This window comes from Dromiciops gliroides, chromosome 5, assembly GCF_019393635.1.
Source record: "Dromiciops gliroides isolate mDroGli1 chromosome 5, mDroGli1.pri, whole genome shotgun sequence".
Classification (NCBI taxonomy): Eukaryota; Metazoa; Chordata; class Mammalia; order Microbiotheria; family Microbiotheriidae; genus Dromiciops; species Dromiciops gliroides.
In genome coordinates, this window is record NC_057865.1 from 302283949 (window position 1) to 302353095 (window position 69147).

The following is a 69147-nucleotide window of genomic DNA, read 5'->3' on the forward strand; positions in this document are numbered from 1 at the left end:
CAGGCACCCATTGCACCCTGGGACTGTCCTCACTCACTGGGAGGTAGATTTGCCTTCTGGAAGGCCTCAGCTGGCTCTGCTCCCACTTCTGTCCCTGAGGTTGAGCAGAGCCAGGGCCGGGCCCCTGGACCAGGCCTGCCAAGGAAGGCCCTTCCCTCAGGTCTGGAGAAGGGAGATGAGCATCTGTGCACTCGCAGGTAATGGGGTGGGGGGCACAGCCCAACTCACTTGGCTCTGCTTGACTGTGGCGGCCAGGAATGGCTTTCTGGGGGAGAGGAAATCAAGACGGCACCAAAAACCAACGGTCAGTTAGAAATCCAACCTTTCACAGTAAGGGAAGGGATTTGTGGGGAGTCCACAGCTCCCTTGGAATCCTCTTCAGCCCCCCTGGAAGTCAGTGCTGCCAGATTCCTTCAGCTCAGCCACGCTTCAGTGAGAGCCTGCCCCGAGGTCCCAGCCTGCATGTAATCAGAGAGCTCCTTGGCATCCCTGGCCCCTATCCCTCCGCACAGTTTTGTGGGGAGTACCTTCCCAACTCCCTGCCATTAGTTACCCTTAGTTTCCTGATGGCATGCTTGTGCGGGTTCTGGATAATGGACAATGAAGCAGGGCTGTGCGCTTGTTCCCATGCTTTTTAGCGTGATGTTTTCAGACATGTTGTCAGATGCCTTCAATGAGGATGAACAGAGCATCAAGGTCAGCTACTGCACTGATCAATGAGAACTCATTTAACTTGAAAAGGCTACAAGTCAGGACTAGAGTGGAGGGAGAATTGGTGCATATTTTTTTTGTTCACAGATGATCGTGCACTCCAGCGCAGCCTCTGAAGCTGGCGTCTAACAAGTTTGGATCGATTCTCAGCTGTTTGTGCTACTTTTGGCCTGATAACACCAAGAAAACAGGCGCTCCATCAGCCAGCGCCCCACCATCCATTCCTGGACCCATCAGTTTTAGGAAATGGAGAAGTTTTGAATACTGTGGATAAGTCCCCTTCCCTTGGCAGTCTACTTTCCAGGGATGTCCACATTGTTGATGAGGTTGATGCATGCTAACTCAGCATTTGGAAGGATCTGAAGGAAAGTGTGAGAGAAAAGAGGTATTTGACTACCAAACTGAAGGGCTACAGAGCCATTGTGTTGGCTTCATGGTTATACGCCTGTGAAACCTGGACAGTTTACCAGCTCCATGCCAGGACACCGAATAGCTTCCATTTGAATTGTCTTAGGAAGATTCTGAAGAGCATCTGGTACCAATCAATGAACTGAGGTCCTTTCTCGAGCTAAACTGCCAAGCATTCAAACTTTATTGCAGAGAGAGCAACTCTGATGGGCTGGTATTCGAACAATATACTTGCCTAACAGATGGGGGCTCACATGGCACTCAGAAGGAGCAATACAAGGACACTCTCAAGGTCTCTCTGAAGAACTTTGGAATCCATTGTGAGCCATGGGAGACCCTGGCCAAAGACAGGCTAGCATGGTGTGCTTGCACCAAAAAAAAGGCACTGTGCTCTATGAGCAAACCAGAGTTGCAGTCACTCCAAAGAAATGTGAGACATGCAGATTTAGAGACATTCCCATCATACATGTCCACATGGACTCTTTGTGCCTGACCCATGGTGGAGCCTTCCCAGCTTGTATCTGGCTGATCAGCCACAGTCACACACACTGGACCTTGACCCCAACCTAGTGAGGTCATGTCGGTCTTCTTCAAGCACAAAGAACTACAACCAACCATTCCCCTGGTGGTGAGTCTCTGGACCCTCAGCCAGGCTGATCCTCAGACAGCTGGGCAACTCCATTCGATTCAATTTAATAAAGATTTATTAAATGCTTATGAAATGCCAGACCTTAGACACAAGCCCAGGCCTGCAAGAGCTCATTTTGTTGAGGGGGGTGGTCAGAAGTCCACAGAATACTTCTTTTTTTTTTTTTTTTTGGTGAGGCAATTGGGGTTAAGTGACTTGCCCAGGGTCACACAGCTAGTAAGTGTCAAGGGTCTGAGGCCAGATTTGAACTCGGGTCCTCCTGAATCCAGGGCCAGTGCTCTATCCACTGTGCCAATTATCTGCCCCCACAGAATACTTCAATAGAAAATGTGTACAAAGTGTTTTAAGGTTCTGGGGAGAGCACAGGTCTCATATGAAGGGCAGTTTGCAATTAGAGAACTGAGGTTTCTTTCCAAGGTAGAGCCAGAGAGAAACCCAGGGGAGACCGGCTGACTCTTCCCTCTGGTCAACCCTCCTCCTCCCCACCACATTGCCCCCTGCCCTCCCCTCCAGCTTCCCCGGTTAGGGCTTTCTCCCTTCGATATAAGCCCCCCCAGAGCATGCTCCCAGTTGTGTTCCCAGTTTAGTGGCCAGTACCTAGCAATCCTTAATAAAGAGGAAGATGTGGCCGGATCAGGAAAGGAAGCTTTGAGCCAGGTTCCTATGACTCAGAATCACATGGATTCTGAGTCGGGCAGTGGGTGCCCATGGCCAGGCCCTTTCTCATACTGAGGATAGCGTGGGTTTGCTGATTAATGTTTGAATGAGAAGAGAGCTCTAGGGAAAGGGGAGGGTGTTTTCAGAGCCTCACCAGCCAATGCCCAGACCTGTCCAGGGCTCACTCCAGAGCTGAGATGGTGCCTCCCCCTCCATGGTGTGCGGGTGTGGGTGTGGGTGGCTAGAGAGGGTGACAGGAGGGAGGGTGGGGCTGGTACAAGCCTGAGGCCTCTGTCCCTACCTTTTGACCTTGTTGTGTGTAAAGTAGGCTGGAAAGCCCTGGACGGAGCGTTGCCATTGGTGGTAAAGGTTACGAGTAACCTTTCCAATGGAGGAGGAAACTGAGACCAAGACAGGCTAAAACCAAGCTCCTGTCTTCTGACTTGAGGGAGTCTGGGGTTCTTTCTGCTTTTTCATGCTGCCCTTGTCTACCCTGCTGAGGCCAGTGGTTCCCAACTTCCCTTTGTCAAGCTCAAACATTTAGCTGACCTTCCCTAGGTCAAAGATGTACCACATACTGAGAGTCTGTGCTGCTGAAGAAAACCCATGGGGACAAAAACCTTTGGTTGATTCTGCAGTGCTTTTGATGAATTTGTACTTTATTAACCACAACATCTACATATCATACATAGTGAAATATCCACCCCACCTCCTGTCTCTCCATTCTTCCACTCCCCTGTTCAACCCCCATCCCTTTGCCATTCATAACTATTATCCTAAACCTGACCCATCTACCTGGGAGAAAGAGAATGACCAAGTTGGGGCATTGGGAGAGGCTTCCCGGAGGAGCAGGAGCCTGAATTCTTTTTTTTTTTTTTTAATGTATAAGGTATTTTATTTTTTCCGTTACATGTAAAGATAGTTCTCAACTTTTGTTTATACATGCTTTACAATTTCAGATTTTTCTCCCTCCCTCCCCTCCCTCCCCCCTCCCCTAGACAGCAGGTAATCTGATATAGGTTATATCTATATATCTCTACATATACATATAGATATAGATATATACACACACACACATATATATATACACATAATAACATTAATCCTATTTCTGCATTAATCCTGTTACAAGAGAAAGAATCAGAGCAGTGATGCAAAACCTCAAAATAGAAAAAAAAAAAAACAACAGCACCCAAAACAAAAGAAATAATATGGTTCAATCAGCATTTATACTCCACAGTTCTTTCTTTCTTTTTTTTTCTTGGATTTGGAGATCCTCTTCTATCATGAGTTCCCTGGAACTCTTCTGTACCATTGCATTGGTGAGAAGAATATAGTCCATCACAGTAGGTCAACACTCAATGTTGATGATACTGTGTACAATGTTCTTCTGGTTCTGCTCATCTCACTCATCATCAGCCCACACAAGACCCTCCAGGTTTCTCTGAACTCTTCCTGCTCATCATTTCTTACAGCACAACAGTATTCCATTGTATTCATATACCACAACTTGTCCAGCCATTCCCCAATTGATGGGCACCCCCTCAACTTCCAATTCCTTGCTACCACGTAAAGAGCAGCTATAAATATTTTTGTACATGTGGGTCCCTTTCCCCCTTCCATGATTTCTTTGGGCAAAGGACCTAAAAGTGGGATTGCTGGGTCAAAGGGTATGCACAGCTTTATCGCCCTTTGGGCATAATTCCAAATTGCTCTCCAGAATGGTTGGATCAGCTCACAAGGAGCCTGAATTCTAAAGGGGATTCCCAGAGGGGAGGGAAGGAGGGAAGGAGGGAGTCCTAATTCCAGGAACACTTGTTGATCAGCATGACTGGTGGGTGGGGGTGCCTGCTCTTGACTCCTTGGGGAAGGCTTGCTGGCCCCTGGGCTGCCCTGTCACTCCCTCACAGGGAAGGCCCTTTGTGGCTCTTAGAGGCTGGAGTCTGGCAGACGGGGCCATGCCTCTGCCTTGGGTCCAGTTTCTTCTGTTTCTTTCTTTTTTCCCCCAAATTTTATTCAATACGAAACATCTCTACACTTTTTTTTTTTTTTAGTGAGGCAATGGGTGTTAAGTGACTTGCCCAGGGTCACACAGCTAGTAAGTGTTAAGTGTCTGAGGCCGGATTTGAACTCAGGTCCTCCTGACTGCAGGGCCGGTGCTCTCTCCACTGCGCCACCCAGCCGCCCCATCGCTACACTTTTTGTTGAGGAGATTGACAACGTCCAGGACCAAACCCACCTCTAAACTGGAATTCTGTTGCTGACCCAGCACCAGCCTCAGCCTCCTTGTCAGCACTGGGGGAGCAGCAGGCGGCCCGGATGTGTCTGTAAGCCGGGCAGGACACTCAGCCTCCAGGCCTTCAGGCCTTGGCTGTTCCGGTCTCAGGATGACTTCTTTGGGGCGTGGCAGGTGCAATCTCAGGGGGCAGGTGAAGGCCAACCCGGAGATACCCAATGCCCTCATTGGTGAGATACCAGTAGAAATGCCTCCATGCAAACAGCTTCTTAACATTGCCACTTTAGAGACGGTGTGGCCTTCAGGCCATGGAGATTGGGCACATTCTTGTCTGTCAGCTCAGGCTGTGCATTGGTACATGGACATCTTTCTTAGCTACCATTACTCCCTCCTTCAAAAGGAGTTCATGGACAGCGATTCGGTTCTTCTTGGGCATCGACATCTGGGATTTGAAGGAAGTCAAGGAAGCCTCGAGGCCACAGTCAGTGTTGTTGTTTGTCAAGTTCAGGTCCAGCTTCACTGTGAGCTGGTTTCACCGGCCACAAGGAGGGGAAATGGTCTTTTAATGTGCATTTGAGAGGCCCTCCCTGCCTCCCAGGGCGAGAGCGGAATTTGGGCTCCAAAGATCCACCTGCTGGCTTAGGTTGTCTCCGTGCAGAACACTGCTAGGAAAAGGATGGGCTTTTGCAAGAAAATACCATCCCTTGTGCTCATTTCCTTTGAGCCAGAGAGATCACTACTGGCGGCCACTCCCAAGCAGGCTCTTGCCACCTCCCCCAAAAAACCCACAGGGTGGCAAAATAATAACATTCACAGAGACCAATGAGAGAACAGGGAGAGCCCAATGATGAGGGGGCGGCCAAACTGGGAGAGTTTGGGGGCGACTGGCCACAGGCAAGAGTTCAGAGAACCCTGGGTGACATCCATGACGGGGAGCAGAAGGAAGCGGGGAGCCAACAGGTGCAGAGGCAGGACCACTGGGTCCTCTGCGGTGGGAAAGGCTGACTAGAGAAAGCCATCCTGTGCCAGTCAGTCTGTGCCAAGACCCCCGAAGAGTCAGAACAAAGGCATAGCCTAGCCTCTGTCTTTGGGATCCTCCATGAACAAAGCTGTTTGCTCTGGGCTCTTCCTGTGTAGAGGGGGTGATCTGGGAGTCTGTGGGCAAGCGTCTGCTGCATCCTCAGGAAATGGGCCCATGATCACTCATTTAAAGATGAAGGGCAGGTTTTGGGGGTGCAAGGCAAGCAGTCTGGGCTCATTCCAAATGTTCCCCTGGCCTCCCTCCACCTTCCAGGAACAATGGGGCAGTAGACCTTCATTCTAGAGGAGGAAACTGAGGCCCATTAAGGGGCAAACAGCTTCGAGGGACCTCAGAAGCCAAGGAGTATGCCCAAGAGGTGGCTGAGGCTTGTCCCAAGGACCCGCGGGTCCTAGAAGTAAGAGGTAACTTTGTATCGGACTAACCATTCTAGTCACTTTGCATCACCTGTGTGACCCTGGCCAAATCATTGTACCCTGTTGCCTCAAACATCCAGAGCCATTTCCTGTCTTTTGCTTCCCCAAAACTTGCCACTGGGCCCAGACGACTCTGGAGGAGAGTGAGGCTGCTGACCTGGCACAGTCCCCGCCCCCCACTTAAATCCGAGTCACTGCAAGTCATGACGTCACCCCACGTCAGGGTCCGCCTCGAGAACTAAGGACGAACAACAATCGAGGCGCTGCCTTCGCAGCCTTTGGCTTTCTCGGTCTCGGAGCTGCCGGCCGCGCTTCTCGACTGGGGAAACTGAGGCCCTTGGCCACGGTGCGGGGGGCGGGGCGGCCGGCCGACGCTGGGGGGGTCCCGCCTCCGCCTGTCCCCACCTTCCTCCCCAGACGCAGGCGCAGAGCGGGCTGGGGAGGGGCGGGATTGGGGCGGGGCGGGGCGGAGCCCGAGGGGCGGGGCGGCGGAAGCTCCCCCTCCCCTCCCTCCTGCCTCTTCCCCCACCCCCCAGCGGGGCGCTGCCGGTCCAGCCGCTGCTGCTGCCGGGCTCAGGCCGGGCCCGACGCCGGACGCCGCCGGCCGCGACCGCCCCAGGAGGTGCCCCGGAGCGCGGCGGCCCGTCCGCCCTCCCGGCCCCCTCGGCGCTCCCGGGGGTCCCCCTCCTTCCCGGGCCCCCTCCCCCGGGGCCCTTCCTCCGCCGGGCCCCGCGCCTGCGATGAGCGTATGGCCTCGCGGATGCCCGGCCCGGCCCGGCCCGCGGAGCCCGGCCACGAGGAGGAGGAGGGGCCGGCGGCGGGGCCGGGGACCGGCGGCGCTCGCGGCGGCGATGGCGACCGCTCCCTGCAGCAGATGCTGCGGGCCATCGCGGAGGAGCGGAGGCGCCTGGGCCTCCGCCAGGAGATCAGCGGCCTCGGTGAGGGCGGGGGGCCCGGGGGCGGGGGCCCAGGGGGGGCGGGGGGCCCGGGGGCGGGGGTCCCAGGGGGGGCGGGGGGCCGGGGGCTGGGGGCACGGGGGCCCCGGCGGTGCCCGCCTGCAGGTGAGCCAGCCCTACAGGGGGCGGAGGTGGGGGACAGGGCGCCGCCCGCTTCTAAAGCCCCCTTCCGACCCCTCCCGCCAGGGTCCGTGCACCTGGGCCGGCTATGTGGGTGCGGGGTGTGCGGCGGGCTCAAGGAGAACGCCCCCAGGTTTCGGTGCTTGGAGACCCCCGATGGCATCTCCCGGGGCTCTCTGCAAGTTCGCTGCCTTTGTCTCCCGGGCCGGGGCGGGAGGGGTGGTCTCTCCGCCGCGACTCTGCTCCTCACTCCCCTCCAAGGCCCTAACAGCCCCCCGCCCGCCTCCGGGAGCCCGGGGTCCCGGCCCAGGGGACCACACCTGTCTGGTGTGCCTGCGGGGGTGGCCCGCCCTCCACCCTTTGTTCCAAGTGCCCTTGGGATTAGAGGTGGGGGTAAAGTGTGGGGAGGAGAGAGGGTAGAAGAGGGAAGCCTCCCCACCCCCAGCTAGGCCTCTCACCTCCTCCAACACTTCTTGAGTCAGACACCCCCTCCCACCCAGGTGAATGACTTCATCTTATTCCCTGCAGGAGGAGGAGGCTCAGCCTCTGTCCCAGGTTTAGACTGTTTCAATGGGGGGGGGGGGGAGAGAAAGATGCTCCCTGCCTTCCCTGGCAGCATTTGGTAGGGGGGACGGAAAAGGTTTATGGGAGACAGAAGCTGGCATCTCAGCTCCAGCCCTGCTACAGAAGAGCTTGAGAGCTGGGAGCCAGAGGCCCTGGGTTCAAGCCCTTTTTCCCCTCCTGACTGGCCCAGTGACCTCAGGCTTCCGAGGTAAAGTGAGGGCCAGGTGCCGGATGGCTTCTGGAGTCCCTCCCCCAGGCCCCTGGGATTTGATAGGGGGCGGCCCTGGGCAAATCAATCTCTTGTCTTCTTTGAGCCCATTGGAGGCCTGGAGGTGGGGCCCCATGACCTCTTAGATTGGGGGTGCCAAGACTCCTTCGGGCACTGAGACTGGGGGGCTTCTGCATTGCCTGCCACTTAGGAGGGGCTGTGGGTGATAGGCCCTGGGTAGCCTGGAGAGAGCTCCTATGGGGGCTGACCATTGACAACAGGATGGACTTGTGAATAGTCACCGAGGCCTTCCCTGCAAGCAGGGGGAGCTCTAGGCTCCCAGGCCTCCCCCTCGACCCCCCACCATTGTTGTTTCTTGAGGTGACATCTTACCTGGGGTCTGGGTGGGGGCCCTGTCCACAGGGGCAGGAGATAGCCATATGATGGTCATTTGGGCTCAGGATTTCTGCAGAATCCTACCTCCCTTGGAGCCTCAGTTTCTTCCGTAAAATGACCATCTTTCTTTCGGGCAGGGCCTCAGCCAGGCAGGGTGGGTGTCTGGAGAACATCCCAGAAGCTTACAGTGAGTGTGACAGGAATGAGGGCTCCTGCGATTATTGGGGCTTGGGGGGAGGGGGTTCTGTTCAGCCCCATCCTAGAACAGAGAGCCCAGAGCCGGCCTCAGCCCCAGCCGCCAAGGGCACAGAATGGAACTCTAGGAGAAGTGGCTATGTGGCTGCCCCTGTCCCAGGTGCCCCTCTTTCTTGGCCCCAGGAGCCGAGTCCTCAGGGACCTGCCAGGGCTGTCTGGGTCCTTGCCCGGAATCTCCAGTGCTCGGCGCTTAGCAGCCAGGTGGGAAGTGCTTGTGGACCAGTCAGTCTGCCAGGAGGCACTTGGGGAGAGGTCTGAGCCTTTTTGGCTTGGGACGAGACCTTGGAGGATTTCAGCAGATGGAGGCTGGAGATGGCAGGCCCAGGGGGTGTTGTGGGCAAAGGTGAGGCAGGGGGGAATGGGACCAGATGCAAGTCTTGCTGATTTGCTAAGACCCCTTGGGAAGTGAGGCTTTGAAGTTAGGTCGGCATCGGCCTGTGGCGGGCCTTGACTGCCATGGTCAGGAATCGGGCATTGAGCAGATGAAGCGACCAGCTGGACCGGGGCCAAGCCATGCTCTGTCCTCCCTGGCTGAGTCGCCTCGACTTCCAGTCCTGAAGGCATCCCCAGCAGCGCCTCCCCGAACCCAACTCTCTCTCTGCTGGCCGGCACCCTTCCCTGCGTCCGAGTGCCCCAGTCTGTGGAGATGTGCCCCTGGAGGTGGCCAGCTCTGCTCTTCACCCCCTTGCTTTCTCAATACAGGTGCCCATCCTGCAGTTCCTTTCTCTCCCCACTCAGCTGCTCAGATGTTCATTTATTAAGTGCCTACTGTGTGCCGGGTGCTAGGGCTGCAAAGGAAGGGCAAAGACGGTGCTGTGTTTAAAGAGCTCCCAGTCTGATGGGGCAGAGCAGCATGGAGATAGCAGCAAACGAGCTGTGTACTAGGGTGAAGGGGGGGGCTTCCTGTGCACAGGGCCATGTCAGTGGGGCTAAGGAACCCAGAGAGGGAAGAAGGCAGAGAGGAAGAGGGAACAGAGTGGGGGGGCGCGCCAGACAGAATGCCCACACCAGCCCAGAGATGGGGGCGGGGGGTCTGGGGAACCAAACCGCCAGGGAGCCAGGGGCACCCGACCAAAGGGGATGTGGGAGGGGGCAAGTCATGGAAGGCTTTGAATGCCAAGCAAAAGACAGGAAGCTCCTGAACATTGGCTGGGGGGCCTGAGGTGCCATGCCTGGGCTGTAGCAGGATGGATTATGGTGGGGAGAGACTGAGGCAGGCAAACCCCACCCCCAGCAGCCATTAGCCGCAGGGCAGTGTGGCCAGTGCACCCAAGGTTCCCCTTGGAACAAGAGACCCAAGGGCTGTGGAACCCCAGGCAGGTGCCTCCGGGAGTTGCTCAGGCTGGGTTGGCATCCCGAGTTTCCTGCACCTGTGAGAGACGGTTGGCTAGACAAAGCCTTGGTTAAGCACTTGTCCTATGCCAGGCCTGTGCCGAGCTGGGCAGAGAGAGAAAAGGCCTATGCTCAGAGAACTCTCCCATGGGAGTGCAAGTGGGGCAGAGTCAGGCCTAAAGCATACAGCTGGCACTTAATCAGTGTGTGGCTGGCCTAGGGGCCTTCTGGCCCTTGCCCCTCACTTTATGGAGGAGGGAACCAAAGGCCAAGGGCCTTAGGTCATCCTGACGGTCAGAAGGGGAAGAAGGGCTTGAACCCAGAGCCTCTGGCTCCCAGGGTTCCCCATGTTTCTGTCACCCAAAGCTCAGGATTCAGCAGTGCTGGTGCTAAGCCCTCTTAGACAGATGGAGAAACTGAGTCCCACGCTAACTTGCCTGTAGTCCTGTAGGGGTCAGGGCTGGCACTGGGCCTGGCCCTCTGCCCCCTGCCCACTGAAGCTCCCATGAGCTCCTATCAGGTCTTTGAGCTGGGATTCAAACTCAGGTCTTTGGACTCTTCCTCTCCCGCCCACCCTGGTGGCCTGCCTTGCATGACGGAAGGCCGCTGTGGAGGTGGGCGATCCCCCCACCCTGTGGGTGCTGATGCACAATCCCTCCTTGTGGGCCCCTTTGGCTCTGAGCAAAGGCCTCTCCTCCCAAGCCCAAGCTGCGGGACGTCTTTCCACCCTCCCTGGCCCTCAGCCTTCCTTTACCACCTCCTCCCTGCTGTGCTGAGGGCCATCCCCTGCATCCCCTGGTGCTCTTCCTCAGACTTGCTAAGGGGGAGTGAGAAGGGATGAATGAGAAAGCACTGATTAAGTGCCGACTGTGTGCCAAGAAGGGCACTAAGCCGGGGGCCACAGGCAGTAAAGCCAGACGGGGGCTTCCATTCCGATGAGGAGACGCTCCAGGAGCATCCCAGGGTGCTCCTCATCTAAGCACAGAGATTCTGTGGCCGGCACCTGCACAGGAAGTCAGTCAGCAGTAGATGGTGGCTGTGGCGGGGATGGGGCTAGGACAGCAGTGTCTCCTCTGCAGATGACAGTTATGGGTCCTGGGCTGGAAGTAGGGCTGGCAGTCTCAGAGGAGGGGGTGTGGAAGTCCATGGTCTTGGGCTGTCTGCCTATCCAGGAGCCTGAGGCCACCTCCTGTCAGGGGCCCTGGCATCTTCAGTTAGACAGGTGGAAGACCTGAGTTCAAGTCTTGGTTTTATTATTAATTTGGTGTGTGACCTTAGGCAAGTCCTTTCCCCACTGTAAACCAAAGAGCTGGGTTCAGTGGCTCCTGAAGGGCCTCCCAGGTCTGACGTTGTGTTCTGTGCATTCTTTCACCACCCCCTCTCCGTTCTAGGTGCCCCCCCCCCCCACCGTGGCAGTGTCTAATGGATGGACTCCTTGGAGGGTTGGGTGCAGAGGACCCTGGGCTCTGGGGCAGCCCGGAGGGCTGGGAGCTGTACCCCAGATGACCAGGAAGGCTGAGGCTCAGGCCCTTTGGGCTTGGCCCTGCACTCAGGGCGGGCACAGACCCAGGCGCTGTCACTGCAAACCTCAAACGGCTTTGTTTTCTCTGCTGCAGAAAGGTTTTCCCTGTAGAATGGTAAATGGGGCCGACTAGCTGGGGGGACCTTGGGACAGAATTCAGAGCTGGGCCTGTCTTAGAGATAGTCTAGGCTGGGCCAGTAACTGGGTGTGGGCTGGCCCTGGGGCACTCAGGCTGGTAGAGCCTGGGACCCTGGACTTCTCAGGTGCATAAAAGAAAATGACCCAGGAAGCCAGATTCTCCTGAAATATGGTGAGGATACTATTAAAAGGAATAATAATCACTTACCACCCCCAGCTGGGAAGCCAGCCCTAGTCCCTTTCCCTCATTTGGTTGTTGTCGTTGGCCCTTTGTTCTCAGAGGACCCTGACATTGGGGGATGTCGTGACTCGCAGCGAATTGGATCTAAGTGAGGCAGGGCTGTGTAAAGTCACCAGCCTCACTCTCTCCTCCAGAGCCATCTGGGTCCAGGGACAAGATATACACCAGGACCACTGGAAATGGCCTCAGACGTTTGAGGCAATGGGGGTTAAGTGACTTGCCCAGGGTCACACAGCTAATAAGTGTCAAGTGTCCGAGGCCGGATTTGAACTCAGGTCCTCCTGAATCCAGGGCTGGTGCTTTATCCACTGTGCTATCTAGCTGCCCCCCTCCCTCATTTAGTAAGAGGGCCCTGAGGCCCAGCCAGGTGTCCCACAGGTGGCAGCACTAACTGCTGCCCAGGTAGACTCTTTGCAGAGTAGGGCCCTTCCCACTAGGCTACACAGCCTCTCAGGCTTGGCTCTTGGGGGATGGGGAGACCTCATCTATTTCCTCCCCTGCTCCCTCTCCCTGAGGGTGGCCGACAGCTTTTCTGCTGGGAGGCTGAATCCCCAGGAGTTGGAATGATTGGCTGGCATCCTGTGGCCTGGGGGGAAGTGTCTTTACTTGTCTGGCTCCATCTGTGAAATGGGAGCCAGGGCCTTATCACCTCTGGGATCTGAGAGGAAGTGTGCAGGGAAGTGTGTTGCTGTTGGAGCTGCAGCTGCAGCTGAAGCGTGCGGGGGAGCTTCCTCTCCCTGGGAGTTCCCCAAACTGTCAAATCATAAGGACGTGACTCGTGACTGTCCTCCCTTCACTCACACATTCTGATGCTACTTTGTAGAGGAGCAGAGAGACCCTGGCTCTAGAAGGCTCTGCGGGGGGTGGGGGGGCAGGCTCTGGACTCATCTCACAGCTTTGGGGATGGTTTGCGGCTGGAGGGCCAGCTGGGCATGGTCGGGAGAGCCTCAGTGCTCCAGAGTTGGCCCCAGGGATAAACTTTCCAGCCTAGCTCATGAAGAGCCCTGGATGTGCAGTCTGGCTTGGGTTTGACTCCCTCACTTACCTGTGGGCTTTTGTGCCTCAGTTTCCTCCTCTGTAAAATGAGGTTGGGCAGGGATGCCTCCTGAGATTCCTTCCCCGTCTAGCTCTAATGGAGTGTGACCCTTCTTGGTGTGGGCACTCCCTCTGGGGGAGGCCTTAGGAGAGAATTCAGAGCTGAGTCTAGGGCGTCCTTGCCTCATCTACTTTTTAAAGCATAGGAAGCCCCCTGACCTCCTCAGGCTGCAGAGGTGCAGGAAGTGGGATGGCTAGGCATGACTCGGAGCTTTCAGTTCCTTGGTCTGGCAGAGGGAGGAACTGGAGGTTCCTGGCTTTGGAATACAGTCACTCACTGCTCCCAGTGATTCCCTGATTCCCTCCTGCACCACAGATGGTGTCTCTGTAGCACTTGCTTTATAGGTTTTTTAAAAATCTATTTCATGTCATGTTCAAGTTTGCATTCTCTCCCCCTCACGTCCCCACCACGGAGGAAGCAAGACTCTGGTACAGATGCATCCAGTCAGCAAAACAATTCTGGTCACAACTGGCCCAAAAGGACCTGCCCTCTGGGGGCCGGCAGCAGGTCTCATCCTGACGCCTCTGGAGTTGTAGCCGGTCCTTGCTTTGATCAGAATTCTCAAGGGCTGTTTCTCTTCCTAATGTTGTTACTGTATAAATGGTTCTCCTGGTTCTGCTCACTCTGCATCAGTTTATATGAGTCTTCCCAGGATTCTCTGAAGCCACGCCCCTGCATCCATTCTTACAGCACCATAGTCTTCCCTCACCTTCATACACCATAACTCGGTCAGCCCTTCCCCAAAGGATGCCTATCCTGTCCACTTCTTTGCTACCAAAGATGGACTGCTATCGATATCTTTGCAGATGGGGCCCTTGCCTCCTTTCTTTGGGGGTATAGACCAGCAGCAGTATCGTTGGGCCAAAGGGCACTCACAGTTTAATAGCCCTTGAGGCACAGTTCCAAATGTCTTTCCAGAATGGCTGGGCCAGCTCACAGCTCTGCTGTGTGTTAATGCACCTGTTTTCCATTTTTGTCAGCTTTGCCAATCTGACGGGTCTGAGGTGGGACCTCAGAGTTGTTTTAATTTGCGTTTCTCTCGTTGTTAATGATTTAGAACATCTGTTTTCACATGGCTATTGATAGCTTAGATTTATTCCTTTAAAAAGTGTGGATTCATATCCTTTGGCCACTCATTAATTGGAGAATGGCTCTTATGAGTTTGTTGAGTCCCTATATATTTGAGAGGTGCCAGTACCTTTATCAGAGAAACTTGCTGCAGAGATTTTTCTCCTCCTAGTTTCCTGTTTTTCTTCTAATTTTAGCCATGTTGGTTCTGTTTGTACAAAAAGGTTTTGATTTTATATAATCAGAACGACCCATTTCACCACCTGGGAACTTCTCTCTTGTTGATCACCAGCTCTTCATTTATCTGTGGGCCAGTGGTTGTTTCTCCCTGGCTCTGTGACTTTGTTTATGAGGGCACCGTTTCTGGCTTTAACTTGGTATACATGCAGTGTGAGAAAATAGTCTCTGCCTGGTTTCAGCCAGACTGCCGTCCAGTTTCTGTCCGATAGTGAGTTCTTGCCCCAGTAGCCTCAATCTTTGGATTGATCCAAATGCATGTTGGTTTGCCATTCTACTGAGCCCAGTGCTGCTCTGCCAAAAATCACTTAGCTCAGAGAACAAGGCTGTTGAAACATGAATTGTCCAGGATGGGAGGAGACCAAGAAACCTTGGATGCCTGACCCTTTGGAAAATCACTATCAAGGGGGAAGGAGCCAGAGAGTGAGTGATAGGAGAATATGAGGGGAAAAGACCAAAATAACCAAAAATCTCAGGAGGAAGAAAACTCAGTTAAAGACCTTGAACATAAACAGGTAAAGCAACAGGGAAGACAAAGGATCACAGCTTCTAGGACAACCAAGTGAGCCCAAACATCTCTGAATAAATATTGTAAGACAAAGGAAAAGGAACAATGCTCAATGAGTCAGAGGACCCTGTGATTTCCAAGGTAGCAGGGAACCCCAGGAGCATGTTCCTGAATGAATGGAGAGAGAAATAAGAATTTGTGGCCAGCACAGGAGAAATAAATGGCAGAAAAGAAAAACTCAAATCCATGGTGGCAAACCTCACTCAAGAAACAAAAGAGAAAACAACTGTTTGGGAATGAAGAAGTAAAGGACAATCTGGAAGAAGAGAACAAAGTAATATTAAGAGAAAACATGATCTCCACACAAGCAAAACACGCCTATTTCATAGACAGGAGGCTTAGAGATGACTTACAGATCACAGGCTTCCCAGAAGAAAGCCTGGATTGAGAAGCAGAAGTGCTCAGTGTGAATCCTAGCACCACGGCCAGCGGCGCTGGAATCTGGGGTCTGGACTCCTCACCAGTATATTGAAGGGGTTGAGGCCCCTCCCCACTCTCTTAGGAAAAGAAGTGTCTTGGCTGCCCTCGAAAGCAGCCCAGGGAGGTGGGCAGGGCAAAGAGAAGTGTCCCCATCTTGCTGAGTCCTGCCTCGGGCCTCGCTGACTGCCCAGGGCTTTTGCCTGCTCTCATGACAAGTGCCAGCCCCCTCAGGGAGGGGCACTGGGCCAAAGGGAGTAGCTGTGCCTGATTGGTCCCGGAGAGTGTGTGCCCTGCTGGGGATTCGAAAGCCTTCAGCTTTCGATCTCAGCTGTCTCCTGGGCGTGATCAGGAGACCTGACTGGCTGCTGGGGTGGGTGGGGGGAGAGAAGTAGGAATTGTGACAGGCTCCTAGGTAGTTTCTTCCCTCTCCCAACCATTCCCCGCTGAGTGCTCAGAATCCTCCCATACTCCTCTGGGCTGGGGTTAGGGCTCCAGGACTAGAGGCCACTCTGGACCTCCCTGATGGGGGGGGGGGGCCAGGCCAGCTGGCACTTGCAGAGTTGGCATTCTTAGGAAGTTTCTCCTTACATTAAGCCTCAATCAGCCTGCCCCTTTCTGGCCATGCCTCTGCACCATGCCTGCCCTGCAGGTATTTGCAGCTCTGCTATGTGTTACACTCTCCCCCCTTTCCTTCCCTTGGTGCAGCAGCACACCGGGGGCTCACTCAGACCATCTCTGCCCCTCCTCAAATGAGGCTCCAGGAACAGCCGGACACCATGGGTGGGTCTCAGGGGGACTGAGAACAGACTTGCCCGCCCCCTCTTTAAAACGCTAAATGCCCTCAGGTTTGTGTAGCCTCAGATCTTAAGGGGGTTATGAGTCTAAGTCAGTCTTACTGGCTGCTGTCCCACTCTAAACCCTTTAGGGGCCTCTCCCATCTCCAGAGTCCGTGCTAAGCTCCTGATCCTGGCATTCAGGGCCCTCCAGAGCCTGTCACCAGCCTTTCCAGATGGACTTTCCATTGCAGGCTGACCTGTTTTATTGCGCCTTGCATATACCGCATTATTTATAGATTGAAGGTTTGTGGTAACCCCTCATTGGGCAAGTTAATGGGTGCTGTTTTTCCAGCATTGTGTGCTCACAGTGTCTCTGTGTGACATTTTGGTAATTCTTGCAGTATTTCAAAGCTCGTCATTCTTATATCTGTTATGGGGATCTGTGATCAGGGGTCTTGGTGCTGCTACTGTCATTGAACTGATTGGCAAATGCTGTCGGTGTTTTAACTGTTCCTGGCCTGCTTCACCTTTTCCCTCCCTCTTCCCTGAGTCACAGCCAGACTGAAATTAGGGTGATTAACCCCTCTGCCATGGACCTTAGTGCCAATGGATGGGGCGACTTGAGCAGCCGCCAACTTGACCGGCCAGCAGCCACAGACAGTGAGGCAGCAAGGATGACCCCTGACTGAAGGCTATGGGGAGGCTTGGCATTTTTTAGCAAGAAAGTATTTTTGATTAAGGCCTTGCCTACTATTTAACAGACTGAAACGTAGTATAAACATAGCTTTTATATGCAGTGGAAAACTAAAAATGTGAGTGACTCGCTTTATTGTGATATTCACTTTATTGTAGTGTTCTGGAACTGACCCGGCACCCTCTCGGCGGCCCGGTGTGCTTGTAGTCTCCTGCAGTTATGTCAACCTGCCTTCTATTCTTATCTCTGAGACAGTTCCTCACTGCCTCCTCCAGGAAGGATCCCGGGCCTCTTGCCCTCCCCCAGGGCCCCCGGCTGCCTTGGAGCTCTTATTTGTTCCAGTTACCGCTCCCTGTCTTCCTGCCTCCCCTGATTGGGTCATGAGCAGCTCGCTGTCATTGTCCCTGTTTTTGTCCCAGGTGGCCAGGCCAGCACAGGGTGGGATTCTCTGAGCCTTAGTCTGTAAAACGCAGGTGATGATTCCTGTAGGGTTTGCTATGTCTCGGGGTTGTTGGGAGGCGCAGAGGAACCAGAAACTTGGGAGGAGGATTCATATTAGGCCAGGTTCTACTGACTTTGCTTGCTCGTGTGTGTGGCATGTGAGTGTGGTGTGTGTGAGAGGGTTTGAGTGTAGTGTGTGTGTGTGTGTGTGTGTGTGTGTGTATGATGTATGAGTGTGAGGTGTGTGAGTGTGTGTGAGTGTGGTATGTGTGTGTGTGAGAGAGAGAGTATGAGTGTAGTGTGAGGTATGTGTGTGTGTGAGAGAGTATGAGTGTAGTATGGGTATGTGATGTATGAGTATGTGAGGTGTGTGGGTGTGGTGTGTGTATGAGAGGGTATGAGTATAGTGTGGGAGTATGATGTATGAGTGTGTGAGGTATGTGAGTGGGGTGTGTGGTGAGTGTGTGAGAGAGTATGAGTGTAGTGTGGGGGTATGATGTATGAGTGTGAGGTGTGGTGTGTGTGTATATGAGTATGAGTGTAGTATGGGTGTGTGAGGTGTGTGAGTGTGGTGTGTGGTGAGTGTGTGGTGTGCGAGTGTGTGTGTGTGAGAGAGAGTATGAGTGTAGTGTGGGGGTATGATGCATGAGTGTGTGGTGTGTGAGTGTGTGTGAGGTGTGAGTGTGGTGTGTGTGTGTGTGAGAAAGTATGAGTGTAGTGTGAGGTGTGTGTGTGTGTGTGTGAGAGTGTAGTATGGGTGTGTGATGTATGAGTGTGTGAGGTGTGTGTGTGGTGTGTGTATGAGTATGAGTGTAGTATGGGTGTGTGAGTGTCGTGTGTGTGAGAGAGGGTATGAGTATAGTGTGTGAGTATGATGTATGAGTGTGTGAGGTATGTGAGTGGGGTGTGTGGTGAGTGTGTGGTGTGTGAGTGTGTGTGTATGTGTGTGAGAGAGTGTATGAGTGTGTGAGGTGTGTGTGTATGAGTATGAGTGTAGTATGGGTGTGTGATGTATGAGTGTGTGAGGTGTGTGAGTGTGGTGTGTGGTGAGTGTGTGGTGTGCGAGTGTGTGTGTATGTGTGTGAGAGTATGAGTGTAGTGTGGGGGTATGATGTATGAGTGTGTGAGGTGTGTGGTGTGTGTGTATATGAGTATGAGTGTAGTATGGGTGTGTGAGGTGTGTGAATGTGGTGTGCGAGTGTGTGTGTGTGAGAGAGAGTATGAGTGTAGTGTGGGGGTATGATGCATGAGTGTGAGGTGTGTGAGTGTAGTGTGTGATGAATGTGTGGTGTGTGAGTGTGTGAGGTGTGAGTGTGGTGTGTGTGTGTGTGAGAAAGTATGAGTGTAGTGTGAGGTGTGTGTGTGTGTGTGAGAGTGTAGTATGGGTGTGTGATGTATGAGTGTGTGAGGTGTGTGTGTGTGTGTGAGAGTGTAGTATGGGTGTGTGATGTATGAGTGTGTGAGGTGTGTGTGTGGTGTGTGTATGAGTATGAGTGTAGTATGGGTGTGTGAGTGTGGTGTGTGTGTGAGAGAGGGTATGAGTATAGTGTGGGAGTATGATGTATGAGTATGTGAGGTATGTGAGTGGGGTGTGTGGTGAGTGTGTGGTGTGTGAGCGTGTGTGTATGTGTGTGAGAGAGTGTATGAGTGTGTGAGGTGTGTGTGGGGTGTGTGTGTATGAGTATGAGTGTAGTATGGGTGTGTGATGTATGAGTGTGTGAGGTATGTGAGTGTGGTGTGTGTTGAGTGTGTGGTGTGCGAGTGTGTGTGTGTGTGAGAGAGAGTATGAGTGTAGTGTGGGGGTATGATGTATGAGTGTGATGTATGAGTGTGTGAGGTGTGTGAGTGTGGTGTGTGGTGTGTGGTGTGTGTGGTGTGCGAATGTGTGTGTGTGTGTGTGAGAGAGAGAGTATGAGTGTAGTGTGGGGGTATGATGTATGTGTGTGAGGTGTGTGAGTGTGTGTGGGCTCACCTGATCCTAGCCCCCTTCATTTACAGAGGAAGAAACTGAGGCCCTGAGAGAGAAGGCCCCTTGCCCGGGCTTACCCAGCCCTGAAGTGCCGTAATCCAGGCAGGATTCCAGCCTGGCAGTTGTGGGGGCTGCTGGGCTGCTGGGAGGTGATGGGGACTGGAGGTGCGGCCTTGCAGGCAGGCAGAGCTGCCCGGGCCAGTCCCTTGGCCCCTCAGGAGCCCCGAGGTGATGAATCACAGCCGCAGTGGTAGCAGAGTCCACCCCTGAGCCCCACACCTGTGAAGCCTTAATAATTACGACAATGAAGTGCTCCTGAGTCAGGGCGCTGCCCACTGGGCTACCATGCTGTCACCATTCCAGCCTTTGCCCAGGAAGCTCTTTCATCTGACCTTCAAAGAACAGCAGGATGAGGCCTGACCTGGGAGGAACCTCAGACCCGCTCCCCCTTTCCCTCCCTCGAGCTGAGGGCTGTCCAGGGAGCTGGGCACAGAGTGCTCTCGTGTCCTGGGATAGGGCCTCTTTGTTCTCCAGGGGCCAGGCCTGGGATCAAAGGGGCCATTCAGGGAAGACAGAGGACCATTGAGCTCCAGGGTCTGGGCCTCCTCCCCAGGTCCAGCGTGAGCCAGATACCCGTCCTTGGCATGTGCTCTTACCTCCGTCCCCAGGGGCAAGGGGTGGGGTTCTGGCTGACTTGGGGCTCCCCATTAAAAGCAGAGAGCCGAAGCCCAGCTGGGAGTGGGGCAGGCACTGTAGTGGGGGAAGGGGGCACCTCGACCCAGGGAGTGGCCTCGGCAGACTTGCAGGCGCTGGGGCTTCAGAGGCCACTCTGCCCACCCTGCATTTCACAGAGAAGGAAGGGGGGGCTCAGTGACTTGCCCAGGGTGACTGCGGTAGGGAGCAGCAGGTCCTGAGGTCATGCCTGTGGCCTCCGTGTGCCTAGAGCACAGGCATGAGGGAGAGCTGTGACTGCAGAATGCCCGGCCCATCGGGAGCCTCTGAAGCCTGTTGAATGAGGGCGTGTCCACCAGTGTGGGAGCATCAGCAATGGCTTCATGGAGAGGGGTGTTGGGGCTGCATTTGTTTATCTAAAGGAAGAAGACCAAGGGGAAGTGACCACAACCAGCGCAAAGGCATGGAGATGGGGGATGTGAGCAGACCGATTTAGCCAGATTGTAGTGACCGCTCTGCAGAATCAGAGAAACGTCCCCTGGTCCTGGGAAGAGAGCTGGAGCGGATCGGGGGCCTCCAGAGCTCCCCAGAGCAGGCCTGTTTGATTCTAGTGAGCCACAGAGTGGCACGACTGTCCCTTAGTGGCAGCTGAGTGGAGGATGCACTGGCGCTCTTGGAGACTTTCTGAGAAGGGGAGGGGAGACCCAGAACAGCGGCTTGAGAAAGGGTCATTGGGTCTTGTAGGGGGTTAATAATGGGGGAAACCTGGGTATGTGTGCAGGCAGAGGGGCAGAGACTGGAGGAAAGAAGTAACAAGTGCCAGGTGATGTCGGAAGACTCCCCTAAGATGGTTCACATGTCTGCTGATTTCTTCAGGGACTCATTGGTGTCATTTGTAAGCCACTGCCCATAGGCAAGGCGCTTGAACATGGAAGCCCTCCAAGGGGAGGTCCCGTGAATCTGTACTCGGTCCTGTTCTGAGCTGTGGAACGAGAGCCCGGCTTGCCTCACCTGTTCAAAGAATAGGTAGACAGGTGGGTTTGAGATCAGCCAAAGCCTCCCCGTGCTGGCTGAGTTCTTTCTCTGGGAATCTGGCGCATAAGGAAGATTCCCAGAGGCTCGTTGCAGTGCCGCGAGGCCATCCTCAGGCCTGGTGCTCCTTGTCAGGGACGTCTGTCATCCCTCCAAGGACATTTGTTCTACCCTCCCTGGGAAGAATCTTCTGGGTTGTTGTAGAGGACACAGACCCAGGAAGGGAAGGGCAGGCTCACAGAGAGAAGAGCCGCCAGTTATGTTTGTAGTTAAAGTCACAGGCACTCAGACCAGAAAAGAAGGGGGAGCTGGGCACTGCCCTGCTACCTGTGGGATGGGAAGAGAGTCTTGCTGGACTGTTTATGGAGAGTGAGGCGTCAAAGTCCCCAGAGAGCAGACACACGGGCCGTGTCTGCACAGGCTCTGGGGATCAGACCTAGGAGCTCAGGGTTCGAGGGAGTCACAGCAGTGCAGAAGCAGCAGGCCCTGTAAGGGCTCCAAACCTCGAAGTCAAGACCCACTTTCTGCGGGATCCCAGGCAAGGCCCTTCCTTCCCTGAGCCTCAGCTTTTTCCTCTGTAAGATGAGAGGTGGACAGGATGACCCCGGGCTCCCTTCTGGGCTTAGCTCTATGACCCCAACTGTCTGCCTCTTCATCAGCTAAGATCAGCCTGTGTGGGCAGAGAGTGTCAGCTCCCACCACACAGGCATGAGAAGATGGCACCCTTGGGAGCAGGGAGGGAAGGAGAGGAAAAAATTGTCAGTAAGCAAGAGAGTGAGTGATCGAGTGCCTTGGCTTGTGGGAAACCCTGAGAGGAACAGATGGGAAAGCTGGGAGGATGTGGGAGATTACTGAAGAGAGGTGAGAGCTGAGGGAGGTGGAGATGCTTAGGACAGAGGATGGCAGAGCTGGGAGGGGAAGGTGGAGACCAGCTCTGACTTGGGCTGATCCATACCAGAATAGGAATTCCACTTGTGTGCCCCCTGAGCAGCTGTCCCAGCCCCCTGCTTGCACCGTGACCATCCTGAAGCATTTGCTTATGGTGAGGAGGGATGTGTCTGGGAGGCTGGTGGAACAAGACATGTCTGTGGGGGCCCCTTGCTGTGTGGCTGTGTCCCACTCTGGTCCTTGGCAGACCCTGCCCCTCTCAGTCAGCTATGGGCCCCCTGGGCTTTGCCCCCATTTTTGTTCAGGGGTCCCTTGATCTCCTTGTGTTCTGTCCCAGGAATGGATGGCTAACATCTATGAGGAAGAGCCTCTGTGTGCTTAGCAGTGGGCTAGGCTATGAGGCAACAGCTCAGGAGGGTGCATCCCCCTCTCCCAGGAGCCAAGGAAGAACGCACCCAGGGCACCTGTAATTGAGGATGAGTGAATCAAGGCCAGGAGATGCGACCCAGAAACTAGACCCTTTGGGAGGGCGTGGTGGCCTTGGAGGGCATTCCTGCCCAATGCCAGTAAATCTGGAGGGGTCAGCCTCTGAGGGCATGCCTGGCATGGGTGAGGGCAGGCGCACTACCGGACTCGGGGGGCAGCGGAGCTTCCTTGTTGGAGGAGTTTGTATTTTTCCCTTAAGGTTGGTGGAAGCCACACTGTTTATGGAGTGACACAGTCAGACGTGGGCACCAGGAAGGTCATTGTGACCACCCTGAATGTTGGGGGGAATTCTTGGCCAGGGAGTCATTCCACTTAAATTCACCTAGGTGGTAGGAACAAGTTCCATCCCTCACTTTGAGTTCTGCTCTCTGGGGCCAAGCAGAATAAATCTGACCTCTCTTCCAAGGGATAGTCCTTCAAGTCAGGTGATCATTAAGGGACTCCCCTTTTAAAGTAGCCCAAGATCCCATTTGTTTTTTCAGGCTGTGATAGGATGCTACTGAGTCATTGAACTTGTAGTCTAGAGACCCCCAAATCTTTTTCCACATGAACCATGCGTGTCTTCATTGTCTAGGTGTGCTCACAAGGGATGAGGCCAGTCTGCTCATCGCCCCCCTCTGTACCCCCAGTTTCCTCATCTGTCAATGTCGCTTCTCTCCTAGAGGGTTTTGTGAGGCTGTGGTGAGGTCATGTGTGTAGCACTGGGCACTTAGCCAAAGGAGGATTGTTTTCTGTCCTATAAAGACCTGGCTGGGGTTGGTGACTATTGCTACCTGGGTGAGCAAATTCAGAAAGATGGATGGTCCCTTGGCTCTCGCAGTTTAACTAGATTCACTAGGGTTTTCTCTGTCCTTCTTTATTTCAGTCCTTGGAAATGGTAAGAGCTGAGGCACAGGCCCTTCTGGTTCCTGATTCGGGGCTGGGCTCAGCTCTGCCCTTCCCTGTCACAGGCCCCCTCACCCCAGTCCCCGTGGGAGCCACCCCTCAGAAATGGTGGGCTCTCATCCAAGGTCTTCCCTCCTCTCTTTCCCTTTCTTTCCCTGAGCCTCCTTCTGCCCTCCCCATGCTCCCCTACAGCAAACTCCCAGAGTCTAAACCCTCACCAGGTGCAGATAGACACCTTGTGGCCTTGGAGCCACCTAGGGTGCCAAGGAGTTAAGTGACTTGCCCAGGGACATACAGCCAGGACACAAGTGTGACTCAAACATGCTCCTTCCTGAGCCCACTGCCACTGTGTCTATTGGAGGCTCCTACAAGAGACTGCCGGGCTCCCGACTTGCAGGCCTTCCCCAGTCCCGTCTCTCTGGGGCACGCGCGGCGGCAATCCGTGGCCGGTCTCCTGCGCACAGGCTCTCAGCCTCAGCTCTCTGACTCCTCCCCAGGCTGCTGCAAGGATGACCGGATTGCGTTTTGGACCTGGATGTTCTCCACATACTTCATGGAGAAGTGGGCCCCCAGGCAGGACGACATGCTGTTCTACGTGCGCCGGAAGCTCTCCTATGTGGGGAGCAGTGACAGCCCCAGCGAGGATGGAAAGAAGGTGAGTGGCCACCGTGGGTGATCCCCCTGCATGCTCCAGGCCTTGTCACTGCTGCCGTGTCCCAGCCCTTTGGGCAGAGAGTCATCAGTGTGAGGTCAAAGGGGCTGCACAGTGGGACTGCCCTGCTTATAGAGGGGGAAACCGAGGCTCAGATGGGGAAGGGGCTCCCCCAACATCACCACCTCAGCTAGGAGGTTTCCAAATGGTGGTTGGGGGAGGCCAGGGACGATTTCCTTTTTTTCTGGTTCATAGCATCCACTTAATGGATATTTTGTTGAAACATTGCCTTCATTTTGAGCTATCTCTTCACCCCCCATCTACCCCACCCCCAACTCCCTTATAATAAAGAATAAAAAATAAGAACAGTTCAGAAAAACGAACCTCCGACTGCTGTATGCAGTGTTCCACCCCCATAGTCCCTCACTCTGCTAAGGGGGGAGGCAGGTACCTCTCTTCTGGGGCCAGGCTTGGATGCTATAATTAGCTGTGTGTCCACTCCCTTTTAATAGGGCTGTCTGGCTTGTGCCTTGGCTGACCGCGTCTGGCCTGATTAGCCTGGTGACTGTGGCCATGCTTTGGGCAGCCTCCTCACCTCTGGCCCACTCAGCCCTTTAGAAAGAAGGTGCTGCAGGCTCCCCCAGTTTTATAGGCATTCTGGGCATCTTTCAAGCGGGAGAAGCCCTGGCTGTTGTCTCTCTGCCCCTCCCACTTCCTCTCCAGTCCAGACTGTCTCCCCACTGTGTGTTTGGGGGGCAGTTACACCCCCAAGTGTTGGGGCCTGGCTCAGGCCAGGGCTCCTTTAAGGGCTCATCAGTCAGGAAGCACCCATGAGAGCCCTGTGTGCCAGGCACTGGGCCAAGGGCTGCCTGAGCATTCAGAGAGGAGGCAGAGGGAGACAGTGTGCACGTGCCCGGCCAGACTCACCCTGACCCTGAGCCCCAGGGCTGTCCGCAGTTGCAGGGAGCTGCTCCCTCCGAGAAGCCTCTTGGGGAAGCTTTCTCTCGGTGGGCAGAGGCTGTGGGGGGAGATGGGCTAGGAAGTGGAGACGGGCTCTCTCGGGAAGGGATGGCGATGGGCTGAGGGGGCTTCATAGGACCTCCGGCTCCCCCCCAGCAGGTGGACGTGGAAGTTTACCGGCGGGACTCCAAGAAGCTGCCTGGCCTTGGGGACCCCGACATTGACTGGGAAGAGAGTGTCTGCCTGAACCTCATCCTGCAGAAGGTGAGAGAGAGTGTTCATGTGTGCACTTGTGCATGGGGGGCTGTCTAACACAGAAGTTAGCCACCATGAGTGTGACCAGGCCTGGAGGGCTGAGCACAAGGGCACACAGGCATCAGGGTGGGCTCCCTGGAGGAAGGTGGATGACTGATCAGAGCCTTGAAGGATGGGGAAGCAGGCCTCGGGCGGGGGGGGGGGGCCCTAGGACCATGCTTGGCTCCCAGGGGAGGCCGTGAGAGCCTTGCCCCCTGCTAGCCTCAAGCCCGCCCACCCTGGACTCTCCTAGCTCGACTACATGGTGACGTGCGCTGTCTGCACACGCTCAGACGGAGGCGACATTCACATCCACAAGAAGAAGTCCCAGGTAAGGTCCCCATGGCCGAGGGTCACCCCCAGAGGGGCCATGTCGACTTGGCTGTGGGACAGGGTCCGGATAAGCCAAAAACCATTTGATTTGGCTCTCAACACATTTTCTTCCTCTCTCTGGGAAGCAGGTTCCATGCATTGTCCTAGGCAGAGTCTCTAAAGCCTATGCAGATGTACACTGGCCAAGAGTGACATGACATGGGATGCTTCTAGGACCCCATATTGCCTTGCTGGGCCTCCTCCCCCTCTCCCTCCCTCTCCCTTCCCCCCTCCCCTCCCCCTTTCCTTCTCTTCCTCTTCCTGCTTCTCTCCCATCCCTCACACAAATACTCCCTCCCCTCTTCCCCAACCATGTTTGGTTCTTCCCATGTTTGCTCGCTGTTGCGCTTCTCATTTCGCTGACCCGGGAGGGGCTGACCAAGGTAGACTCTGGGGGGTGGGCTCTAGGGGCCCTCCTCACGCCCTCACACTCTTGAAAATCTCTTCTAGCAAGTGTTTGCGTCTCCCAGCAAGCACCCAATGGACAGCAAGGGGGAGGAGTCCAAGATCAGCTACCCCAACATCTTCTTCATGATTGACAACTTTGAGGAGGTGAGCAGCCCTCTGGGGAGCTTGAGGCAGGGGAGCAGGCCTGGGAGCTCCTACTGAAGCTCAGGCTTCCCAGGTGCTCCGCACACAGCCAGTGCTCAATAAATGCATGGGCTATGATTGACGGCAGAAGAGGGCCCGTTCTCTCTGTGGGCCTCAGTTTCCTCCTCTGTACAAGAAAGGGGTTCCTGCTGGTCCCTGTGCTCAAACTCATTCCCTTTGTCACTGTCCTAGGCCCATGAAGCCTTGAACAAGTTATTTCTTCATCCCCAAGTGGGATGCGGGCAGTGCCCTGGGCCAAGCTGAGGCATGTGTGTGGGGCAGGGGCATCAGGGCTTCCAAAGGCCTTCCACACCACCTGTTGCATCATGAGGGATGATTGTTCCCCTTTTCAAGGCACGGAACCTGAATCCCTAAGAGCTAAACTCCCCACAGCCCCTCCCCAGGTGGTCCAGGCCCAACCCTAACTGGGCTGGGCTGGGGACTGTGGGCAAGGACCTGGTGGAGGCTGGACTCTGGCCACCTGATGCCTTGCTGGCCACCAGGTCTTCTGTGACATGACTGTGGGTGAAGGCGAGATGGTCTGCGTGGAGCTGGTGGCCAGCGACAAGACCAACACCTTCCAGGGAGTCATCTTTCAAGGCTCCATCCGATATGAGGCCCTCAAAAAAGTCTATGACAACCGGGTGAGACCTTCAGGCTGGGCTGTGGCCCCTGGGTCAGGGGTGCAGGGCCAGACGCAGGGGCTGAGGCCAGGAACCAGAGCCAGACTGGCTGCTGGGCTTCAGGAGCTGTTCTAGCCTGTTCTAAGTTTCCTCCCAGCCCCGACATCTTAGGTTCTGAGGGTCTGGTGCTCCCCTCCCCTCCCTTCCCCTCCCTCCCCTCCTCTCAGTCCCCTCCCCTCCCCTCCCTTCCAGTATATGATTTTTGCTTATGTAATTTACAGTGGCATGGAATGTCCCTTTTCTTTTTTGGTGAAGCAATTGGGGTTAAGTGACTTGCCCAGGGTCACACAGCTAGTAAGTGTTAAGTGTCTGAGGCCAGATTTGAACTCATGTCCTCCTGACTCCAGGGCTGGTGCTCTATCCACTGTGCCACCTAGCTGGCCCGGAATGTCCCTTTTCAAGGGGAGGGCTTCACCTGTCTGGGGACTCGGGGGTTGACGGCTGCTGTGTTGCACCTGGCAGGTGAGCGTGGCAGCCAAGATGGCCCAGCGGATGTCTTTTGGCTTCTACAAGTACAACAACATGGAGTTTGTGCGGATGAAGGGGCCACAAGGGAAGGGACACGCAGAGATGGCGGTCAGCCGTGTTTCCACCGGTGACACATCCCCATATGGAACCGAGGAAGACTCCAACCCAGCCTCACCCATGCATGAGAGAGTAAGGGCGTGTTTCTGGAGGAGGCGGCTAGAGTTGGGTCTTGAAGCGTCCGACAGAGATGTTGCAGAGAAAGTGGATGTGCTGGGGATGGGGAAAGACAGTGGGAACAGTTGGCCTCTAGGCTCTCTCTGGGATAGTGTGTGAGGGTGAGGGTGTGGGGAGGGGGTCTGTCCTTCTGTGAGGGTCGTTGGTAAATGTGAGCCTGACCCCTGCCCGGCCCGGCCCTCACAAGCATCCATCAAGTAGTGTTTCATGTGGTCTGGGCTGTCTGTGTCCTCTATGATGACCAGTGGGGCAGCAATGAGTAGCAAGGTCTTCTGTTGTGTTGGTGGTCTCAACTGTCAGGTCTTTGGTCTAGGGAACGGATGGTGAGAAAAATCCCTCCATCAAGGCAGCCCAGCTACTTTGAGGGGGCTTGGTGACGTGTCCAGGGTCACACAGACAGGGTGTGTCAGAGGTGGGACCCTGGCCTTGTGACACCAAAGCAAGGCACCAGTCATTATGCTCCACTGTCTCTCCATGTAGCCACTGCTGTTAGATGTGATCAACAACTCCTAAGTGCTAGTGCATATGTGCAGACACACCTGTATATACACGTACAGGTGCACATATGTGTTCACACACATGTATGTGCATGCATACACACGTACGTGTATGCTCGCTGGGTACGTGCATGCACCTCACATCATAGTTCCCACCAGTCACATCCACACAGGGCGGACGCTGGGGTCTTAGGCTCTGGCACTCTGGGCAGAGGCCGGACAGCCTCGGAGCCCGTTTTTGCCTCCAGAATCGGAGGTGCTCCAGAAAGCATTTCTGAGCCCATCTCGTCTGGCCGGCCCGTTTTCTAGATGAGAAAGCTGAAGCTCTGCTCTGGGGAGACTGGGGGTGAGGCGAGGTGACAGAGCATGGTTCCTTCCTGACCTCCTTTGGCCGCAGATACACCCAGAAAGCTTCCTGAGGATGAGGAGTGTGATGCTCGCTACTGTCTCCGCAGGTGACTTCCTTCAGCACTCCTCCCACCCCAGAGCGGAACAACCGGCCATCCTTCTTCTCCCCTTCCCTCAAGCGCAAAGTGCCCCGGAATCGGATCGCAGAAATGAAGAAATCCCATTCGGCCAACGACAGCGAGGAATTCTTTCGGGATGATGACAGTGAAGGTAAGGCCTGGGAGCCTATTGGCCGCGAAGGCTGTGGGAGCAGGGGCTGAGACTCTGGGCTTGGTGGCTGGCTCGCCTGGCTTTATCCGCTGTCGGCTGGGAGTCAGGCATCCCAACCAGGAGCCCTGTCCCTTCCAGAGCCCTCAGCTTCCTCACCTGGAAAGGAATGATGGGAGGAACACTTTCTTTTTTATTTATTTATTTTAATTTTTTGGTGAGGCAATTGGGGTTAAGTGACTTGCTCAGGGTCACACAGCTAGTAAGTGTTAAGTCTCTGAGGATGGATTTGAACTCAGGTCCTCCTGAATCCAAGGCTGGTGCTCTATCTACTGTGCCACCTAGCTGTCCCAGAACACTTTCTCTGGGAGTTCAAATCCTGTTTCTCATGCTTGCTGTTTGTGGATCTTTGGGCAGATCACTTGGGAAAATGCAGGAATTACCCGACAGCCTGTGTTTCTTCTCCTTTAGCAGACCTTCACAACACCACCAATTTACGGTCGAGATCTCTGTCTGGGACGGGGAGGTCGCTGGTTGGGTCATGGCTCAAACTAAGCCGGGCGGATGGCAACTTTCTCCTCTATGCACACTTAACCTACGTCACGCTGCCCCTGCATCGGATTTTAACAGGTAGCGACCTTCTCCTGGCTTGCCCTCACTCCCTCCCTCCCTGCTGCTAGGTCTTCAGGCTCAGCATCAGCCCCTGAGAGGGGAACAGCCCGGCTGAAATACAGCGTAGTTCATCTCTGTGGGCGTCTTGTCTACTCTGACACCATGAGCTTAAGGCATAGACCTAGACCACATTCTGTCCACACTGCTTCTCCCCCAGCATGTGCCCTGTACTCAGCTGGTGCTTAAAAAGTCCCTGCTGAGTCACATCAACCCAGAGTGAGTGGAGGGAAGTTCTAGGGTTCTAGGCCTCCCGGAGGCCCCAGTGCTCTGGCACCGTCCTGCAATCAGCCTGCTTCCTCTTCCGTGTAGTGGGGACAAATCCATTTGTCTGGGGGAGGACCTGGAGTTAAGTGCTCAGCCACCCTTGCAGTGAATCAGTCAGAATCAGAAGAGTACGGTAGAGTTTGTAGTGATGGAGCAGCACTTAGGAAGCACTTACTGTGTACCAAGCACTGTGCAAAGAGAGTGCCTGGTGTCAAGGCACAGGGAGTCAAGCAGTGGCCAGGGAAGGATACTTGGGTTTGGAGAGGCAATGAGGGGGCTGGACTGTGTGAAGCCACAGAAAGGGCCAGAGGCTCATCTAGATTCACACAGCCTGGAGTTTGCCGACTTGCCATTGGAAGCAGCCCCCTTATAATAAGAAGGGGCAGGGCCATGGGGATCAGGCAGTGTCTTTGGGACCCTGGAGTGGCCCCGCTAACTCTGGATTTTCTCGTGTTGTGATTAATAGGGCTCCCTGATTAGTGATTCAGGATGGTGACTTTGGGGAGATTAGAGGCTGGGCGTGGGTCGTGGCGATCGTGTTTGGGAAAAGGCAAGGACAAGGATGGATGTGACTTCAAGAGTAGGGAGCTCTTGCCCAAGAGCAGAGCTGGTCAGTCCCTGGAGTCAAGCTCCGAGACAAAGGAGGGTCAATCGGTTTTGTTTTGTTTTGGGTGGGGGGCGGGAGCAGAGGGAAGCCAACGCTGGACCTAGTGGGGCCTGGCCTAGTTGGGGCAAACCCAGGGCTGAGTGGGGAGGGAGAGGCTGAGAGCAGCCCCAGAAATGTTGGCATGGACTTAATCAGGTCTTCCCTTGAGCGAAGAGAGTTTTATGGGGCCATTCCATTCACTCCATTGTTCTCCCTCTTCTCCTACGGCTTCCTCTCTCACTGTTACTTTTCTTTTTCTATGTCTTCATAATTTTGTTCCCCATTTCTCTTCCTCTTCCCTTCTCCTTCCTCTCTCCCCTTCATCCCTTCATCCCTTCTCCCTGCTACGCCCCTGCAGACATTCTGGAAGTTCGGCAGAAACCCATCCTGATGACGTAGCAGTGGGCCCCAGAGAGCCAGCACTTCCCTGGGTGCTGCTGCCAAGTGCGAGTGCCTGTCTGCTGCGGTTCTCCGTGACACCTGCCGCCGTCGCCGCTGCTACCCCAGGCCCAGGGTCCAGCGTCTGCCCCACCTGGCCAGGCTTGCCCAAGGGAAGCCTCTGAGAACACCAGCCCCCCCCCCCAACTGAAGTGCCTCTTTCTCCTCCCATGCCAGCTGGCCCCACCATGGATACGCCCCAGATGCCCTGATGAGGCTGGGAGAGTGAACCAAGCCACGCCGTTTCCATGTTTTCAGACTGTTGATCACAGGGTCGATTTTCCAGCAGATGAGAACAAACCAAATGTCCACAACTTTGCTGGGGACTGTCTGAACCTACCGAGGGAAGGGTCTCACAGCGACACCCCTGACCACCTAGGCCTGTGCCGGCCCCTCTTTTGGTGACTAATGACTCTGTGGGTAGGGGCTGGGGCCAAAGGAGGAGTGGACTTAGGACTCGGGATGGGGTCTGGCCAGGCTGAGGGCAGTCCCTTTAAGTGTTCTGTGGCAACGGGGCTTCCTGGACAGCCAGCCCCCTCCTGCTTCCAGCCAAAGAATACCCACCACCCATTTGGAAAATGCTCACTCCAGGCAAAGGCTGCCAGAGGCCCTGGAGAAGGGGGAGTGTGAGGCTGTCGCCTGGTGGGACTCCGGGATCCCTGTGGGCTTGAACTGCCCATCGGGCGTGGCGATGTCAGCTGTCATCTTGGGGGCCGGGGCTGGGGGAGGCTTCTCCTTCCTCTGACTGTATGTTGGTCCCGTATTTCAGTGAGATGCACTGAGGTGTGACAGGAGTTGGCGAAGATGCTGGGGGGAGGGGGGAGCGGCAGAAGTACAGCCCAGTGGGGGAAGGAAACTGAACGGAGGCGTGAATTTCACCCACAGCCCAGCTGGCCGAGGCGGGTCCCATCATCCCATTGACAAGGGGGCCTGTTCTGTTGTCCTGCTGAGGATGGAGGTTCTCCGGGTCCGTCTGGAATAAATCTACTGCCCTCCTTCCACCGTGGCTGGTTTGGGAGCCAGCCTGGGGCACGGGGAGGGAAACTGTTCCCAAGCTTGGCCTTGTGATAGTGTGTTGGTGCCTCAGTTTACCCATCTGTAAAATGGGCTAATCACCTACCTCACACGGTATCAAGAGAGGGACAGGTCACTTACAGAGACAGTGTACCCACCCAGGTTGGGAGGGGCAGGGGAAGGGTTGGGGGGCCCACCCATCAGAAACAGGTCAAGGTTGCCATCTCCCCAGCCCAGCTAACGCAGTCCAAAGTGGAAATTGTGCCGCCATCATCAGCCAAGTGCCCAGAGTTAGTTTTTCTCCTCTCTTTGGGGGCTTCCCAGGTCCCAGCTAGTTCTGAGGGGACAAATTTCCCCATGATATGGAAGCTCCCATTGCTTCTCCAAAGAAACAAGCATCTACCCCAGATGCTTCCATGTCCCTCCAACCCCACTGGAATTCAGAGGGTATTGGGAGGAATTGCACCTGCCCCATCCCCTGTGCACGTGTGTGCAGACACCCACACACCCACACCCACACCCACACCCACACCCACACCCACACACACACACACCAGCATTTTAGAGCAGCACTTACATGAGGAAGAAAATTGGGACTGTGGACTAGGACCCAGTTTCCTCGTCTTTAAAATAAGAGGGTTGGGTCAGACTGCCCATCTCTAGAGGCTGCCACTGGTCATCCTTTCCTCAGTAAGCACCCCCAGGGGACTTGGACAACTCTAGCCTTAACCTGGCCAAAAGATACCAAGTGTGGACTAAGGACTGCCCAGGAACCTGGGGCCCTGAGCCCACACTTCCTGGGAGATGGCGACTGGTTGGTTGGTGCTTGTTAGCGAAGTCCGTGTGTGGTCCTGGGGCTCGTGTGTTCCTAGCCTGGGGTCCATGTACCCCTTATTTTTTGGGGGGTTGTTTGTGAACTTAGATGGGGATAAGTCCTGCTTTTATCATTGCTAACCTCTGAGAAGACTGACCGCCTCAGAGGCCCCCCCAAAACCTGGAGAGACCTTGCTTGGAAGGAAGGTCACTGCTGGGCGTCTGTCTTCCTGCCAGGTTCGGAAAAGGCACCTACAAGACCACTGTTTTACATTAAGGGGAAGGGCCAGAACTGTTTCTAAGGGGGTCCTGGTGGCTCCTGATCCCTACCCCCTTTCCCCAAAGCCTTGCCTTGAGGACAGGTGGTGGGGAGTGGTCTTCTGAGACTGGGGGCAGCTAAGGACAGAAAGTGGGAGGGAACTGAGATCTGCAGCCCATAGAATGATGGCCATGACTGGGAGTCCAAGGAAGATGAGCTAGCAGGTGGTGAGGATTCCCTATCTCATCCCATCCCTTATCTTACATCCAGTTAGAACTAAGATCAGGGTCTGGGCCACCCAGACGAGGAGCAAACCAACAGTCTGTGGCAGTGGGGAGGGAGGAGATGGCCCGTACAGGGTTCTGTGTGCCAGGCACAGAGGATCTAGGGAGTGGTTTGTCCACAGCATGTTCTAGGATCACGTTTTCTCCTGCATTTTCCAAATGACCTAGAACCTAGAACAGAGGGCCCCTGCAGACACATTCGACCCTTTTCATGGGCTGTTCTACTAACAAGGGAGGAGTTGCCCCAAGACCCAATGCGGGCAGGAGGCTTGGAGAGTGGAACGGACTTCCCAGATAAAGGCTGTGGGTTCCTTCGAAGCATCCCGGAGCCTGCCTCAGATGGGCTCCAAGAGTTTGTGTTTACAGTTTTCTACACCCCTGAGGCATGGAGGGATTTTTATCTCCCTATAACAGTTTTCATCCCCCAGGGTGCTGAGCAAGGCTCTGGCTCTCCTGCTGGTAGGAGGGGGTGGGGGATGGGAAGGTGTAAATACCCTGTGTTTCCTGACTCCATGTACAAGTAGTCACACCTGTAAACACCTATTCAAAGGACTTTCCTCCCACTATTTTAAGGCTTCTCTGCTGTTTGGCATTAGCATTGTTGGATTACACTGATGGTGACATGGGTGTGCTGCCGCCGTGTGTGTTTTCTTTAAAGATCTCGACAAAATGGTGACCTCCCAAGGGAGAACAAACAGGGCCTCCTTCTGAGACTGTACCAGGGAAAGGTGAGACCAAAGCGACCCCCTCAGGAAGCCCAGGCTGAGGGGAAGGAGGCATGTGGATGCCCTCCCCTCCCACCAGATCAGGGAAGGGTCCCCTGGGCTCAACCTCTGGCCACGTGGAGGAGACAGACTGCAAGGGTGAGGAGGGGTTGGGCCTCTGCCGCCACTGACCCTGGCCACACTCCAGCCAGCCCCTGTCTCTTAGGTCTGGGCGCTCTCCCTGTACAGATGGACAGGGATGGGCTCAGGAGCCATCCTTTGAAACCCACTGGTATTTAGGGCTGGGGCAAAGGTCATCCACTGTTTTTTCCATTTGACAGAGTGGCTTGTCTGGGGCCACAGCACCAGGTGGTTTCTGACAACTTCCTATGGTTTTCAAATCAAACTTGCCCAAGTAGTTTTGCCGCTAAATGACAGATCAGTTATTGATCATCCAGCAGTGAGGACTAAGTAATGGATTACATGGGGGCTTTCCACTTTTTAAAATTCATGAAATGCTCAGGATAAAGGGAAACCCAGCATATTGAAAGGCAGTGAAGCTCATGGGCTCCTGCTTTCAAGGATGGGTAGTAGACGTCTAAAATTCCTACCTATTCCTGAAGGCTGAGGCTACTGGATCCCTGGAGTTTGGGGGTGCTGGAATCAGAATTAGGGTCAGAGTTGGAAGCTGAGGACATGCGGCATCAGTTCGGTCAGCCCCTGACATAAGTCTCTGCCCGAGGTGGCTAAACCGGCTTCGGTTCAGGACAAAGCTTCCAGGCTAAGGAGAAGTGGCATTAGGGGCCTGCGAGACCACTGCCTGCCCAAGCAGGAAGGAACTCAGCAGGAAAAGAGTGGGTGAAGAGGAGACAGCCACCTAGAATAAAGCTTAAAACCCCAGGTTACAACCTCACAGGGGGTGGTGTAAACTGAATGCAGTGGCATGAACAATTTGGCAACAGGAAAAGGTTATGCATACCCATATACCTAGGGTGGGGTCAAAATGGATCAGGTGAAAAGGGGTCATGAGTAGAAACCCCAATCTAGAACCCCTGCCCACCATGGTTAGAAGCCACAGCTGGGGTTGGGGGAAGGGGTGGGCCATGGGATACGGTTGGGCAGGGGCACATGCCAGCCAGGCGGGCTCACCCAGCCCTTTCCTGAGGGTTGGCGACAGGGTAGTGGAGGCATCCAGGCCCCAGCCAGATTACACTTGAGGACAGAGAGGGCCTGAAGTGGTCGGGTCTGACTCTTGCGAGGCGCTGAGGCAGCCCACACAGGAGGATGGGGATCCCCAGATTTCCTTGGCTCGACACCTTAGGGCTTTCTAGCTGGTCCCAAGGACAACCAACCGTTTCAACCCCTTTATGGCCCAAGGGCATCTGTCTCCTGGAACCGAGATAAGAAAGGGGACTGACCCAGGGCCGACATAGCCAAAGGTGCCTGTCCTGACTGGCTGTGCCGAGGGCCCCCAGGACGGTTTTCCCTGGAGCTTGTTCCCATTCTTGGTCCCAGATGGCTCGATTTTGTTCCCTGGCCCTTTACTCACATTCACCAAGAGATAGTGGGTCGTCCAAAGCTTTGGTTTGAGGGTGTTCACAAGCTGGGGGATGGGATGCTGCCCAGACAGGCTGCCTCCACAGCCCGGGTTAGGCTGTTAGGCTGTCAGCCTCAGGCTCATCCCACCCTGACCCTTCTCCCTTGTGCTCGCCTCTCTAGCATGCCCCAGGCCCATCTCCTCAGCAACCCTGACAGGCCCGCCCTGCCGGGCTGGGGTGTTTCTGGGCAGAGGAGCCTCTGGCTTAGCCAGATTCTTGGCCGCCCCCCTCTTTGGCAGGCAGCCCTGGACACCACAGGCCCTGAGTAACACCAAGTAAAAAGCTCACAAATCGGAATGAGGCCAAGGGTGCAGGCATGTGGGCTTGGACACGCTTTGATGGCCAACAGTGCCAACACCTGCTGGCTGCCAGGGGAGGAGCCAGTGCTCAACACAAGCAGACACCAATGGGCGGACACCAACCCAAACTTCTTGCTTGGTCAGTGGCCTGAAGGGTTCCTAGCTGTCTCTGGGCAAGGTGCTGGCTCTAGGGCGGATGGAACGAAGGTGTCTCACCTGCCTATTGGGGCATCCCCCACCAGGTCACTTCCCCATCACTTTCTCAGAAACGGCAGCTGCCCAGGTTGTCACTCAAGGCCAGCCCAAGCACCTGGGCAGAGGTCACCCGAGGCCCAGCCCCAAAGCCTGTAAACTGCACACTCGCACAGGGTACTTTCCTGGGCACTGATGCTGAGGGTGCAGTGCCGCTCCTCCCCACAACATGGTAAACATCACATGATTGTCCACCTGAGCCAAACCCGCCCCTTTCAGGGCTGAAGGGATGCGGAACTCAGAAGGCAGTCCAACCAGGCCATTGGCTGTCACTTCTGCACCATGCCCAGAGGCTGCAAGAGCCCCTAAAAAGCATCTGTGCCCCCTTTGGAAGCGCTGACCCTGAGTTCACCTTCCCAAAGTCCACCATGTACCAGTAGCCGAGGCTGGATGTGAGAGATGCCACGGGCCCCAGTGGGGCCCCCTCCCTGCAGAATGGCCATGAGATGAGGCTGTTCCTCTTCCTGTCAGCCTCATTCACAAGTGGTGTCACAACAGGGTCACTGTCTGCAGGGTAGCTGGCTCAGGGCGTGGTGTTCCCTCTAGAACAAGAGCCCCGGTGCCCAAGACCCAAGAGCTCGAGGGCCGCCTGCCCCAAACACACATAGACCGAAAAGGTGCCCCCCCCACTGCCTGGCACGGTGGCCAAGGGCTCACTGAGGCAGGGGGTGCAGCAGCAGGGGTCCCTCACCCCGCTTCTCCCCTAACTCAGGGCCCCTTGGGGCAACGCTCGAGGAAGGTGACACACTGGCGATGGCGTTGGGTGTTCACTTAAAGCTTTTATTGGCCATAGTAATTTCCCCCACAAAACCTTTCAGAATACCTCTAAAGTTCTTAGAATGTCAAAGTAGAAAGTTAAGAATAAAAGGAATAAGTTTAAGGGAAAAAAGCAGCAACTTGGCAAACGAGTCTCTGAGCGCCCTGCCCCGCTTCATGCCTCCTTCTTCTCCAGCAAGATTTTGTGCAGCTCGTCAGCATCCTCCGTAGTCTTGACCCGGATGAGCATCGTCACGGGGAGGGTGGCGCTCTTCTCGCTGATGGGCGGGTTGGGGACGCAGACGATGAGCACATTGTTCTTGCCGGTTCGGGAGCAGGGCATGTTGGGTGGAACCAGGACATTCAGGAGTATGTTCCCTGCGTGTGAAGGGAGATGGGGCCATGAGACCCTCTGGCCAAAGGCACCCAGGGCTGTTTTCACCCTAATGGATGAAACTGTGGCCGGGCACTCCTCTCCAGGCCCTTCCCCCACCTGACCCACCAAGCTCCTTGGAGCCCTGGGGTCCCTGGACAGCCGGGGTCTCCACCTTCTTTGCCCAACCACCTTCCTTCTCCCAAAGAGCTTGACGGCAACTGGCCCCCTACCTCACCCCTGGTCAGACTTCGTACACAGTGGTCAGTCCTAATGCCTGGACCCCCCAAGATCCACGTACAAACTAGTTTTGTTTGGGGGGCAAAACTGGGTTCTAATTTTGAAATGAACTTTTGAAACTCAGTCTGTTCCTCAGCTGGGTCAGGAAACGCAGCAAAAGTAAGGTGTGGGCCTGTTTCCCTTCCTCAAGAGACCGCCCACCCAGTGCGGCTGGCTGGCGCAGAAGGCTAGAAGGAAAACTAACTGCTGACCAGAGCTGGCCACCCTGTGGCGAGCTGTGGGGACAAGGGAGTCATTTTGGTGGGAGGGCTGGTTGGCAGGACCAGCAGCCTGGCAGCAAGCTTCCGAGGGCAAAGGTCAGAAGGGGCCCAAACTAACCTACAGCCATGAGGAAAGGGGGGGCCCTAGAGCACTGGCTGCCTCTGACAGCCTCCCCTTCCCCAATTTGAAAGCCCCCAAGGCCCAGAAGCACTCGGGCTAAAAACCTGGCAGGGCAGAGCACTGGCCTCGACGTCCTTCCCAAACACGGTCAGGCTGCATCAGGTCACTCACCTAAATTGGTGTCTGCTCGAACCAGAAGCTGGGTCTTCTGATTGGCAGCAGGTTTCAAGTGCAGGGTTCCCACGCCCTTCTCTTTAAACTCATTATCTTTTTTGTAAAAGAGTTTGCACCTGGGGAATCAATAAAAAGTGCCCCATTATCCTCCTGAAGGGCCCCTGGGGCCAAAGTGGAGGGTGCTTTCTGGGAGGTCCCCCCACATTCGAGGAGGCAGGGGGATGAAGCTGGACGGGGCCAGCATGATGGTCACTGCCAGGTGGCCCAACGTCTCTGGGCTCATCCCGTCTTACAGGGGCCCCACAGCTCCACTTTTGGGTGGCCGCCCGGACCCTTGACCTTTTTGCTCCTCTCCTACGTTGTCCAGCATCACCAAGCAATCGACCGCAGGAGCCCCATGACCTTGTTCTGTTCTTGTGACTCAGGGCCACCAGGAGGCCTCCCACGGAGTTCCTGCTGCAGTCATCACTGGCTGAGAGGCTCCACCCAAGGCTCACCAGCCCCAGCCCCCCCTCAGCCTGGACAGACTTGGTCCTGCGGTGCTCAGGAGCCACTTCCACTGTCTTGGGCTGGTGAACTTCACAAGCCCCTCCCAGCTCTGAGCTGAGGACCCTTGGAATGGGCGAGGGCGCAGGGGCTGGGGGTGGGGTCAGCAGCCCAGCTCTAGCCCCCCAGGGGCCCTTCTCCATGCTCCTGTGACTGGAGACCATTATCAGAAGACAGCCGAGCCTCAGGCAAAGAAGTGGGACCCTGTGCAAGGGGCAGCGGGGCCAGGTGTGCATCAAGAGCCGGGCAGACTGGGGAAGAACCTTGCGAGATGGCGCCACAGGCCGCAGACAGGCAGCTACAGAGGTTCAGTCCAGAAGGCCCCAGAAGCACATTGACCCAGCCTGTAGTTCTGCACATGCTCCAAGGGCCTCAGACCCAACAGGGAGAGGGAGAGAACAGCAGCAGAGGCCAGGAACATGGGCCGTGGCCCTCGACTTGCAGGTCAACTGACCTCTTTGGTGTGATGAGGGCCATGGCCGGAACAAGACATGGACCAAGGAAGAATTCACAGTATGGCACATTTGAGAGGTCAGTGGAGACAAGAAACAGGAGAGGAGACTAGAGAGACCACCTGGACAGGAAGAAAGGAACGAGGATTTCTGGGAAAACACCCCAAGTCTGTCTTGAGGGATGCTACACAGGGAGGGGCTCCCCTCATTCTCATGCCCCCGAAACAGGCAGAGATCCCTATGAGGAGGCCAAGAGGAGAGGAGGGCTGACGACGGGCCTGAACGTGAGAAGGATGCGAACAACGCCTTGGAAGCATGAAGAGCAAGCTCTGGACATGTGGGGTCAGAATGCTGAAGGACGGGCAGGATAGGGGTGCCCGGGGCCTGGAGGAGCGGGGAGGGCTATGCACCCCGCGTGGGATATCCGGCAGGGACTGGTAAGGGACTTGGGAGGTCACAGGAGGAGAGAGAGATGAGTAGGGCCCAGACAGGACCGGGCACTCGGGCAGAGGAGCAAGCAAAGAAAACCAAGGGCTGCCCTGGGTGGGCTCAGATCAGAGGCAGGCTCAGGGGAGCCGAGGTAGTGCAGAGGACGACCCAGGGACTGGCGGGTTCTTGCTGGTTCTGCCTTTTCTTTGCTTAGCCCTTGTACACATTGCGCCTTAGGACGTGACCCAGTTCTGTGTCCGTGAATGTTCTAGCCCCATGTGGCTGCTTCTCGCCAGGGCTCAGAGACCACATCACGTGCTTGGGCCTGAAACAAGGGAGCGAAGCCCTGGAGGCGCCTCCTGCTCCAAAGCTCTCGCGTGAGGATTCTGCAAGGGGATGGGACTAGCGATCCTCGGCGGGCATGAGGAAGGGGAGGGCCAAGCAGGTGGAGCCCAGGGACCTGCATTTGCACTGTCTGGCTTCACAGTCGGCACTATGCCCGCCGCCACTCTTGAAGAAAACCCCAGGAAAGTGCAAGTCAACAATTTCCTCTGCTTCTGAGAGCCCAGTCCTTGGACTGAAAGCAGCAGGGAGAAGCCGGCTCAGTCCTGGAGACAGACCACAGCCGGCCCCAGCACCCTAAGAACCCTCGAGGCTCCTGGGAGCCAGGCTGCCAGCCCGGAGTGGGAGCAGCCATGGCTGCAGCAGGTCTGCCCCTCCCCCCATGCTTCTGGGTGCCATAGTGGAGGCACCACAGGGATCCACCACGTGCTGAACTAAAAACAGGGACACATTGTTTGCAAAAGGAAAACCCCAGCCATTGTTTCAAGCACAGCGGACTTACTTCTTGGAGTAAAAGGCATCCTCTTCCTTGACTTCATTCACGATTACTTTGGGCGGCTCCTCACTCTCTTCCTCTTGGGCACCTGAGAGAGATCAGCCATGGCCATCAGGCCCTGCCCCCACAGCAGGCGGTGTGTGTGTGTGTGTGTGTGTGTGTGTGTGTGTGTGTGTGTGTGTCGGCTCACCTCAGCCCCCTCATTGGCTCCTAGGGCCTCTCATCCCACCAGCCCCATCTTCCGCCCACCCCAAGGCAACACGGAGGGGAGGCCCTTTACCTTTGCCTTCGCCAGCAGCTGCATCCGGGTGGCCCTCCAGCATTTTGGGGGAGAAGGAAGAGGCGGGGCTCGCCTGGGTCACCTCTTTGCCAAAGAGGCCCGCGTTTCCAGGAGAGAAGAAGTTTGCCATGGGGCCGGAGCCCAAGGAGCCCAGGACCGAGCTGTCGACTTTCCGTCCAAAGTGAAAGGAGGCAGTGGACGAAGATCCCGTGGCAGGGGCTGCTTTCTTCTCCGACGGCGCTTCTGCCCACTTTTCCGCGGCCCCTTCGGCTTTGTCCGGGTGAAACAAAAAGGGGGTGTCTTGGGGGTGCTGTTGCGATGGGCCCGGGGTGGCGGGCCCGGCCGGGGTCCCAAGGAGCTGCCTGCCGGCCTCCATCTCCGAACTGCTGTCACTGCTGTTGCCGGGCAGCTGCTCGATGCCTGTGAGGTATCTCTCGTAGTCTTTAAAGATGGGCGTCAGGTCACAGAGCGGGTTGGTGTCCACGTGCTTGACGATCCAATCGCGCACAGAGCAGTTTAAGGCAGCAAGCTGTCTGTGGTAAGCACTGGCACCACAGGCCTTCCCCTGCACACCCTGCCGGCTGTCCCCATTGGTCTTAGGGCTGGTGGCCTTCTTGTCCACCCCCCAGGAAGACGTTGGGCCATTGGCGCTGGCACAACCTATTCAGAGAAAAGGCCTTGGATTGAGGGATGCTCGTGCCTGGGGCCTCCTCCTGTGCTGGACGAGCTCACACAGGGCTCCACAGCCTGCACTCCTTACACCCCTGCCCGACAGATAGATGCACCAAACTGCATCCCTGGGGAGTTTCTAAATGCAAAAGGGACACTAAACAGCTCGCCTCACTGGGGAAGCCCTCCATGTACTCAGAGCCAGAAAGAAAACCAAGGACACCCCCTGTTCTGCAGCTGTCTGTTCACACTCAAGTCTGGGTCTTGGTACACTTCTGCCTCAGCAGGCAGCCTGGGAGTGACCACCTGCGAGACTGTGGGGTCCTCCTACCTGACCAAGCTCAGGCTCTATCAAGGGGTACTCACAACTGGCAGACAGGGAAGGGACGGAGGGAGCCTCAAGTGAGGCGGGTTCAGAAGGCTCGGTCAGAGCCAGGATGCAGGTCCCCTGCTCCCCCGTGGAAACCCAACAGCCACCTCAACCCGCCTCCCACTCTTCTTCGGGCAGTGTCCTTGGGCACACATCTGCCAACTCACCAAAGGTCACCTTCTTTTCTGCTGAGGGAACCTTGACGGGGGTCGAGGCAAGCACAGACACGCCGCAGCCATTGGCCAGGCCCTGCAGAGGCTTGATGCTGGCGCCGTTGCCGAAGCTGGTGAGCCCTCCTCCTGGAGGTACGACCAACCCTTTGAACCCTTTAAAGGCCCCTCCACTTTCAGACTGAAAGGCAACAGGAAGAGTGGCCCTGGGAGCGGCTCCACAGCGGGCTGGGCAGGCACCCCACCCCACCCCACCCTGGCTTCTGCCTCCTCCCCCAGACAGCCCCTGCCACTGCCACCAAAACAGAGGCACCGCCGGCACAGGTGGGGAGCAGGGCACCGAGGCAGGGGTGCTAGTTCAAATCTCTCTGCGACACCTCCCACCCAGCACCTCACTGCTCCTGGCGGCACTCCCAGCTCGAGCATGCCGAGTGTGCTACACACCTGGTCAGATGACCCCTCACTCGAGGGCCCAATCGAGCCTTTAGCCCACTGCTAACTAGCCTTTCAGATGACTTAGCACAAAACGTAGGGAAGGTCACTCGTCACATCACATGAGGCTGCTTTCTGGTGTCCTGTGGGGTCCCTGGTCATGCAGCTCAGGGGCCAGCTTGGCCCTGGAGAGCTCCCCAAGGATGCCATGAGCTGGGAGGCAGCTCCCAGCCAAGAACCGCCACCCCCCCAAAACACCCCCTCTACCAGGCAGGCAGCAGCCCTAGGAGCCCGAGCTCCTCCCAGGAGCATGTGGCTCTAGCTGGGCTGTGATCTGGGGTCACAGGGGAGATCACCCAAGATGCACGCGCCCCATTACTCTCAGGAGCCGTTGGCTGGGGCCATGGGGGGCAGGGGAGGCTGAGAGAGGCCCGGCCTCTACCCTGGGTTTCCTAATGATATCAAGCCCACTTGGCCCGGTCCTTTAGGGGAATAAAGAAGCTCAGGCCAGCTCCTATGAGCCTGTTTCCCAGGAGGCCACAACAAGGGTGGGCTCGTCCTACCCTGAACAAGACCGAGCTGAACCGAGGCCCAGAATCTCAGACAAAAGGGCGTCTGGGGAAAAGCCACAGAATTCACATTCAAAACCTACCCATGGTAGCCAAGGGCTAGAAACGAGGTCCATGCCCAGAGACTGGGGACACCCAGGGTGACCTAGGACCACGACCAATGGACAACCATAGAGAGGCCTGGAACTGAGGCTGAGCCAAGTCAGGTGAGCCACAAGCCACAGAGCCCTCAAGGACAAGGGTGCCACAGGAAGAACCAGCACCCAGGCCACATGTTGTGAAGACAGAGCTTCAAGCTTGGCCCCCAAGAGGAAAGAGGGGCAGACGACCCCTGTGGTCACTGGCACAGGCTGGGGGCCAAACTTCTAACACGTTGTTTTTCTCCTCAAAATGTGTCAGGAGAGGGGAAGGATACAGGGGAAACCAGTGCCGTGAAAAAAAGGAATCAATAAAAATCATCAATTCCTTTAAAAAAGGCAGGCAGAGAATGGGAAGGAAAGTGGGTGTCCCAGTCAGCCACGGCTAAGCAAGGACCAGCATGAGAACACGATGCAACAAAGACGAAGTCAGAGAGCCTGAAGGCACCAGCACAGTAACACTGGGGAAACCACCTGCACCACCCTGGGTGCCCCCCTGAGGTCCATCGCCCCCTCCTGGCACGAGGGGAAGGAGAGCCCCAGAGAAGCCCAGGGGAGAAACCCCTGCTCCAGAGCCTCCGAGCGACTAAGAGGAACCCAGGGATGGAGGCTCTAAGATGTCCCCCCACCCCAAGCACCTGTGGTGCCTCCTTGGGCTGCCCTTCTGCCTCTCTGCACCCGAGCCCCCTGGGGACCCCTGGCTCAGCTCCACAGCCTCCAGCCTCACTCAAGGCTAGGAGAGGGAGGGAAAGACTCACTTCCAAGGCCACATTCCTTCGCTTCGCCTTCTTGATAGCTCTGTTCTTCAAGACTTCCTCGCTCGCCACCGAAAACGTACCCACCTATGGGGACATGTGGAATTAGGGAGGTGGACACTCGCATGTGGACTGGAAAAGTGTGGCTGGCCATTCACCACCTGGTTCTAAGCCCAGAGACAACCCCAAGATGCACGTCGTGCACCAGGCTGAGAGGGGGGAGGGCTGGCCCTGAATAATGGGCTTCCGTGGGGAGAGGCGAAGACCTCCCTCCAACAACTGAGCCCTCTTTGCACCCCAGCAGCCCTGGCACCAGTGGATGAAGAGGCCACACAGATGCCCAGGACCAAAGCGCAAAGGCCAACAGGGCAGCGTCATCGAGTTAAAAACAAACGCTGTGTGTGAATGTGGGGCTGGACCACATCTGCAGAGCTGGAGAGTGTCCCCCTGGTTGGCCTCGGGGTCCCCAAGCTCAGCTCACAACTTGTTGACACTTATTTCACACCAGGATTTGAAATCCCGATGGAGGTCTGGGGAGGACTTCCACGCCCACACCGGATGGCAGAGGGCCCAAAGGCCCAGCACCCAGCAGGTGCCCTTTGGCAGGGGATGCCCACACTTTGCAGACTGAGGACAAACCCAACAGCCCCTAGAGAGTGGGGAGGGGGCCCCCACCTCTTCCACGGCATCCTCTTGATCCCAGTTCCTATCTGTCAGCTCCTTCTCCGCGTTTCTTTTGGCCATTTTCTCGTACCTGAGGTGGAGAGAGGGCAAAGTCACAAAAAACCAATGAGTCCCGAGTGCCTGGGGGGGGTCCTCTGGGGGAGCCACCCCAAGATCTGACCCCGAGGCGTGGATCGGGTCCATGGCGCCTCGGCTGCCCCAGCCACGCCTCCCCCCTCAGCCTCCTCTTCCTCTTCCCCCTCTTCCCGGGCCTCTCTGCGGACTGACCAGGAGCCCCCCATTTTAGTCCTCTTCTCTCTCTCCTAGGGGTGAGACCCCTCCCCTTCTAAGACCCTCGTGGGCGGCCTTCAAGGCCTCTACAGCCTGGCCCCGAACCTTCCCTGTCACTCCCAGGTCCCGGGGGAGCCACAGCCGCCTGCTTCACGCCTGGTTAGTTTCACCTCCGTGACCCCGCCCCGTTCCTGGTCTATTGCAACGCCTGACACCCCTCCCCCCCACTGCAACAAAACCCGAGGGGGGGGTCCCCCTGCCCCAGCCCGCCCCCGCCCCACCCGGTGCCGGCCGAACCTCGGCCTTGCCCATCCGCACAATGTGCAGGAGCGGACGCCCCGCCGCCCTCCCCGGGCCCAGGCCTCGGCGCCCTCGCCCCGGCCAGGCCGGCCTCACCTGCTGGGCGGCTCCTCGTCGCTCCCCGGGCCTGGCTGCGCAGCATCGCCCCGGGCGCCTCCGCCTCCGCCTCAGCCCGAGGAGGCCGCCGCGCGTGCCCGCATCGCGTGCGCGCCCCCAAGGCGGGGGCCGGGTCGACGGGGGAGGAGGAGGGGGTGGGGGTCGGGGTAGACCGAGCGCGGGCGCCGACGAGGGGGAAAGCGAGAGACCTGAGCGGACCCGGAAAGGTGCGCGTCCGGCAGCCGCGGCGTCGGCTTTTCTGGCGCGCAGGCGCGCCTCCCGGGCTCACTACGCAGGCGCCGCGCCCTGCCGTACGGCGCTGCGCAAGCGCGTCAACGGTCGCCAACGGGCGGCCCGCGCGCCACGAGGCCTCCCTCCTCCCCCTCAAGCCGGTGCCGGAGGGGCCGTTGGGCGGAAGGGCGGGAAGGCGTGCGTGTGGGGCCGTGCCGTGCGTCCATGCGTCACGCGGCTTCACGTGACCTCTGCGGCCAGGAACTTTGGGTAGGGACCGGATGTCGGGAAGGAAGAGGGAGCCGTCAGTCCTCCAGATATCCAGCCAGTCACGGAGCAGCAGCCGAGAGTGGGGGCGGAGCCAGCCCCGGGTCTCACCCTCCGGTGTTAAGGATCATCCGCCAGGCCAAGCGCGCCAGAAGCTATGGGAGTCTTTCCTTCAGGCCCTTCCCGTCTCCAGTGCTCTTCCCTGGACGACATTTCACTGGCAGTAAACCGAGGCTCAGAAAGGGTTAAGGGCGCCAAAGGCCGTCCCCATTTAACAGAGGGAGAAACTGAGGCCAGCGTGCCCGTGACCTTCGTGTTGAGCCAGTTGTGTCCGACTCTTTCGTGACCCCAGTTGGGGTTTTCTTGGCAAAGATATCGGAGTGGCTGGTCATTGCCTTCTCCCGTGTCTCTGAATTGGGGCCCTCTGGCAAGGGGGGAGGACCACCACGCACAACGGCCAGTGGACTCTCACTCACACAGGGCAGGGGCCCCCAGGCTCCCTAATAGCCTACCCACTCAGACAAGCACTGGCTCTGGGAGAGCTTTCCAGTACACTCCCATCTGCTTGGGCTGGGCTGGGGCCCCTCCAAGGCTGCTGTCCTAAGGGATGCCGAGATGTCCCAGCTGGCCCTTTTCCAGCAATCATTGAATGCTAAGTTGTGGGCAGGAGCAGAGCCCCTTACTATCTCTGATGGGATTCACTCGTTTGAAAAAACATATTGATGTAGGAGGTGAAAAAAGGCTGAACAGAAAAACCTAAGCCCCAAGCTTTAAGTCACATATGAGCTCTCAAAGGGAGTCAGACCCCAGTTGATGGATAACTTACAAGTCAGGATGCCAGGATCTCTTACCCACAGTAATCAGTATCCATAAGGGGAACAGAGGGAGCTCGGCCGTGAAGACCTTGAAATGACAGGCTATAGAAACTCAGACTAGAAATAAATGAAAAATGAAGATGTTTGGAAACTAGCCATGGGAACCAGAAAGAGAGATGCACAGAAAAGGCCAAATTTGTCCTCAGCTTCACCTTATGACGTGTAAACCCCCAAAACACACCTCTACTAAAAGAAGTACCTGCCTGGGGGTTGGCTTAGGACCCCAGGAATTCCAAGTTAGGTTAAGCCCTCCCGTGTACCTGCCTAAGGTGGAGATTATTATAATAAGACTGATAATCTATTCATCCATACTATAAATATACCTGTCTTTCCTTTCACTATTGGATACTGTTCCACTATTCTGGTTCTCTCCCTGTGGTCACTCACAGTATTGCAATAAAACTTGGGAAACTGAGCCACTGAGTCTTGTAATTTTTTTGGGACAACTCGCGATCGATTTGACCCTAATTCCAGCCCACATCAATATTATGCACAATAATGGTATATCCTGCATTTAGACCCCACGGTGACAGAAATTGTTTTATTTCATTTACCATCAATCCATATCCAAGCCCAAGACTTTGTAACTGGTCTAGTCTTCCCCATGTCCTCTGAGTTCCTGCCCCAAGAAGATTTCGGGTAACATTTACAGAATCCCGAACAATGATGATAGCTGGCATTAATATAGCACTTTTAGGTGCTAGGCACTGTGCTAAACATTTGTTCCTCACATCGACCTTGTGAGACAGGTGCTGCGATCCCCATTTTGCAGCTGAGGAAACTGAGGCCAACAGACTCACCCAAGGTCACAGAGCTAGTAAGCCTCTGAGTCAGGATCTGAACTCGGGTCTTCTCCCAGAACCACTCCTGAAATTCTTCCTCTCGGAGAATCCAAAATGTTTATGAGGCAGGCTTTTGAAGGCATTTCCTACAGAATGGACTGGGTCTATTCAGTTCAGGGGCAGAAGCACCATCATGACTTTAGCCAGGCCAATAATAAGGACAAATTGTTCTTTTGTAGTCCAGAGGCCCCTTTAATCTGTTCACCTAACGAAAGGCTCCTTTTCCTGTGCTCTTGACTTTGCCTCATGGTTCCCTCCCATGCTGTGAGGAAGGGGCTTTAGAGAACATTATTATTTCTCCATCTTCCTAGAGAAACTAAGGAAGAGATTTTGTGGGTGTGCCCTTTGGGGAGTAGCCTTTGCTGAGGTGCCCAGACACTGTGGGAGGGGGCAGTTTGGCACATTCCTGATATGATTAGGGGAGGGCATGGTTGTGGGACATCTGCTGCCCACCCAGTCATTGTTGGCTTCTGTGGCCCCAGGCCTGAGAATGAATGGGGAGCTTAAGCCCTGCCTTGGCCCTGGATGCCTTCTCCTCATGATGCTGAGTCACTTCTCTCTGGGCCTGTGTCCTCATTTTGCAGACTAAGTTGACTGACGGGTCCCTTCCAGCTCCAGGACTTTGATTCTTACCTTTGTCAAGTGAAGGGTGGTCTAGAAAGTCCAGACCTGGCCTCGGCATGAGCAGAAGGACAGGGGTGGAGAGGAGAGCCCACCACAGAGCCCCCATTTTTTCCACCTTTGGAGAGTGTGGCATATTCCAAAGGAAGGAACATCCAGCAGGAGGAGGGTGGTCCTCTCAACAGCATTAGGGAGGCTTGGAAGAAGGAAGGGTTTGGAATCATGAGTTCTGTTTTAGAAATACTGTGTGGGTGACCATGATGTGACCACGATGTGGCCACAATGGTCATTCATGTCCCTGGCTCAGGCACTGGAGGAGCAGAGCCTCTGCAGGGCTCTGTGGGCCTGACAAGGCAGCTGGCCCACTCCCCAGCCAGGTACGAGGGGGCTGCCAAGATGACCGAGTCAGAATCTGTACCAGAAAGTTTTCTGGGCTCAGGATCCTGAATGTGGAGTTGAGCAGAAGAGACTTGCAATGGAGACCTTTTCTTTTCTCCCCCCCTTCCCTCCCTCCTCCCCAAGATGGAAAGCAGTCTGATATAGGTTGTATATGTACAGTCATATCAAACATATTTCTACATTAGTCATCTTGTGAAAGAAGAATCAGAGCACAAAGGAAAAACCTCAAACGAGAAGGAAAAAAAAAACAGTTCAACATTAGAAACAGTATGATTCAATCTGCATTCATAATTCACAGTTCTTTTTTCTGGATGTTGAGAATATTTTCTATCATGAGTTCTTTGAAACTGTTTTGGATTGATTGTTGCACTGCTCAGAAGAGCCAAGTTCATCACACAATGTTGCTGTTACTGTGTACAATGTTTTCCTGGTTCTTCTCCTTTTAGTCAGCATCAGTTCATGTAAGTCCTTCCAGGTTTCTCTGAACTCCTCCTGCTCATCGTTTCTTACAGCACAATAGTATTCCATTATATTCATATATCACAATTTGTTTAGCCATTCCTCTATTGATGGGCATTCCCTTGATTTCCAATTCTTTGCCACCACAAAGAGATCTGCTATAAATATTTTTGTACATGTGGTTCCTTTTCCCTTTTCTATGGTCTTTGGGATACAGACCTAGCAGTGGTAGCACTGGATCAAAGGATACGAGCAGTCTCATAGCCCTTTGGGCATCGTTCCAAATTGCTCTCCAGAATGGCTGGATCACTTCAAGAGCCTAGCTTCTTAAACAGTGGGTTGAGTAACTAAATGTGGGGGTCATGAATAATCCAGCAACAGGAAAAGGTTATGTAGACCTATTTTGTATTCCTATATACCTGGGGTGGTGGGTGGAAAAAGTTTCAGAAGTCTTAGCTTAGAGGATACAAAATATCAGTGCAGCCAGAGGGCCCCAGAGGGAGGACGAGGAGCCACTGGACCTCTCAAGGAAATGGTGGATCCCATGATTCCAAAATGGTCTTTCTCCCTCCCATCCCACTGGCCGTTGCTAGCTTTTATCTGTTCCTTATACAAGTATCAGTAGCCACTACTTTCCTTGGCCTATTGTAGGCGCATGCTGCAATCTCTAGGGGTGGGCAGGCAGATCTAGGAGGCTGGTGTGGAGGGCGGTCACAGGGAGGCCAGACTTGGGCCCCATAGACAGAAGTGCCCCTGGTGTGGGGGGCAGGTGGCCCCTGTGAAGCCCCGGGACTCTTCCCAGGCTCTTCGGTCCCAGTGTCAAGAGAAGGCAGGTTCTTTCATAGGGGTATTGGGAGGGGAGGCACCAGATGGCCCTGTGGCTATCCTTTGAGGTTCCGTGATTCTGACATCTTCCAAGGGAATACTGGGACAACCTCAGAGACCCTGCAGGACCATGCCCCAAAGAGTGAGCTCAGAGTCACAGTCTTTAGTGCCAGGGGATAGATAAGTACAGGCTCAGTCTATCTGTCCTTCAGAGTCTTGTCTTGAATTCAACATCCACTGTGACAACTCGGATACCAAGTTGTCTCTGGAAAGGGCTTTGTCTCCTCAGGGAACCCCCTTCCCTTTAAAAAACAGGAAACATCTCGACTCCTGCCCCTACCAAGGAAACCTTCCCAGACTCTCTCCTACCCTCCAGTGGTCTCTCCTTCCTCCTTCTGAGGCTCCAGGACCCTTCATGGGAAGGGGACACTCTGCAATTCAAGGTCTCTTTCCAGGGGAAGCAAAAAGCCATGCTCTGCCCCCAGTGGCCCTGGGCACTCACTCATACATTGACTCTGGCCTTCGGTGTCCTGCCCAGACCAGGGATCACCCATTATAAGACAGTAAAGTGCCTGTCCCTGCCTGCCTGCCTTCTCTGGAGCCCAGCCCTTTGGGGCTTCTACTGGAACAGAACTGTGGGGGAGGGGTGGAGGGGGCTCTGTGGGAGTCAGGGGGCAAATCTCAGTCTTGCACTACCCTCCATTTGTGAGGTCCTTCCAAAGGAATCACTTTCTAATGATTATTTTGTCTCCTCCTCGGTTTAAAGGAAAGAAAATTTGATTCAACAAAAATCGAGACATTTTGTGACCTTTCTAAATGTTCCAGGCATAGTGCAAGGTTCTGGGCAGATAAAGATAAAACTGTCACCTCTGTTTTCAAAGAGCTCGCCTCCTGGGTGACATCACGCTAGGGTCTTAACAACAAGGTTATGCAATGGAGCGGGAGGAGAGACCATGACAAAGTGGTATCCTCCTCCAGGAAGAGAAAGATTCTGAATGACTGAGATGGAGGACAGCATTCCTGGCAGGGGGCACAGCTTGTACAAGGGCAGAGGTGAGAGACAACAGTTCTCAAGGCCATTGTGCTGGGAGCTGGCTGGAAGGATCAGCTAGAGCCAGATTATGGGAGCCTTCCATGGTGGGGGGGGGTGTATTCTCTGGAGCTGATGTAGGAGGCAAAAAAGGGGTTAACAGAAAATCCTAAGATCCAAGCTTTATTCAGATATTAACTTTAAAAGGGATTTAGAGCCCAGTTAATGGATAACTTCTTCATTAATATAAGTTAGGGCCTAGCTTCTCATGTACCCACATTAATCAGTACCCATAACAAGATCATAACAAGAACAGAAAGAGGTAGGTCAGAAAGACTGTAACAATAACAATGATCAAATGACAGGCTACAGAAACTCAAACTAGAAATAAATGAAAAATGAAGATATTTTGAAACTAGCCATGGAAATCAAAAAGATGTGCAGAAAAGGCCAAATTTATCCCCAGAGTCACCTTATGACACGTAAACCCCCAAAACACACACCTATGGAGAAAGGTACCTCCTCAGGGTTGACTTAGGACCCCAGGACCTCCAAATTAGGCTAGACCCTCCCCTCTACCTCCCTAAGGTAGAGATTATTATAATGAGACTGATCAATTTATCCATACTATAAATATAACTGTCTTTTCTTTCCCTATTAGAGAGATACCTTTCCACTTTTTCTGGTTCTCTCCCTGTGGTCACTCACAGTATTGCAATAAAACTTGGGAAACTGAGTCACTGAGTCTTGTAATTCTTTTGGGATGACTCGCGATCGATTTGACCCTATTCCATTTCACATCAGAGCCTCCCTGGGGCCTCTGTGGAGATGGATTCAGATGAGGATGGTTGGTGCTCTGGTCCTTTTGGCTCTCCCAGGCCTCTCCTGCCCTAGCCCATCTGTAGGACACATGTTATTTACTAACCAGAGCCAAGCAAGTCCTTGCACTGGGGAAATGCACACTTGGCTCGGCTTGGCGAACACAGATGAAGGGTGCCCAGCAGCAGGCATGGTAATGACGCCTTAGTCAGTTTTCCAGGCGTCTAGCTGAAATCCACATGGGCCACTTTAGAAAGCCCATCATTTTTCTCACTTAATAGACCACAGTAGCTTATTTAGAGCTGCCATGGCCTGGTGCGTACCCAGAAAGGGGGGCTACCAGGCTATCCAGTAACAGAAAATGGACAGAATATAAATTGGAAGGAAATTTTATCGAAACTCCTTCACTGTTCATCTACACTTGGGCCTCTTAGCACTAAAGGCTTGATTCCAGCCTTGTTCTCCCAAGAAAAGCCTTCATTATATTTCTTTCTCTGTTTTTTTTTTTTTTTTTTTGGTGAGGAAATTGGGGTTAAGTGACTTGTCCAGTGTCACACAGCTAGTATGTGTCAAGTGTCTGAGGCCGGATTTGAACTCAGGTACTCCTGAATCCAGGGCCGGTGCTCTATTCAGTGTGTCACCTAGTTGCTCCCTTCATTATATTTATAACCACTCCTGCCCATTCTTGGAGGCTCCCTGGAGTCTCACCTCCAAGAAGTCTCACTTTGCCTTGCCCGGCCCAGCCCAGCCCTGCTTTGCTCTGTTCTGGTCACTGGGAGCTGATTCATTCTCTAAGATCCATGTTACACCCCTAGCAGAAAATATCCCTTTCTGTTCCTTGGCCTGGTTGTCCTTCTCTGCTAAAGCATCTTCAGGGTTCTTTTCCCATTCTTCCTCTTCCCAGTTCTAGTCCTTAAAAAGTTCCATATGGACTCTGCCAGGCAATCAGAGCCTTCTCCATTCGAGACCTGCTCTCTCTGCCTCTTGGCCTTTGTCAAACTTCCTCTGTGTGACTGGATGAGTCACTTACCCTCTCAGGGCTTCAGTTCCCTTCTCTTCCAAATGGGGGTCAGTGGGTTTGATAACCTGTATAAGGCCCCATCCAGCCCTAGGTCTGTGCTCCTCTGACCTCCATTATGTCCCCCCACCCCCTTCCCTGGTTTCTTCTATGGTTCAAATCAACCAGATTCCTGCCCTCAGGCTTGTTCATGTTTGGGCTGCATATTTTTGAGTGTGTGTCAGGATTATCTGTGCTGACTTGTGACTTTTCTCCCTGCCTCAACTCCTTTCCCCACACTCTTGCTTCACTAGAGCAAGGAATGTGTCTTAGCTAGAGTCTGGGCCCCCAGCCCCAGGTGGCTTCTAAGGTCTCTGCACACAGCAAGTGATGAGTAAATGCAGCGATGACCTTTGTATTTCTGAGTGTCTGAGGCAAGACCCCAGTCACTCTGGAATTCAGTTGCAGAGTTCTGGGCCACCAGACTGGGAGCCAGAGGGCAGGTGGGGCCTTAGGACCTTCCTAGTGCAGACCCTAATGTGGAGATGTGAGGGGAAAGCCAGGCCTTGGACCAACCCCCTGGGGCTGATAGCTGGGACCCACACTGAGATTCCAAGGACCTTTTTGTGCTTTCTTTGCAATGGGCTCTCTCTCTTTCTGTCCCTGTTCTAGAACAGTCTGTTGAACTTCTACCCAGGCATCAGGGGGCTTTGTGCTTGGAAGCCCCCAGGCTTCAGGGAGACCCAATTGTAGTTTCTGATTAAGGAAGGCCTCAGCGGCAGCAGCAGCTATAAGGAGCCTGCCATTTGGCAGAGCCCCCAGGCTTGTTCCCCCTAAGGGTGGGAGTGGGGTCAAGAAAGAGTCACTTACTTGGTGTATTTCAAGTTCAGTTTAAATTTCATTTTGGATGCTGCTGGGTGGCGCTTTTCATAGCAGTCTGGATGCTTTCATGGAATGGGTTGGCCCTGCTTCTGAGGACTTCGATTGGCTAGGCAGCTTAGTCCTCTCACCATTCCAGGCTGGCTCTTCTTCATTGGCCCAGTTTGGTCCAGGAGGCACTGTATCAAGGGGCATTACTGTGACCCAGGCAGTGTCTCACAATGGCTGCTCTCAGACCCCTGGCAACCTCAGCCGAGTCCTGGTGGTGGTCTCTTCAGGGAGACACTGTGTGGTGTTTCCTTTGCTGGTGGGCAAGGCAGTCACCCCATCTGGCTGCCTCCCTGACACTGCATCTAAGCAGGGCCATGGACTCTCCATGGTAGAGTTCTACAAGCCCAGAGGCTAGCTGGTCCAGTCTGTATGTGGGCAGGATTAGCCACTGCCATGGCTCTGACTGCAGGCCACCCACCTGTCATGGAGGTGCTGGCCAACACTCTTGGTGTTCCATACCCCTTGGGGACAACTTCCATTGCTAGGAAACTTTCCTTACATTTGACACCTTCTCTCCTTGGGCCTCGTGGAAGAAATCGAATCCCTCCTTCAGCTGTGTCTGACTGTGGCCAATGCGAGCTCTGAAGGCTCCACCACAGGTCAGGCATAAAGAGTCCGTGGGAACATTTGTAGGGGCTGGGGGAGGGGGGGTCTCTACCCTTGTGCGTCGTACATCTCTTTCGAGCTGCTTTGGTTCTGCTTTGCTCACAGAGCACAGCGCCTTCTCTGACCATGGCCCGCCATGTTTGGCTGTCCTGGGCCAGTGTCTCTCATGTCATGTGCAGGGCAATGAGGGTTAAGAGACTTGCCCAGGGTCACACAGCTAGTAAGTGTCAAGTGTCTGAGGCTGGATTTGAACTCAGGTACTTCTGAATCCAGGGTGGATGTGCTTTATCCACTGTACCACCTAGCTGCACCAATTCCTAAGTTCTTAAGAGAGACCAGCAGAGTATCCTTGTGTTGCTCCTTCTGACCTCCATGTGAGCAACCTGCCTTCTGTGAGTTCCCTCTAAAATTGTCTGTTAGGCCAGTGTACATTTGACATTTGAACAACGTGGCCAGCCCATCGCAGTCATGCTCTCTGCAGCAGAGTGAATGTGTGGTGGTTCATCTCAAGAGAGAGAAACAGAGACTGGTACCTTGATCTGCCGGGTGATCTTCAGAGTCTTCCTGAGACAATTCAAATGGAAGCAATTCGGTGTCCTGGCATGGCACTGGTAGCCATGTACACACGTACACAGGTGTACAACAATGAGGTCTGCACAATGGCTCTTAATTCCCAATAAAAGGGGTTTGGTTCTTAGGGCACAGTCTCTGTAGATGTGTCTGAGGCTCCCCCACGTGGGGCCACTAGATGGTGCTGGAGAGCTCTGTTGCTCCCAAGCTGGGCAAGATCATCTTTTTGGCTCCTTTCTAGGAGGGAGTGTGCTCCCCACCAAGGGGAAATCGGTTTGCAGGTAGCCTGTTATCCCCCTGGAAATTAACACCATCGATGGGGGTCTTTGGGACTAGTGACTTTGCCTTGGACTCTAGGATCAACAAGCATTTATGAAGTGCCTACTGTGTGCCAAGCATCGTGCTAAGTGCTGGAGACCCTGTGCTTCTGGGGTACATGTGTGAGTGGGCTACCTCATACTCCCAGCAAGGTGGAAACTGGGCTGGCCTCAGCACACCCAGTTTGGCTCAGATGGAGCCCTTCATCCCTTCCCATGGGGGTGAAGGGAGCCTCCTTGTTTGGCTTGACTAACATCTTTAAAAGTGGTCAGATCAAGCCTTTCTCTTTTCTGCCATCTTTTGGCTCTGGTGCTCTATCCTCTGAGACACCTAGTTCCATCACTGCAGGAGAAGAGGGAAGCGAACATCAGGAATTGGCACTCTGTACCCCAGGAAGGAATAGCTTCTTTAAAGAGATCACCATCCTTTGGCATCTTGGGGTATCTGAGCATCCTCTGTGCCAAATAGGAGGCGCTTGATGATGTTTGTGCAGTTGGGGGGATTGGATGGGCAGGATGGTGTCTCTTTCCCCCTTGTTATGACCAAGGTCTTGGTGAGGCATTTTGGGTCACCTGCCATTGGAGGGTGAGGCATCGAATTGGTGCCACCAGGGTCTTGGCATCAAAGGCCGGCTTTGGCCTCAGCAACCCCTAGGAACCTTGGAAGCACCAAATCGCGTGTTCTAACCCATCCTCCTCCTCCTCTTCTGTGACTCAGGTCCACCTCACGGTTAATGTGCATTGAGTTAGCACTCTCTGCCAGGCAGGCGTGGTACTTGGGCTACACAGAGAAAAATTAGTTTGCTCCTGCCCTCAGTGAGCCGACACTCTGCCAGAGGAGAGAATATGTACAAATGGAAGTAGGTATAGGATATGTACAAAGCAAACCCAAAAGAATATTGTGAGAGAGGAAGGGGCCAACATCTGGAGAGAATGGGAAAGGAGGTGGACCTCGAGGTGAGTTCTGAAGGAAGCCAGGTATTTTAAGAAGCAGAGATGAGGAAGAAGAGCAGTTAGATATGGAGAACAGCCAATGCAATAAGGTGCCATGTATGAAGGACACTTAGCTCTGCTTTGACTGGATCATGTAGTTCACGAGAGTAATAGATAATTAGGCTGGAAAGAGGTCAGGGGCCAAGCTGTAAAGGGATTGGAAGGGAAGGTCAAATAGAAGCGTTTCTAGTTGATTCTAGAGGAAATAGGATTTAAATGGGGATTTTTAATTTGTTCTTTTTCTAGCTTTTTTAGTTATATGCCTAATTCATTTATCTTCTTTCTCTATTTTATTCATGTAAGCAATTAGAGATATAAAATATCCCCTCAGAATGCTTTGGGTGCATCCCATAAGTTTTGGTGTATTGTCTCATTATTCTGTTCTCTTTGATGAAGTTATTGATTGTTTCTATGATTTGTTGTTTGACCCACTCATTCTTTAGGATGAGATTATTTAGTTTCCAATGAATTTTCATTCTACTTTTCCATGGCTCTTTATTACATGTAATTTTACTGCATCATGATCTGAGAAGTATGCATTTACTATTACTATCTTTCTGCATCTGACTGTGAGGTTTTTATGCCCCAATACATGGTCAGTTTTTGTGTATGTGCCATGTACCACTGAGAAAAAGGTATATTCCTTTCTCTTTTTTTTTTTTGTCTTTTTTTTTTTAGGCAACGGGGGTTAAGTGACTTGCCCACGGTCACACAGCTAGTAAATGTCAAGTGTCTGAGGCCGGATTTGAACTCAGGTACTCCCGAGTCCAGGGCCGGCGCTCTAACCACTGCGTCACCTAGCTGCCCCAGGTATATTCCTTTCAATACCCATTCAGTTTTCTTCAGAGGTCTATCATATCTAACTTTTCTATAATTCTATTGACCTCTTTAATGTCTTTCTTATTTTGTGGTTAGATTTATCTAGTTCTGAGGGGTAAGATTAAGATCCCCCACTAGCATAGTTTTTTTTTTTTTTAGTGAGACAATTGGGGTTAAGTGACTTGCCCAGGGTCACACAGCTAGTAAGTGTCAAGTGTCTGAGGCCGGATCTGAACTCAGGTACTCCTGAATCCAGGGCCGGTGCTTTACCACTTCGCCATCTAGCTGCCCCCCCCCCAACATAGTTTTGCTGTCTATTTCCTCTTGTAACTCATTTAACTTCTCTGAGAATCTGAATGCTATACCACTTTGTGCATTTATGTTTAGTATTGATATTACTTCATTACCTATAGTACCTTTTAGCAAGATGTAGTTTCCTTATATCTTTTAATTAGATCTATTTTTGCTTTTGCTTTGTCAGAGAAGGATTGCTACTCCTGCTTTTTTTTTTTTTTACTTCAGCTGAAGCATAATATATTCTGCTTCAACCTTTTACCTTTATGCTGTGAGTATCTCTCTGCTTCAGATGTGTTTCTTGTAAACAATGTATTGTAGGATTTTGGTTTTTAATACACTCTATTTACTTCCATTTTATGGGAGAGTTCATCCCATTCACATTCACAGTTATGATTAATAACTGTGTATTTTCCTCCATCCTCTTTTCCCCTTTGTTTGTACTCTTTTTTCTTCTTTCACCCGATTCTTCCTCACCAGTGTTTTGTTTCTGATCACTGCTTCCCTCAATCTGCCCTCCTTTTTTTCACCTGCCCTTCCTTTTCTTTCCCCTTTCCTCCCCTGTTTCTGCCCTCCCTTCTATCAGTACCACCCTTTCCTCTTTCCCCTTTTACTTCCTTAAAGAGTAAGCTAAGTTTCTTTATCCAAATGGGTGTATATGTTAATCCCTCTTTAAACCAATTCTGATGAGAGTAAGGTTGAAACAATGCCCACCCCTCCCTTCTTTCCCTCGGTTGTAATAGGTTTTTTTGTGCCTCTTCATATGATGTAATTAACCCCATTCCACCTCCCTTTCCCTCTCCTCCCCCTATTGGCCTTTTATTCTGTCCCTTAAGTTTCTTTATATCATCACATCAAAGTCAATTTAGTAACTATACCCTAATAGAGATACAGATCTCAAGAGTTAAAAGTATTATCTTCCCTCATAGGGATGTGTAAACAGTTTAACTTTATTGAATAACCTTTCCCCCCCCCTGTTTACCTTTTAAAGTTTCTCTTGAGTCTAGTATTTGAAGATCAAATTTTCTGTTCAGTTCTGGTCTTTTCTTCAGGAAACTTTGGAAGTCCCCCATTTCATTGAATGTCCATCTTTCCCCCTGAAAGATAATGCTTGATTTTACTTGGTAGTTGATTCTTGGTTGTAATCCAAGCTCCTTTGCCTTCCAGAATATCATATTCCAAGCCTCCTGATCCTTTAATATTGAAGTTTCCAGGTCCTGTGTAATACTGGCTGTGGCTCCATGATAATTAAATTGTTTCTGACTGCTTGTAGTATTTTCTCCTTCACTTGATAATTCTGGAATTTGGCTACAATATTCCTTGGAGTTTTCCTTTTGGGGTCTTTTTCAGGTGGTGATCAGTGGATTCTTTCAATGATGATTTTTATCAGGGCAGCTAGGTGGCTCAGTGGATAAAGCACTGGCCCTGGATTCAGGAGGACCTGGGCTCAAATCCAGCCTCAGACACTTGACACTTACTAGCTGTGTGACCCTGGGCAAGTCACTTAACCCTCATTGCCCTGCAAAAGAAAAAACAAAAGATGAAACCAAAAAATGATGATTTTATCCTCTTGATGGAGGAGATGAAAGGGGTTAACAGATAACCTATGTGATGAAATAATGGGATTTAGCAGATACTCAAAGACCTACCTGGAGATTAATCTAGACTGATTGAATCAAGTGAGAGTGATTGACTGCTGATTAGCCTACTTCAAGTTAACTGGATTGTAATCACACCTGGCTAGCCCTTAAGAAGGTATTGTTCTCAGAAACTAGACTGTGAACTCAACTTGAGAACACCTTCAAAACCAATGGATTTGAATGACGCCAACCAATCAGTTTGAAGCAGTGTGTAAGGACCACCTCTGTTCCAGAACTACAAAAAGCTTCCACAATCAGCTTGCTGGAGAGTTCCTGATTAAAGCAGGCTCATGGAGGAGGACTTGAGGAAGAACCCAACCAGGCTGGAACTCTAGGCTAGATAGACCTTTTCTTAACTTTCTGAACTCCATGTTAATACCTGTATGCTTTAATAAATGTTTAATGCCCAAAGACTGGTGCTGAAACTTCTAATTTAAGGTGATCACACAATATAGATTTTAAACATCACACCTATCAATAGTACCTGAAAGGGTTAACAGAGAAATTAAGGTTTGTGTTTTTACAGTAACCAAGAGGGTTTGTCCCCATCAATCAACACTATCAACAGAAACAGTAACCAGGGACTATTAACCATTAATAGCCATTAATATTCCTAGATGACAGGACACCTAGAAACCAGATCTTAAGTAAAGAGATATCAAAAACACAGAGACCCTCTGGGTCTGACAAGTTTAAGCATGTCTTTAGGAACATGTACCATGTTCTTTAGGAAAAGGCCAAATGTATTCTTAGGTTCACCTTATGACTTGTAACTCCAAAAACATACCTCCAAGGAAAAAGGTACCCGCCTTGTAGGTTGTCTTAGGACCCCAGGAAGTCCAAATTAGGATAAGATCTCCCATGAAACCCCTTAAGGAGGAGATTAAGATAATGAGGAGATAATCTACTTTTTTCTCACTATAAATATAACTATTCTTTTTCCCCCTATTCAAGACACCTATCTCCATGATGGTCTCCCTGTAGTCACTCACAGTATTGAAATGAAACTTGGGAAAGTAGTCACTGAGTCTTGTAATTCTTTGGGATGCCACAAGATCAATTTGATCAATTACATCCGCCCCCACATCACTCTGAGTTTGTACTTTGGTTTTCCCTGTCACCATAGAAGCTATCACTGTTAAGGGTCCTTTTCTGTTTCTTACTCATATTGGAGCCTATTTTTAAACTTATAAAGTTGAGGTCTGCTCCTGGGGCACAGGGGCCATTGTTGCAAGCTTCTTGTGCTGGGGAATAAGGGCCTGGCCACTGGCTTTCTGCTCTGGGGCCTCTGTAACTTTTGGCTTCCTCACCACCTGGGCTTGCTCCCTGCACTGGGATAGCTTGGCCATGTCATGCTTGTCCTCTGGGTGGTTTTCTAACTGGCAGTTTGCCCTCTGACTCAGTGCTAGTGGGTCTCACAACTCGTCTACTTCTCCTCCAGCCTGCTGAGCCAGGACCAAGGGGCTGACTTGCCAAGACCCCCTCTGTGCTGTAATGCACTGCACTGAGCTGTGCTGCGTTTGCTCCCCTTTTGCCCAAGTGAGACTGACCTTTCCTGAAGTCTTTGAAATTATCTGAAATTGGAAGATTGTGTCTTTCTGTCTTCTTGTAGGTTCTATAGTTTTACAATCTGTTTAGAGGCTTGATTTGATGTTGTTTTTGAGGAAAACTCAGGAGAGCTCAGGCAACTTTCTGGCTTCTTTCCACCATCTTGACTGTCTGATTCTAGAAGAAATGGGAAGCCCCTGGGCTTTATTGAGCAGGTGTGAGAAGAGCAGTATTGCCTATGGCCTTACCATAAAGGCTGGCCTATCTTTTTCTAATGCCCTATTTCACACAGCTGAGACTTGTTCTTTCCCTTCAGAGTTACTGAGACTTGCCATGAGATTTGGCTCAGGAGGACCTGCTTAAGTTACTGCTGCAGTTTCCTGACTGCCCAAGTATAAAAGGCCTCAAGGAATTCCATCTCCCCATCTCTACCCTCTCTCCTTATTCCCTTATGCCCCCCTCCCCCCTCCCCCCCTCCCCCCCCTCCCCCCCTCCCCCCCTCCTACTAGATTCTTTCTACTCCCATCTCCCTTCTGAAAAGGGAGTAGAGTCCTCCCAGGCCTCCCTAATTTGTCCCTGGGTTTAGGGTATACCACCTTCTCCTCAGTCACCAGTCTCTTCTTCTTTCCCTGTTCCTCTCTCATGTTGAAGTCTGGAGATTTAATCAGCCACATTCTGTTAAAACAATTAAGCTTATTTTTATCCTAGAAGTAGAGTTTGTTAATCAGTTTTCATGTAATACAAGTTCCATAAACTATCAGAGAAAGGGACCACATGGACCTAATGGACCATCCAATCCATTTAATGCCTTTCTCTGCTATTTATGAGTTCATATTATATGAAAATTGATTCAGAAAAACAAACTGTCCCTGAGCCCTTCCCAGGTGGGAAAAGCCCTCATTTTGGGATAGAGACTGAGTTTTCTGCCCTGTCTTTTCACCTCCCTTCTGGCTTCCTCAGTGTATCTTTTGTCATCATGGCCTAAAGTACACACTCTATACCTCCCTAACTGACCCCAGGTTTCTTTATATTTAAAACAAAATTAAGAGAGAAAATAGCTGAGATAAAGAATGAGAAGACTATCTCAAGATTTCTGTTCCTGGCTGGGAATGAGGAGGGGAAGTTGCAGGGAAGAGTTTGTCTTTTGGAACTTCCCCACAGCCTTAAAAAGATAATGACACCCGAAGCTTTAGTCTGAATTCTTTGTTCCAAGATGCTGCAGGGACCCAATGACTGACTCACCCACCACAAAATCCTGTTGCACCTCGATTCTTCTCCATCTTTGTTTAGGGAGGGCTGTTCCCCTCCCTTAGTCTGTTAAGTTCTGAGGACACTGCTATTCAGTACCTGTCATCCCAGGTCCTTCCTCCAACACACACTGCTTTCTTGCAGACTAGGTGTGTCTTTTTCAAAACTCCCAGGTATGCCTCAAATCCACCTGCCAGCTCAAAGATGTCAATAGTCCAAATCACTTCCCAGGGCTGAGAGGGAACACTTATGCTTCCAAACTACAAATCTCAGAACGAGTAAGCAAATGAATAAAGCACTTATTAAACTTTTACCATGTGCAAATCACTGTGTGCTAATATCTGGGGAGAGAAATAGCAAAGTAAGGCAGTCTCTGATTTCAAAGAAAACTCACAGCCTAAGGGAGAAGAGAGAACACAGAAGAGGTGGCCCTTAGGAGGTCCTTGGGGGCAGCAGCAAAGCAGTGGTCAGGCTACTTCTTGAATGCCATTTCCACTGATAAAATCAGACCAGTTTCTGATGTTGAACCATTGGACAGTCCAAAAGACTTTGGGGACAAGAACTTTTTCAAAGTTTCTAGAGTGTTAGTCAATTTTTACAACCTTATTATGTGTTAATTCCTTATCCAATCAGCAATTTCTTCTTCCAGACCTGGAGATCTATATAGAGTTGGGGATTTTTTGTTGCTAGATCCTTCTAGCTCTTGTTCATCTTGGCAATAGATTCTTTTATTGTCAAACAATATGGTCATGTCAGCAGGCCAGCTTTTTTGGGGGGGTTAGTCCCATTTTGGAAACTTTGGTATATTTTGTCCAACTTTGGTGTATTTCTTGAATTGTTTTGGACTAGTTTTATTGTTTTTCTAATTGATATGTATTTTTAAAATGGAACTTTTTTCTTTCTTTGTCTTTGTAATGTTGTGGATGGATGATTGTGTGCCTCAGTGAGTTGTATTTAGGAGTAGATACAAAATAAGTAAAACATTTATTTTAAGCTGCTAAGCCTGTGATTGCATTGATTTAGGGAGTTCACCATGAAAAATTCCCTCCATAATGGTATTTTCCTTGCAACTTGTAGTCTCAGAGAGTTTCCTGGGATGCTGAGAGATTGACATGCCCAGGATCACCCAGTATGAGTCAGAGGAGGCTAGACCCCAGATCTTCTTGACACATGGGTCAGCTCCTTGTACTCCATGCTGCCTCTCATAGAAAACATGTAATAACAGCTTCAATAATCTATCTGACAGGAACTCTACAAAATGGTTACTGTATCTTTAAGAGGCAACAGACTCTTGGAACATTATAGTTATTCTCTTCATTTTTTGAGGAGTGTGTGATCAGACAGTGTCTACCTGTCTTTCTGGAGAGTTAATTAACTGAAATGATTGAAGAGAGATGGTGAGGAAGACAGTGAGAAAGGGCTGAGTACTTATTTCTTGAGAGAATGGAATTTAACTCTTAACCTTGTGAAGGAACATGAAGAAAATTCTTGATGGAAGATATTACTTGGGAGCCTGAGAGAGCTGAACGGTGGCCCTGTGATTCCAGAGTTGAAAAGAAGTCATCAGTTATAATGATGGCCAAAGGTGACTTTGTGGTCTATCTCACAGCAAATACACTGTACATTTTATCTTTTTGTTTCATTGTTTGTTACACTGGTAATAAACTGTATAACCTCTAACCTTGGTGTTTATTTAAGAAAGAAGAGAGAGAAAGAGGAGGGAAGGGAGAAGAAGAAATGGGTAAAAACTTGTTGGAAAAGAAGTTTCTCCAGTTTATTTAATAAATTGGGGTGGAAACTCAGAACTAATTGATTAACTAATGAGAGGTCACAATTTGAATAATTTAAGAGGAAATATTAAAAAATACTCCTTGATTGTGTGAGAACATAATGAATAAGGAAAACAAGCCAGTAGCAAGGGGACATAAACTGCATGTGAAATGGAAGACCCCAAACATGGTAACATATAAACAAAATGTATGTAAGGATTTTTAGGGGGAGGAAAGGCCTCATCTAGGAAGTGGTGTCTGAGCTGAGCTTTGAAGGAAATTAGGAAATTTATGAGGCAGAGGTGAGGAGGGGAAGCAGTCTGTAGAAAGGCTTAGAAACAGGAAATAGAGGGTTATGTGTGAAGAACAGCAAGACAATATGGATGGACCATAGAGTGTTGGAAGGGTAGTAATGCATACTGGAAACGTAGCCTGGAATGTAAGTTGTAGCAGGGCTATGAAGTGCTTTAAATGCTAAAGGAACTTGTATTTCATTCTTAGGCATATGCAGTAACTAACTGGGCCTATTAAGAAGGGGAGAAAGATGGTGACACAAGTAGTTTAGGAAGATCTTTTTCTCAGTCGTGTGGAGGAGGAACATAGGGGAGAAAGACTGAAGCAAAGAGACCAAGAAGGGCCGTTAAAATAGTTGTCCTGTAGGCAAGTGGTAATGTGGGCTCATTAAGGAGAGTAGGGCTGGGAAGCAGGGACATAGAGATGATCTTGAACCTTTCATCTCTGACCACCTTTTGCTGACTTAGAGGGTTTATTTAGACATTTTAGCTTCTTTCTTTCTTTCTTTCTTTCTTTCTTTCTTTCTTTCTTTCTTTCTTTCTTTCTTTCTTTCTTTCTTTCTTTCTTTCTTTCTTTCTTTCTTTCTTTCTTCCTTCCTTCCTTCCTTCCTTCCTTCCTTCCTTCCTTCCTTCCTTCCTTCCTTCCTTCCTTCCTTCCTTCCTTCCTTCCTTCCTTCCTTCCTTCCTTCCTTCCTTTCTTTTTTTGGTGAGGCAATTGGGGTTAAGTGATTTGCCCAGGATCACTCAGCTAGTAAGTGTCAAGTTCTGGATCTGAACTCAGGTCCTACTGACTCCAGGGCCAGTGCTCTATCCACTGTGCCACCTAGCTGCCCCTTAGCTACTTTCTTAGCATAATTCTAGATAGTTTTCCAAATGGCAGAGCAAATTCATAGCTCCACTAACATTCGTTCCAGACCTTCTTCAACATGAACTACCCCCATCTTTTGTCATCTTTGCCAATTTGCTGGGCATGATGTGAAACCTTGGGCTTGTTTTGATTTGCATTTCTCTTATGATTAGTGATTTGTAGCATTTAATATGGTAGTTAATAGTTTGAAATTCTTCTTTTGAGAACTCTTTGTTCAGTACTTTGAGCAGTTATTCACTGCTGAATGGCTTTTGGGTCTATATATTTGGGTAGTTACTTAGAGATCTTGAACATTAGATCCTTATCAGAAATCTTTAATGCAAAAAATATACCAGTTGATTGTTTGCTTCTTAACCTAATTGCATTGATTTTATTAGTACAAACATTTTCATTGAAATTTTGTATCTACTCTCTTGTAATTGCCTCTATCCTTCGCTTGTCTTTGGGGGGGGGTGTGGGGCAATGAGGGTTAAGTATGTGAGGCCTGATTTGAACTCAGGTCCTTCTGAAACCAGGGCTGGTGCTTTATCCTCTGTGACACCTAGCTGCCCCCTCTAGCCTTCATTTGTTTTGTTTTTTTGTTTGTTTTTGTTTTTGCGGGGTTTTTTTTTTTTGGTGAGGCTATTGGGGTTAAGTGACTTGCCCAGGGTCACAGAGCTAGTAAGTGTCAAGTGTCTGGGGCCAGATTTGAACTCAGGTCCTCCTGAATCCAGGGCCATTGCTCTATCCACCACACCACCTAGCTGACCCTATCCTTCTTTTGGTTAAGAATTCACCTGCTAGTTTTCTGATGAAGAAACCAAAGCTATCTATTCCCATATGAAAAAATGCTCTAAATCTCTAATGATTAGAGAGATGCAAATTAAAACAACTCTGAGGTACCACCTGACACCTATCAGATTGGCTAAAATGACAAAAAAGGAAGATAATAAATGTTGGAGAGGCTGTGGGAAAATTGGAACACTAATGCATTGTTGGTGGAGCTGTGAGCTGATCCAACCATTCTGGAGAGCAATTTGGAATTATGCCCAAAGGGCGATAAAGCTGTGCATACCCTTTGACCCAGCAATCCCACTTTTAGGTCTTTTGCCCAAAGAAATCATGGAAGGGGGAAAGGGACCCACATGTACAAAAATATTTATAGCTGCTCTTTACGTGGTAGCAAGGAATTGGAAGTTGAGGGGGTGCCCATCAATTGGGGAATGGCTGGACAAATTGTGGTATATGAATACAATGGAATACTATTGTGCTGTAAGAAATGATGAGCAGGAAGAGTTCATAGAAACCTGGAGGGTCTTACATGAGCTGATGATGAGTGAGATGAGCAGAACCAGAAGAAGATTGTACACAGTATCATCAACATTGAGTGTTGACCTACTGTGATGGACTATATTCTTCTCACCAATGCAATGGTACAGAAGAGTTCCAGGGAACTCGTGATAGAAGAGGATCTCCAAATCCAAGGAAAAAAAAAAGAAAGAAAGAACTGTGGAGTATAGATGCTGATTGAACCATATTATTTCTTTTGTTTTGGGTGCTGTTTTTTTTTTTCTATTTTGAGGTTTTGCATCACTGCTCTGATTCTTTCTCTTGTAACAGGATTAATGCAGAAATAGGATTAATGTTATTATGTGTATATATATATGTGTGTGTATATATCTATATGTATATGTATATGTATAGATATAACCTATATCAGATATAGATATAACCTATATCAGATTACCTGCTGTCTAGGGAAGGGGGGAGGGAGGGAGAAAAATCTGAAATTGTAAAGCATGTATAAACAAAAGTTGAGAACTATCTTTACATGTAACGGAAAAAATAAAATACCTCATACATTAAAAAAAAAATTCACCTGCTAGCCATGGCTATGAAAGGAACTTGATCTGGTACTCTTTTCATACTTTTTATTCTGTGATCCTTAACATTAAATGTGTATACACATTTTTAGTTTATTGTTCTGTGGTATAAGATGCTGGTCTAATCCTAGTTTCTGCTTAACTGTTCCCCACTTTTCCCAGCCAGTTAAACAGCATCTTCTCTAAGTAATTTATATTCTTGGTTTTATTGAATACTCACTTGTTGAGTTTAGTTACTGCCAATTAATCCTCATCTAGTCTTTTCCGTTTTTCTAGGTTTTTGTTTCTTAACCTGTGCCAAATAGTTTTTTGGGGGAGGGAGGGTGAGGCAATTGGGGTTAAGTGACTTGCCCAGGGTCACACAGCTAGTAAGTGTCAAGTGTCTGAGGCTGTATTTGAACTCAGGTCCTCCTGAATCCAGGGCCAGTGCTCTATCCACTGTGCCACCTAGCTACCCCTGCCAAATAGTTTTGATGATTGCTGTTTTATAATATAATTTGTGTTTGAGGTTGGATTTGAACTTGGGTCTTCCTGATACTAAACCCATTTTTATATCCATTGCTCCACCTAGGTGCTAGGGAAGATTATATATTAGCTGTGCAGATGACTTCTGGCCTCTCTTCTCCCATTAGAGACCCCAAGATGGTAAGCCTGTATATTCTTTCTCCTTCTGAGCTCTGTCAGGGGACCCTGGCACCATTTTTTTCTTTTGAGGACAGGAAAAGTTTATTTACCTTTATCATAAGTATTTACTGTGTGTACATATGGGAATTGTAATTGAGAGAATGAAAGTCAACTGAGGAGGAACTGTCCCCAGAGAAAAGATAGAGAAAAATCTCACATTGAGGTGTTTTGCCAGAAATACAGTCTTTGGTTAGGGGCTAGAAACCAAGAATTACAGATTTTTTGATGGTACTTCCTGGAGGGGAGAAGCAGCAGTTATACCCATCTGGGCAATGGGTCAGGAGTAGGGTGAGGGGCAAGGAGAAGAGGCTGAATAATCCTGATCACCCCATTAGCCCTTTAATGCATCTAGGTGTACTAGGGGTAATAACTCAATAGCATTCTAATGGTTCCACTTTTTTACATCAAGGTCTTCCCATATTTCTCTGAATTTTTCATATTCATTATTCCTTCCATCATGATAATATTCCATTATATCCATATGCCCCGATGTATTCTGTCACTGCTCAGCTGTTGGGAACACATGTTTTTCCTAATCTTTTTTGCTGTCACTAATTGCGCTTCTATGAAGATTTCCCCACATATTTCCTTGTGAGACTAGAGCTGATGGTGAGAGAATTGGGTCATAGAGTTATATCCTCTTGAAGCTAGAGCTGGAAGGGATCCCAGACTCTAACCAGTCCAACCCTCCCATTTTAGAGAAGGAGACTGAGGTACAGGGTATGAGTAATTTTGGAACTTTTATAATTCCAAATTGTTTCCCAAAATGCTAAGACCGAGTCACTCTCTACTTGTGGTAAATTAGTGACACTGCCTTCGCCTTCACAAGTTGGCCTGGCATGTGAACTTAGTTTGGAAACAGTTACAGGAATGAATGGTCCTTGGGGCCTTCCATACAAACTGTGACAGAATAGGCTCCCTTCTAGTCTCCCAAGGGGGCTGGTCCAGCCTTTGCTTGGTAAACGGTCATGGGGACCGTGTCTCTCCATGGGGCCTCTAGGCTCTAAGCCCAGGGCTCTTTCCAATGGCTCAGTGAGTCATGGGGGTGGAGGCTCCAGCCAAGGTCTACACTGGCCCCTCCTGGGCCTCAGTCCCTCAGCCCCCCACTCCCATACCAACAGAGCTATGCCCTGTTCCACCCAAGATGACTTGCATGTCCAGGGCCTCACTCTCAGGCTGTGCTGAGTCAGGTCAGGTAAATGAGGAGCAGGCATCCAACCCGAATCTACCTTCCCTTTCCTGGCTCAGCCAACAGGTGTGAGTAAGCCAGGTAGGTCTGCAAGGCAGGATTGGGATTCCAAAGTCCAAAGAAGGAGGAAGAAGAGCTGTTATTTTAGGCCTTGGGGACTGTGTAGACTGGTGTTGGGCGGGGTTTGGCAACTCAGATGGGCTCCTATCTAGCCCACTCTGGGGGATTCTGCTACCCAATGGGCATTACAAGAAACAAAGATGCTGTGGGAGGTGAGCTCTCTTTCTCCCTCCATCACACAGAGCATGGATCTCGTCCAGGTCTTTGTCAAGTTCCTTGTTCCCTCTGCCTCATGCCTGACATGTCACGTTGGGCAAGAATCCCAGAGGATCCCAGTATAAAGCCCACAATTCTAACTTGAAGGCTGACTCCCAGGTCCAAGTTTTGTGTTTGGGTGTGTTTTTATAACTCTGTGTGTGTGTGTGTGTGTGTGTGTGTGTGTGTGTGTGTGTGTGTATGTGTGTGTGTGAAATGAGAGAGACCCAAAGTCTCCTCATGAAGAGTGGTGGGAGGCACTGGGCGTGGCAAACACCAAGCATGCCCATGTAATTTTTCTGAGCCTTAATTTTCTCTTCTGCAAAATGGGCGTAATGCTATTTCCAGCATCTGTCTACTTCATGGCATTGTCTTTTGTCAAACTTAAAACACCATAGAAATGTGGCACAAATGGAAATAATTCTCAGGAGGAAGGAAAATTGTTCAGCATTTAGTGGGCCAAGGGCTGGAGATACCAATGCAGAAGGCAAAGTGATGCCTGTGCTTGCATAGTTTATGTTCAGGCAGGGGGACTCTAGCCAGAGGGGAGATCTGGTAGGGAGGGCACTTTGGTCTGAAGAGTGATGGGTGTGGTGAGTGTGGCCATAGGGGAGAAGAGGGGCAGATCTCATCTGGGAACCCTGGCAGGATTGATCTGATTGTGGTTCATGGATCCATGACTGCAGGCAAGGGGCAGCTGGGGAGGAGGAGGTGGCAAGAGAGGAGTGATCAGAGCTCCCTGGGGGGTCACTTTCCTAACCTGTGGTCACACTCTTGGCTCAGGATCCTCACAGGGGCCATTGACCGTTATTCTCTTCAAGGTTCCAAACACTAACTCCTTGGGGCTGGGGATGAGTTTTATTGCGTAAAAGACCCTCTTGTGGGTTTCCCATGAACACCAGTCAGCCAGGCTTCAATTAGCTTTTAGAGAGAAAAGGGTGTTTACTAAGGTGACACAGAAAGGAGACCCAATCTCCCTGCCCCCAAATCTGGGCATGGTGTCCCATAGGATTTCTTGGTCCATGAGACAATAGATGCAGACTGTAGAAAACGGGTGTGCTTAGGGGTAAACATGGCTGACATCCCCTCCTTGAGCCCCCAGCAGCATTTCCTTTGTAGTGAGGGGCACTGCCTGTTGAAACTGCTGCCTCCCTCTGGTGACTCTCTGTCTGTGCCCATCTGTGCCCATGTTTGTCCTTGACTTCCCGGTTTTGTGAAATGAGGGGG

The 69147-nt window shown here is 52.3% G+C and overlaps 2 protein-coding genes across 7 annotated transcripts; one reads left to right on the plus strand and one right to left on the minus strand.

Moving 5' to 3' along the window:
* Positions 1-6651: 6651 nt before the first annotated feature.
* Positions 6652-31465, plus strand: KIAA0930 (KIAA0930 ortholog). Of its 5 annotated transcripts, none has more exons than XM_043966190.1 (10): positions 6652-7054; positions 23578-23735; positions 24849-24956; positions 25240-25317; positions 25809-25910; positions 26453-26593; positions 27095-27289; positions 28287-28449; positions 28921-29076; positions 30387-31465. In XM_043966190.1, exons 1-10 carry the CDS (start codon positions 6865-6867, stop codon positions 30425-30427), a joined length of 1332 nt encoding a protein of 443 aa, XP_043822125.1. In that variant the 5' UTR covers positions 6652-6864; the 3' UTR covers positions 30428-31465. The 5 variants fall into 5 exon arrangements, with proteins under 5 accessions (XP_043822125.1, XP_043822124.1, XP_043822126.1 ...); XM_043966189.1 differs by having other exon boundaries at positions 24852-24956; positions 28918-29076; XM_043966188.1 differs by having other exon boundaries at positions 6656-7054; positions 28918-29076.
* A 4989-nt stretch (positions 31466-36454) lies between these two features.
* NUP50 (nucleoporin 50) lies at positions 36455-44796 on the minus strand. 2 transcript variants are annotated; one of them, XM_043968189.1, is made up of 8 exons: positions 44611-44766; positions 43936-44014; positions 43264-43347; positions 41365-41548; positions 40159-40818; positions 39885-39966; positions 37611-37729; positions 36455-36823 (listed from the first exon to the last, which is right to left on the minus strand). In XM_043968189.1, the coding sequence occupies exons 2-8, from the start codon at positions 44002-44004 to the stop codon at positions 36621-36623; spliced, it is 1401 nt and encodes a 466-aa protein (XP_043824124.1). In that variant the 5' UTR covers positions 44005-44014; positions 44611-44766; the 3' UTR covers positions 36455-36620. The 2 variants fall into 2 exon arrangements, with proteins under 2 accessions (XP_043824124.1, XP_043824125.1); XM_043968190.1 differs by lacking the exons at positions 36455-36823; positions 37611-37729 and adding an exon at positions 37736-39365 and having other exon boundaries at positions 44611-44796.
* Positions 44797-69147: the final 24351 nt, after the last annotated feature.

Bases quoted from the DNA above. Each gene is read 5' to 3' on its own strand.
- NUP50 (XM_043968189.1), bottom strand. From the start codon at position 44,004: ATGGCCAAAAGAAACGCGGAGAAGGAGCTGACAGATAGGAACTGGGAT. The intron at 41,549-43,263 runs GTGAGTCTTTCC...GTTGCCTTTCAG, and splicing joins GAAGGAATGTGGCCTTGGAA to TCTGAAAGTGGAGGGGCCTT. The intron at 36,824-37,610 runs GTGAGTGACCTG...CTTCACACGCAG, and splicing joins TCGAGCAGACACCAATTTAG to GGAACATACTCCTGAATGTC.
- KIAA0930 (XM_043966188.1), top strand. From the start codon at position 6,865: ATGGCCTCGCGGATGCCCGGCCCGGCCCGGCCCGCGGAGCCCGGCCAC. The intron at 7,055-23,577 runs GTGAGGGCGGGG...ACTCCTCCCCAG, and splicing joins CCAGGAGATCAGCGGCCTCG to GCTGCTGCAAGGATGACCGG. The intron at 25,911-26,452 runs GTGAGCAGCCCT...GCTGGCCACCAG, and splicing joins TGATTGACAACTTTGAGGAG to GTCTTCTGTGACATGACTGT.